At 33.5% G+C, this 72,089-nt stretch overlaps 5 protein-coding genes across 5 annotated transcripts; 2 read left to right on the top strand and 3 right to left on the bottom strand.

The window, feature by feature from the left end:
- The first annotated feature begins 20,014 nt into the window (after positions 1-20,014).
- On the top strand, positions 20,015-36,351 carry LOC125853802 (eukaryotic translation initiation factor 2 subunit gamma-like). The gene is made up of 9 exons (XM_049533552.1): positions 20,015-20,139; positions 22,571-22,719; positions 22,874-22,935; positions 33,216-33,328; positions 33,406-33,508; positions 34,456-34,683; positions 34,777-34,995; positions 35,195-35,455; positions 35,721-36,351. The coding sequence occupies exons 2-9, from the start codon at positions 22,614-22,616 to the stop codon at positions 36,021-36,023; spliced, it is 1,395 nt and encodes a 464-aa protein (XP_049389509.1). The 5' UTR covers positions 20,015-20,139; positions 22,571-22,613; the 3' UTR covers positions 36,024-36,351.
- A 1,934-nt stretch (positions 36,352-38,285) lies between these two features.
- On the bottom strand, positions 38,286-41,736 carry LOC125853857 (UDP-glucuronic acid decarboxylase 4-like). The gene is made up of 8 exons (XM_049533610.1): positions 41,442-41,736; positions 41,047-41,350; positions 40,647-40,789; positions 39,972-40,051; positions 39,750-39,833; positions 39,495-39,569; positions 39,314-39,406; positions 38,286-38,609 (listed from the first exon to the last, which is right to left on the bottom strand). Exons 1-8 carry the CDS (start codon positions 41,719-41,721, stop codon positions 38,400-38,402), a joined length of 1,269 nt encoding a protein of 422 aa, XP_049389567.1. The 5' UTR covers positions 41,722-41,736; the 3' UTR covers positions 38,286-38,399.
- Positions 41,737-42,410: 674 nt separating this feature from the next.
- Positions 42,411-44,774, bottom strand: LOC125853854 (uncharacterized). The gene is made up of 3 exons (XM_049533606.1): positions 44,584-44,774; positions 44,382-44,472; positions 42,411-42,823 (listed from the first exon to the last, which is right to left on the bottom strand). The coding sequence occupies exons 1-3, from the start codon at positions 44,648-44,650 to the stop codon at positions 42,688-42,690; spliced, it is 294 nt and encodes a 97-aa protein (XP_049389563.1). The 5' UTR covers positions 44,651-44,774; the 3' UTR covers positions 42,411-42,687.
- A 13,651-nt stretch (positions 44,775-58,425) lies between these two features.
- LOC125853823 (uncharacterized) lies at positions 58,426-59,406 on the top strand. The gene has a single exon (XM_049533578.1). It carries the CDS (start codon positions 58,442-58,444, stop codon positions 59,300-59,302), a length of 861 nt encoding a protein of 286 aa, XP_049389535.1. The 5' UTR covers positions 58,426-58,441; the 3' UTR covers positions 59,303-59,406.
- Positions 59,407-59,487: 81 nt separating this feature from the next.
- On the bottom strand, positions 59,488-67,827 carry LOC125853778 (putative E3 ubiquitin-protein ligase LIN). The gene is made up of 17 exons (XM_049533526.1): positions 66,865-67,827; positions 66,483-66,537; positions 65,927-66,166; positions 65,746-65,816; positions 64,486-65,655; positions 63,931-64,072; positions 63,267-63,512; positions 62,571-62,865; positions 62,360-62,481; positions 61,502-61,621; positions 61,184-61,315; positions 60,971-61,093; positions 60,757-60,867; positions 60,523-60,669; positions 60,334-60,459; positions 59,970-60,086; positions 59,488-59,712 (listed from the first exon to the last, which is right to left on the bottom strand). Exons 1-17 carry the CDS (start codon positions 67,593-67,595, stop codon positions 59,695-59,697), a joined length of 3,966 nt encoding a protein of 1,321 aa, XP_049389483.1. The 5' UTR covers positions 67,596-67,827; the 3' UTR covers positions 59,488-59,694.
- Positions 67,828-72,089: the final 4,262 nt, after the last annotated feature.

Raw genomic sequence — 72,089 nt, 5'->3', positions numbered from 1 at the left:
TCACTAGTTGAGGACTAATCGCTCTATTATATTTACCTCTATTCAAGGCTACCAAGGATTAACCCCCTAATAGGCTAGACCATGCTATCATCTTACTGACATAACTAGATTAAGCTAAGCTAACTACCTTGGAAAACACACTAACATGCAATTCCAAGCTACTCTAGGAAAGGTACAAGTGTCTTATCCTAGCTACCATGAAATAGTCCTAAACCAACTAAGTCATGCTACCCTTACAAGTGTACTAGATAACAAATGCAAGCTATCCATAGGGGAGTGTGATTCCCAACCCTAAGCTACCATGACTAATCCTAACTCAAGTTATCCTTGAAATGCATCTTACAATGCAAGTCAAGCTACCCTTAGGAGAGTCTAAGTCATCTACCCCAAAGCTACTATGAAATGGTCTTGGCCAAACCAAGTCAAGCTACCATGAATGCATCCTAACAATACTAGTTCAAGCTACCTATAGAAGAGTATAAATCCTCAATCCTAGGCTACCATGACTACTACTAACTCATGCTACCATGACATGCATCCTACAATGCTAAGTCAAGTTATCCCTTAGGAGGGAATATATCCTCATCCTAAGCTATCAACCTTGGTCTTATCCTACTAAGCCAAGCTATACATGAATGGATCATATATCACAACTTCATGCTATTCTAGTCTAACATGTTTTGATTCATTTCAGGTTAGTAGGTCAACCTAGAATCCTTCTATGTGAGAGAACTTGAATCTCCTAGCATATTCATGTCTAAGTGTATAAGAGAAAGATAATTACACCACAAGATCACATCATATTGACTTTACCCCCAAACCCCTAACAATGATGGCTACAAGACCTACTTTCAAGCTTAACTTCATTCTATCATATCCATGTCTAAATTACAAGCTATTCAATCACATTGTTCATTAGAAGGTGATTCTAGTCATACTTGATCATAAAGGTTCAATTCCAACTTTACAAGTAAAGATCATTCCTATTCAATTAAGTCTAGTTCAATTTATGATTATATGATCATAACTATGATGAATTAGTATTCAAGACATTGAAATAGGAAGATAACTTTAGAACCTTCAATTTTGCCTCTAATGGCATCAACCCACAAAGATCACATTCATCAACTTAGATTAGGGCTTACCATAGAAATCACATGAATTCATAATAATATCACTAAAAAAATATAATTCAATCATAATTAGGTGATATCCACTAGATTGGAATCACACCCAAGCCCTACCCACAATGTAAGAACAACCCTAGCTAGAATTGGGTTTTTGATCCACAATTTGGGGGAAACTATAGGGGCTCCATGGGTGGAAGAACCCATGGATGAATAAGCTTCGCATACCTTTAATCAAATCCCTAACAAAGCTTGAATCAATGGTGAAAATCGCCTTAAGTTGCTGCGCCAACTTCTTTTTTTCTTGTTCTTCTAGAGAGAATTTCTTGAGAGCAATTTGGGGGTCTTTAAATGAATGACTTAAAGTGATTAGTTTAGGGGTCTATTAACTATTTATAGGTGGTTATTTAACTATCTAACCGACCCCCTAAGCCCTTAATTAATTAACTAATCAAATCCCAAACACCCAACTTAAAACTAAAATGTTGAAAACTGACATCATTCACGACTTCACCATCCATGGACCGTAGATTGATCTACTGTCCGTGGTTTGGGTCAAAGACTCATCTTTTGCAGGCCTGTGCAGTCCTGATCCACGCCCATGACCCACGAGCCATAGATTGATCTACTGGGCGTGGTTTGCAACCGTGAACCACCAAAAGTAGACTGTTTTGGGGTCCTCCTCAAGGACCCCTTGGGTGGTCCTTGGGAGTCGTACCCGGACGTTTAACCCCTAAACATGTCATTCTAAGTAGGGGAGTCATTTATCTTGAGTTTAAACCTCATGCAACACTCCAAAACTCCACTACAAGACTCTACAACACACTATTCCACTCACTAGTTTAGCCTAGAATTCACTATATTAACTAACTAATTTACGGGGTGTTACAGACTCAAACTCTTTAAATTTCTTCTCCCTTTTCCTTCGAATGGCCCTTTGATTCCTTAACAAATTTTGTGTCACCCTTGGGACACCAATTTGTATGACTTCACGCCCTCTGAAACATGTCCTACGGCAACTAGCTCTTCTATCTTGTCCCTTTTCTCTACTTTGAGAACTCCCACTTGGAGTAATTTGAACATGTTCCCGTTCAACAATATCTGAAACGAGAACAAAATGGAAATATGGTTAATACCATTCAATGTGACAACATATGTCACAAATTTCTCGTAGAAGACAAGGAACTATTTAAGGAAACTAAGCGAATTTTCAAGACCAATTTTAATACACATATCTAGTCAAAACAATTGGTCACTACTATTTATTAAATAAAGAAGATAACTCATGGCCTTAAAAAAATAATTTAAAAGGCCAAAAAAATTCTATGGACCCAAAAGAGTTGTTGTAATGTCCAAAAAAAATCATATTTATATATTATTCCTTTCAAATAATAAAATAAAAGGAACAACAACTAGTAAAAGGGACAACATATATTTTTTAAAATTTTATTTATATTAAACGAAAGACAAAACAATACTACTACCTTAAAAGGAAACACAAAATATTTTCTAAAAAAATAGAAGTGACAAGTCTTCTATTTATATAAATATATAATAAGTAATATAAAGGACTAGATACTCTTTTCAATAACCAATCAAAAAGGTACTTTATTTTGTCATTATTAAAAAAAGGAAAAAAGGACAAATATACCCCAAACTATCGTTAATGATATGTGTATACCCTTGTTATACTTTAGGGTTATTTATACCCTTATCGTTAAGTTTTTAGGTTGTGTATACCCTTAAGATTAACAGAGGGACATATGGCTTCATCTAAATAATTTTCCTAATTTTATTTTAATTTTTATGTCCATAAATTAAAAATCCACCCATGACCCATTTATCTTAAACAAATTTGGGTAAACATTTCTTTTAGTTGCTTCATCGTTTTCACCATTGTTTTCGAGGGCCGACTCTAACGCCTTGAATCTAGGCGTCAACGATGCCACCATCTACGACAAGCATATTGTCCTTCTCCCTCCGCCACGTTTGATCCTTTTAGCTCTTTCTTTGCAGCATGTGAAATCCCCAAAATCATTCACAAAGAAAGTCTTGTTGAAATCCTATTTGTGTTAAAGATTGTCGGGTATTTTTCGTCGAGTATACCGGTGGTATTGATAAGGATGTTGACCGGCAATTGAAAAGTCAATTTTATAGCGAAGAGGGATTTGACTTGATTTGGATTGGAGACATTGAATTTGAATGCGATGGGGCATGGTAATCGGGGTGAAATTGATTAGGGATAAATGAGAATTTACTGTAATTTTTTATTTCCTTATCCTCATAGGTTCTTCACCAAAGAATCATTCCAACAACACAACTCCAAATGCGTACGTTGGAATTTTGTGTCGCTAGTCTTGTCAGTTGGAACTCCAACAATATATAACCTCTCACGCCTTTAAACTCGTGAGGCCTAGTTGACAATCCACTACAATCTGACTTTGAATCTGTTGATGCCTCCTCGTAGATCTCAGGGCCTTTCCTTACGGTTTTGCTCCCGCTTCCACTGCAAAGCACCATTGCTATGAAATGACAAAATTTTGCATTAAAAGAAGGTTCTGTGGCAATGATTCCATTGCTCTTAACATGCTTGTGAACTACATCGATCTCCAAATCAATAGTGTTGAGTATATAATTCAGATCATGAACAACATCAACAACGATTTAGATTCTTGACATTAGTTGGGGAAGAGAGCAAAGTGAGGGAGCTTGGATATGGGTTAGTTTGTATTTGGGTGGGTTGTTTAGTTTGTCGGGTGGGGCTTTTGTTTTTGGGTAAAATTTAGCAAATATCGGATTGGCAGGTAAGATTGAGACACGTGTACCACCGTTAGTGTAAAGGGTATATATGTTCTAAATTTGGACGGCAAGGACACTTGTATCCTACAAGTATAACGAAGGATATACGCATATCATTTATAATAGTTCGGGGATATATTTGTCCTTTTTCAAAAAATATCAACATCTTTTCAAAGAAGAAAAACATGAAAAGTACTTTCACAAGTCCTTCTTTTTTTCATCCTACGTAGTTAACAAGTCCTTTTACAAATACAATTCTCTTTTTAAGAAAATTCTTTCGAGAAAAAATAAAAGGCACTTTTACAATACCCAAAAATAAACATAATCTCATAATCTTTTTTTTTTAATTATAAATAAAAAAAGGGACATGCCAACACCATCTTTATCTAAGAAAAACCTTGCCTCACTTTCTCTCGGTATGGGAATTCCGTTTTCATCATATTCCAGAAAAAATATTTCAGAGAACTTTACTCATCTTCCTTAAAAATTCTTTCGATCCACAATCTCAAAAAAGATGAACGATAAAGACATCGAATCAACAATATCTATGAATTCTACTTCTCTGTTAACAACATGGAGAAAACAAGATTTGAATTTGCACTGCTCAAACACATTGTTTATTCAAAATCAAAAGCATAATATTGGGTTCAAATATCAAATTTATTTATGTTCTCCTATACTTTCTAACAAGTGAGTAACATATATTGTATCCTTTATTTCAAGAATTTTTTTTAATTATTATTATTATTATTATTATTAGAATATGACTATGTTAACAACTATCGGTAGTGACAAACTACAAGAAACAATATTCAAAACGAAAGAACAAACATCCATGACTCTGATACCAATGTAATAATTTACGTAACATGGACAAAATTGTGTACATGTTAACAACAACAGATTAATAATTGAATCTTGTGAAAGAGTTGCGCCAAGTCCGACTTTGAGTCTCAAGGAATCATAGTTTATGATTCACAAATTAAATCTCTAATTGTTTGTTGATGTTCTCAAAAAAGAAAGAATTTTTTTTCTGTTTTTGTTTTCTATTCTTTTCTTCACTATCCTCAAGCATAAAAGAAAAAACTTAATTTAAAAAGGAGAACATATTAACGTTGGAACAGTTACTATTTATTTTCTTTTTTTTATTCAGAAAAAAAATCTTGGGTTGGATCGGGTCAAGTCGGGTCAATCCACATGGGCGACCCACAATCTAAAACTTACATTTTTTATTTTAACACCATAAACAACATCCAAAATTCACCCTTTCTTGCTTGTAGTCAGCGAGATGTTAATTAATTAGCCTTTTTTATATTGAAAAACGCTGCTCCTACAGCAATTTCCTTGAATTATTTTTATTTTTTAAAAACTTGCTTATCCTGTAGTGATGATCAGTTCATTATTTGTTTTTAATTTTTAAATGTGACATTTATCTTAACACACACATATCTACTCTTTCGTAATATATTGTCTGGCTGACATAACCCTATTAACATACACATACTAATGAGTAATCATTAAATTTTGATTACTCCCTTGGATTCTTTACAAAGCCCATTCCTCCAATTATTTGTTGCCGATATAATTTATCTCCAACTATGAGTAACTTGCTTCAGAGCTAAAGAATGTCACAATTCTTTTTTTAAAACAAAAACTGTCGAAATGGTCTGTTGAATCCTTATACATGTATGAGTTTGTATTTTGAATCCTCTTACTTTATATTTTTTCAACTGGGCCATTAAACTTATTAAAAAATAATATGTGAAACCCCTCTAACCATTGACCAAACCTATGCGGCATAAATATTGTTGAGTTGGAAAAATGTGTAAATGCACTCGCTTCCAAGCGCATCAATACACTATTTTCTATTTAAAAACATCTTTTTTTGGAAAACAATATTTTTTAATTAAAAAAAATTATTTCTTCATTAACCCTCTCCCACCCCAATTTCTCTTCTTCTCCACCACTCTTCCAACCCATGACCCTAAACTTTCTTCTCTTCTTCTTCAACAAAATCACCCACATCCATTCTCTTTTATTTTCTTTGAAATCACCCGTCATATAATTTTTTTCTTCTTCTTCTTCAACCCACTCTCCTCTTTGCAAAAATTCAACCCCCCGCCCAATTTCTTTTTTCAACCCCCTTTATCTAAATTTTTAGTGGTTTTTTATTTTAAAAGTTGAAATCATTATTTGTGTTGGATTTAAAGAGAATGTATGATATGAATTAACATAAAGAGTGATGGTGGATATTGAAAAAAGTTGAAAACTCCATTGATAAGTTTGAGAAAACTTGAGGAATAACAAATTAGTCTTATGAATTTGTAAAATTAATTCAAATTTGTGATTGTGGCTAGTAGGATTTGTGTTTATGAACTTCTAGTTGAAATTCAATTCAAATAAAGAAAAATTCCATCTATTTGACATGAATTTTGTGCTCAAATTGTGAGCATATATGGAGATTGAAAAGCATGGCTATTTAAAAATGGTGAAATGGTCCGATGGACCTTTATACTTGTATGAGTTTGTATTCTGGACCCTTCTACTCAGCTCTTTGTTAAGTGAACCCTCAAACTCAATTAAAATAAGATATTTAAACCCCTTCGACCATGTTGTAGCTCACTCTCCCTTACATAAATGGTATGTCATATCCACATCAGATATATTAATGTCATGCATAATTATTTCATAAATATTTTAAAATTATTAACTAAAAATGTTACTTGATAAAAGATAAAAGAAAAAAAAAGTTTTCTATTTAGAAAATAAAATAAAATAGTTATTTCTCTCACCTTTCCTCCACCTCCCTCAACCCACAACCACCATTAACACCATCTCCAATTGCCTTAATTTTTTTCTTCTTCAAGTCGTCATTGTCTATAGCTGTGACGAAGCTCTTCAAGTTCTTAAAAATCATAGTTCGATTCTTTCTCAGTTTTCATCAGTCGCAACTCTTAATCGTACTTTTTTTTACCAACGTCTTCATCCACCTTTTGAACCACCATAAATTCCTTTTCTCCGCATCAATGAATCATCATTAAAATACCTCAATATATCATAATATTTATACACAACTTTACATAACACATTTAACCTAATTTTATAAAGACAACCAACAATCTCTTTTCATCCTTCAAGACTATCGATTATTTCTCACCTGATGGGTTGTAAATTACAAGAAAAATGAAAAGACAACACAGATCTACAATAATACCACATTTTCGTTTCTCTAGAAAGAAAGAAAATATGAAAAAAAAAATGAAAGAGAGAGAAGAAATTGAACAGACTGGGAAGGGGAGAAAGTGAGAAATGAGGTTTGGATGGGGAAGAAGGTACTGGTAATTAGAAAGAGAAAAAGAAATGGTTGGGGTGGAGTGGGAAAGGAAGAAACAAGTGAAAAAATAAATTATATTCAATTTTCTTATTTTTAGTCTTTTTTTAAAATTATTATTATTTTTAGTCTAAATTTTGATATTCACGCTCCTTTAACGCGTGAAATCACGTGTTTGTGCCAACTTAACAGTTAAGTTGCCACATAAGCTTGGTCAATGGTCGAATATTGAGTTTCATTAAGTTTAAGGGTTCAGTTGACAAATGGTAAAATAGAATGGTCCATAATACAAATTCATATAAGTGGAGGAATCCACTAGACATGGAATTACACATGTAAGAGGTTGAATTACACACATAGTGATCTGATGAGAAAAGAGTTTAAAATATTGTGTTTTAATGAGTTTAAGGGTTTAATTGACAAAGTGTTAAGTAAGACGGTTCAGAATACAAATGCATACAAGTATAAGGGTCTATCAGACCATTTCGCCAAAAAAATTTAATGAACTCGCTGCCCCTGCAACGAGTTTTTTTTTAAAAAAATAAAAAATTCAAGAAAATCGTTGTCGGGCAGTGATTTTACAATAAAAAATAAATTAATCAATTAACATCTCGCTGATTGAGTAGTGAGAGGGTGAATTTTTTGGATGTTGTTAACGGTGTTAAAATAAAAAAGAATCAGTTGTCCGTTGTGGTGTTAAAAATATTTCAATATTCCTTTATGCATTTTAAAATAAAAAATGACCCTTTTGGCTCGAGACTCCTACATAATGATGCAACATTTAAAGGATCGCCTAGATAGTCCATTCCAATATGACAAACTTCACCTATAAAAGGAATGATTTTCAATATTTAACAGGAAAAGGGCCTTGATATATCCAACTTTATTATTTAGAGTTGATACATTTCTTGTTATAAAAGTGATTCGCATATACTTCTACTATTACGAAATTGACTCATATATATATATATACTTACTGTTACAAAAGCCTCTCACATATATATACTCCTACCGTTATAATAGTGATAAAATTAATTTTAAATTATTCTTTTAAAAATAATAATAATCATGTATTTGATCTTCTTCAAACTTAAATTGTTTTTTTAACTTCTTTGATTATTATTATTTGAGTTTCTTATTCTTGTTTATTTTTTCTTTTATTCTGTAGTGTAAAAATAAGAGGAAAAAAATGTGAATGGAAAGAGAGAAAAAAAGTAAGAAATTTTTTTTAAAAAATTTTCCGGCTATATTATTAATGGAATTAATGATATTAACATGTTACTTGTTAGTTGTGCTTGCTTATTTTAAAATTTGTTCTTTATATGTTTTTTATTTTATTTTGATAGATTAAGTTAAAAAGACATAACTCAATTCATAATGTGCACAAAATTTATTTAAAGTATATCTTAATATTAAATTTTTTTAATTAGATTTATTATTATATGTAAATAAAAATTATGTGAAATACATCAAATATATTTTTATATGGATGATTTTTTTATAAGAAAAAAATTTAAAATTAATTTTTTCACTTCCTTTAGAGAAAAAAGATACATGCGAGCTATTTGCAGACGTGGAGCTAAGCGGGGTTTGTGGGTTCAGACGAACCCGCTAGTCTTTTCATAGACCTTATATTTGTATTAGAAAATTAAATAAATATTGGGCAAATTACATAAATCACATACTTTTAAGGCAAAATTACAATTTATCCCTTAAAAGTTTATAATTATAGAAATCCCTCAAACGGATACAATAATATAAGCATTGATACATTAATCTAATGCGCGAGATACAATAATATAAGCGTTAATACATTAATCTAATGCGCGAGATACAATAATATAAGCGCTAATACATTAATCTGATGCACGAGATACAATAATATAAGCGCTGATACACTAATCTGACACGCGAAAATGAGGAATTTTGGAGATTTGTAAAACTTATAGAGGATAATGGTAATAAGTAAACTAAAAGGTGGGATTTCTGTAATTTTTCCATAAATATATATGTATATTAACTTGCGAATCCTCTAATAAAATTAATTGACAACTCAGTAGTAAGAAAAGATAGTAAAAATACTTTTCACACTAGTTTGTGGGTTCGAACCCTCCTATCAATGAAAATTTCTATTTATATGGATATATATATAAGACACTCTCATGTGAATGACCCTGAGTATATATAGTTGCATCACCATCTAAGTGTAGTGTACCTTAGGCTTCAATACTTTTTCCATAACTTGTAGGAAATTAAAGATTTTACAAATTTATACACAAGAAAAAGGTTATTTTCCTAATAGAAGGACAAATAAGAGAAAGTAGCGATATTTCAAGCAGGAGATGTCACTAATTAATAGGCAACGAATGACAAGTGATTTTTCTTGTATGGATCGTATTTCAAAGGATATAAAGAAAATAAAACCCCAAGCAACGCGAGTAAATTTCTTAAATATAATACTGCAAATATTATTTGCACTTGTATAATGACAAACAGTACTCCAACAAGAAAGGAAAACATTCAAACAATTACAGTGGAACAATCCTTATTTATGCAATCAGCCTCAACGTTAACTAGCTGATGCATCACTAGGAAACATTAATTAATTAAACAACACGTAAACGAGTACCATTTTTGGGTAAGTAATTACTTAATTGAGTGGGGGAATAAGTTGAAAAACACCAGTAGCTATATTAAGAAGTCCACCAGCGGTTCCCCCAACAATCTGCAAAGGTGCCTGCAGAACCCCAACGGATGGTAAGGTAGCATTACATGTTGAGAGCGGAGTTGTAATCACTAGGTTGCAGTTAGACAACAATGATGATACTAATAAATTTTGTAGAGGATTCAACAAGAGCGAAAACGCTCCTGATCCATTTGTTGTTGTACTTGATACTACATTTCCACCTCCACACCGCAATTGCACCGATGCATCTGCAATGTTTAAACCATATACTTATATGTTACTAAAATTTGTTTGGATCGCATGCACCTGCTTAAGATCGATATAACTCATCTTTAAACTTGATGAAACTAGTTCACTATTCATAACCGTTGAAAATACAATTAACTACTCTCTCTAACTACTTAAGTTTTTAGATCAGATGATTACACGCTTCAACATGGTATTAGAGCCGAATAAATTATGTGTTAAAGTATTTATAGAAAATTTGGATTATTTAAGATAAAAAAAAGTATAATAATATATTATTTTAACCACTTTAACATTTTTGGTACTTTGTTAAAAATAAGAATTAATAGTAAGAAGTGTTGATCTAAGTGAATTACAAATTCTTTTTTATTTGTTTTAAAATTTTAGTTTCAAGCATTACAACAAGCATACTAAAATGGGGTATACCAAGTCATCAACTTCTTCAGATTCTATAGTTCTAACCCTTATCTTTAATTATTTAATATTTGTCAACTTATTACTTATAGAATTATGTTAACAATTCATATAATAATTACCTCACTGAAATGATGTTTTTCAATGTTGAGTTGATCAAATCTTACCTAAAACTACAATATTAAATATTAATAATTGTAATCTAAATAGTGTAAGAAAAATAAAATTTGAATAAATATGTATACGAAGTTTGTTTATATTTTAGGCCTCGAATTGAAATTTCATTTTAGACCCCCCAATTACGTTGAGCCGCCCTTGATTAGAGCAGGCCAAGGTCCTGCGATCAAATCTAACGGTCACACATATTAAAAATAATTTTCATAAAAAAGAATCACGCCCACATGTGAGGGGGTTAAGCGGGTTAAGCTAAGATATCAACACTAACGACTTAATTCTTACATGTGACACTTACAAAATAAGGAACTTACTAGGGAAAATTGGTGTGGTGGCTCCATTGAGGACATCTATTTTGCCGTTAAGGCTACAAAATAGAACCCCGCCTATACTTATTGGGCCAAGAAGGCCACCCAGAAGTCCTCCTAATTGGGCTACTGCAACAGGGGTTGCAATTAATGCAGCCAAAATGAAAATCAAGAAAAATTTTGATGAGGCCATGACAATGTGTGATATAGCTAATTAATTAAGTTGTTGTTGTGAGAAATTGTGTTGTACGAATTTAGGTGTGTGTATTATGATCAATTTATAGGAAAAGTAATGGTAAATTTAGTGGCTGAAATTTCAATATCCTAATCCACTTGTTGTGAAAGTGGCTAATATTTCTTTAGCATGTATGTATGAATGAAGTAAATTGAAGTCAGAAGAGGCAATTTGGTTGTTTTTGTCTGTGTTGAGAGAATTAGCTATTTGATCAAATATAACTTTGCGTACAGTTCATTGCTATATTAGATTCCAATTTTTTTGGGTGGTGGTCACCCTAGATAGCTATATAACTACAATTTCCTCTAATCTTCAATAGCATGCTTATTTTGACCTTTTTTTTATTTTCTTGAGCATGCGTATGTGAATATGGTCCAATGGGTTAATTAGTAACTACTACATCAAGGCACCTCTAACAACTTTCGAGTTTTGCGTTAAAATTATCCCTTATTTATGGAGTATACGTAGGTTCATTTTAATTATAGTTCTTCAAATATAAGTTGAACATTTTAAATATCTTGACTTTGCTAAAGTAGAGCACTTTCGATCTTCTTAACATAAAAGTAATGATGTTAAACTCGTGTGACACCCATGTGACTTGTAAAATATAAAATTCATTGGACAAATTCTTTCAGCTTTTCTAAGTTGTGTTGTCGCACCTTAAGGCCATTTTGTTACAAAGGAAAAATGGTTACTGTTTTCGAGTGGGACAGATTGTTGCGTTCTACCTCTAAATTATTGTCTTCTGAAATAAATATCTACTACTATATTAATCCTAAGAATGGAAGAAGGCATGAAGAAATAAAATGTGCATCAATCAAGAAAGAGATAGCATAATTTGCACCATTAGAAAAATTATTCTTGCCGTTAGTTTTTAATATTGTTATGTTAGGGAGACCAAAAGCGCTTCACTTTAGCAAAGTTAAGGAATTAAAATGCTTAGGTTATATATTTGAAAGACCAAAATGAACCTACTCCTATAGATAATGGATAATTTTAGCCCAAAACTCAAAAACTTTATTTCAATTTGAATTGCCTACAAATTTCCTGTGAAATAACAAGTTATTAGCAGAGCTGAAAATTCAAACAAGAGAATTGAAAAAATTCAGAAACCACTAAAAAAATATTTTAATTTGAGGATTACTGATTACAAGGAAATTAAGTGTATGTTTTGACTTGATTTGATGAGATTGTCATCAATAAAAGGTGTATATATAGGGAAAAATCTTGAGGGAGTACTAGTATTTGGTGATATGTTGGGTGAGGCAGAGGCAGCATAGACTTTATATATAATTCTATATAGTGTTGTTAGTTAGCCTTCCCAAATGTTGGTTTTAGGAACATTCATATGATCTTATTAGTAGAGATGTTTTCTAAAAGTAGTTATTCATAGATGAAGTTTGGATCAAGCAGATTTGGTGGACAATTCATTCAAATTGATTAAATCATTTCTTTAATTTTCTTAAACTAATACTCTTCTATATTGGATGGCATTATGGCATCAATACATGTCTAAAGTTAATTACATCTAGGAAGCTGAACTAACAATTAAGCATCTCAAATGATTCAGTCAGTCTTTCAACAACTTTCCCTATACATACTCTTTTAGTAAATGATCAATCTCACTCAAATTAAAATAGAATTACTTCCAACTTCCATTTCTTTGTTTCCTGAAATAAAGTATTGATGTAATATACCATAAATATAATAAATTACCGTTAGAAACAAAATTAGCAAAAATGAATAAATAATTTTTTAGGATGAGCCATGGATATCTTGCTTTCTTAAAGGAGATTCAAGGCCATTGCGGTATAATTTACACTGATCCAACAATATATCTCTTGACTTGTCCCCCTCCAGGATACAACAACCCAACAACATCGTACAACTCCAGATTAGTAGAAGGATCCGAAGCTCCACATTAGAACATCTTCCTTCAACATATACTCTCTTTTATATAGTGAATATAGTTGAAGACTTAAAATATTTTTTTTGTCTAAACTCTCTCTTTCACTACTACATACTACAATATTTTTCCACACTTCACATATTTCATCTCATCCTAACACAAAGGAAGATCCACCATTTATTTATAATTGAAGAAGTCTCGTGTAATCAATGGATAAAATGAGGGGTAGTAATGTGGGTAGATAAATGTAATAGATGTTACATAAGTTATAAGAAACTAATGATCATATGAGTTACAATAATTTAATGACCATGAGAGTTACAAGAACTAAGGGGTCGTTTGGTAGGGAACAAGTTATCCCAAGATTAGTTATCCTGGGGTTAGCTATCCTGGGATAACTTATCCCACCATATATATAGGATAACTCATCCATCACTATGATATAAATGGCCGGTGGGATAAATTATCTCAAACACGACAATCAAACAAGATACAAAAAAATTATTTCATCGCTATTTTCTTATCTCATCACTATTTATTTTTATCCCTCACACCAAACGTCCCCTAATAGTCATCTTTTACCACAATCTATACCCATTAACATATGCATAATTTTATGTTAATAATAAATTAAAATGCATATACACCAACATAAAGTTTATTCATTTCATTCAGTTTGAACATCTCATCACAAGCATACCTTTTCCCCACAAAAATACCCTTTTTTACAATTACATATTGATCAGATTCAATAATGTGTTTGAAGCTTGCTTTATTAAGAAGAAAACTAGACATCAAATTTTGAAATGATTTTTTTTTGTGTAGACAAGTGTATACTATATATTCGAGCATAAATATAATGAAATTATTTTCTTTAATATTATCCGTGTATCGTGCGGACACGTATACTAGTATAACTTAAAAATTCAAGTTGCATCTTTCAACAAAACTTCAACTTCATCTCATATAATTTTGTATCACAATTCCGTCTCACATGATCAAACATACCCTAAAATTCAAAAATAACTCAATACAATTTTACCAAATAAGCAAAAGTTCATAACACACCCTTCTCTCAAAGTAAAAGTTCACCCAAGTCATTTGAAAAAGAAAAAAAAGTCATTTGTGTTATAAAATAAAGACAGATTACTAAAAATCAAATAAAAGGAGCACAAAAAGAAGAAAACAGAGAGTAGAAGTAAGAGTAGTAACAATTTAGGTGTATATTCATTAACCATTTGTAATGTCTTTTATAGACACAAAAGGGTAATACATTACTTGGAAAAGGAAACTTTCTACAATAATTTTACTTGGTCATCAATTTGCCACAATGTAAAGCTTACATGGCCATCCATTTTTACAACACTCCTCCTTGAATGTCCATGTCAAAAAAAAAAAATTGTTGAGCTACTTGTAAGCTGCTTTTAAAAAACCTGCTTGTGTGAGCTGCTTATAGGAATCTGTTTGCGGAGTTTCTTATAAGTTGTATAGAGGTATTTGCTTGCGGATCTTTTTGTAAGTTGTCTTCTTGATTTTAAGCTTATCCAGGAAAATTGTGTAATGGTATCACAATATGATGTATTTACTACTCATTGAAGTTCAACAATAGATAATGTGTCTCATTAAAAGCTTACTAGGAAAAACCCAATGGGAAAAATCTTAGTGAAGGAAAAAGAGTACACATATATTTGTAAGTTGTAATACGCATTGGTAGTTGTCTCATTAAAAACCTTACCAGAAAAATTAAGTAGGACAAAACCTCGGCTAAGGAAAAACAAGTGCAGCACGTATTATACTCCCCTGATTAAAACATCACTTAACAACTCAAAGATGACACATTCCAATCTTATATCTCAATTACTCAAAGGTTGAGGTTGATAATGCCTTGGTGAATACGAAATGTAAAACATTGGCTACACCCTTTTTTTGAAGATCATGAATAAGAAGAAGAACTTTGATGAAATATATTTTGCTCAGTCTTCTTTGATGTATCTTCCTCTTAATTGAGCACACGAGGCATTGTCTTCATATAATGTTGTTGGAATATCTCTTTTCGAAGGAAGATCACACATTCTCTGGGTATGTTTATTGATCTCAACCAAATATATTTTTAAAAAACACTCAATTCGTTATCTTGTCGATGTAGACAAATTGCTCGTTTGATTTGTTAGCAGCAACAATCAAGCACTGACAAACATTTTCAGTAAAATTGATTGTCTTGTGGAATGATTTGAAATGACAGTATTTCCAAATGAAAATATATAACTTTCATGAGTTCAAACTTCATAATTTTTTGCAATTTCACGATCAATAAATCTTGGCACAATTGATCAGAATAAATAATTTATATCGATATTTTATTCACTCTAATATCTCCACCGATAAGAGTGATGTTATATTTTGCATGCATACCAATAAAATTATTTACCGTGAATAATGATAGCAGGATACATAAGTTCACCAATTGCACTATGACATGGTACTTTCTAACCATTTTAATGATATCAAAATTGATCTTTATAATATGCGATCTTACAACCATTGGGGTACTATTTAATGAAATCGCTTTATAACCTTTTAAATCCTTCAAGGATTTTCATATAATATTTACTGTCTAGCTAGACATGATAATCATTCATCATGCGTATTCAAATTTTTCATATATTGTCAGATGGAAAGAAACCTCATTGCATTCACCTTGGGAGTATACATCTCCATACAATAATGTCAGGACTTTTGCGAAAAATCTTTATTTTTCAATGTACAACTCATACTTTATATTTTACGATTTTGCTTATCGCACAATAATTCATTTGTGCCCCACTAACATTATATCTTGGTATATGGACAAAATAAGTCCAAAACATCACTTTTCCAAGTGAATAGAAAAATACTTGAATTGTATTTTCTTTTGGCCAATCATTTAGCTGTCAACTTTCGACAGATTTAATTTCAAGATCTTCATTACCATTTATAATTTTGAGCGCCACATTATATTCAAGTTATCGTCGACGGTTATTTGATATCGATTCTAATGTGACATAACTTATCAAGCTCACTTATTTTTTATCATTTACAAGTACCTGAACCTTTGCCAAGGTTTTATAAAGTGTTATGTCACGGNCCCCCCCCCCCCCCCCCAAATGTTAGAGAATCTAACATTCACCTAACCTTATTTGGGGACTCATATTTGTGCATTGCGTAATGGTGGAGTAATGGAATAATATACCGCATATTTAAATTTCTAGATGAGAATTATTTGGTTCCTGACCCTGAACCACTTGTGATAGGGGAACCTTGTTGGCTTGATACGTACAAGTGTTGCCACACTTTAAATAACACATCTCATACCAAATTTCTTTTGGGAGTTTTGTTCTCATAACCAATGATTTAGTTATAGTTGGAGACATATAATTTTTGCTTAAACCACTTGGATATAAATCAACATCATCAATATAATTTTACAATTTGAAGTGTTCTCTAACAATTTGAGCAAACAACATTTGCAAAAATCAAATTGCAAGTTGATAATAAAGCACATGTGACAGTAACATAGATGCATCTATATAATAGTAAATGGTCCACATGACAGGTGAACGGGCCCATGTTCACCTTTTATACATTTCAAAATTTCAAGAGATATAATCTCAACCTTAGTTGGTGTAATGATAATTTTATCATGAGAACAAACAATACAAGAGAATTCTTGAAGAATTTATTAATTCTCATTTATTTTCGTATCATTTTTGAACCGGGATGGTCATCAACCGGTCATGCCAACTGATACTTATTTCAATAAACTTCTAGTTTATTTTGCATGTGATTCCATCGTCATGTTCATATTTAGTTACCACAAACAACATGAAAACACGAGTAACCTTTCACATACATATTTATAACCCATTTTAATTATATGAAGATCTTAAATCTTTTCATATTTTATAGTCTCAATATAATTTATTTATTTTTGACTATTTCTTTGAAACTTTAAAGTTTTTTTTCGAGACTTACTACAATTCCAATATCATGAGTAATTTTATTTCTTTGGGTAGTAGCACATTAGCTCACCAAGGCCCACAATTAACATTAGATACTACCACATATTTCATAACATGGTTTGTGTGGTAAACATCTCTTTCATGAAAAATTTATATCATTATTGTTATGGTCAAAATCATTACAAGTAAAACTTGTTTCTTGATTTAGTTTTGTCATTAGTATCTCCTCCCTTTTGTTTAATATCAGGCAAAATACTTTTGACGTACAAAAATACATAATCAATAACAATTTTTTGTGGTCAAGAATTATTTCCTTGTTTTGTCATTTCAATAGTTCATCATAATACGTACCACAATATTTGTGATGTGCTAAAAGTACTTGCCAGTGACCATTTATACCAACATAAAATTTCTTTATTTCTCTCTAACCTCCCATAGGGGTGAGTTGTGGTATTTATTAAATCATACATGAGTATGTTTTTATTTATAATTTTCATCATCTCTTGACATATTCACTTTCAAGAGTGGTCCACTTTTCATGATACTTATCATAAATCACATTCTCTTCAACGAGTTGACGATAATCATATATACATGCTTCATAATTATTCCTTTCATTAGAAGTTCATCGTCATGCTTTGAAATTTATCATATTCATATGACATACCTCAACATCACTTTTTGAAAGTCAAGTGTATCACCACTTTTTCATCCTTTTCTTTGAAGGAGGATTTATAAACTTATCAAATTATTAGGTCTCATAACAACATGTTTCTAATGACCTTTCATATCATTTTGATGACAAAAATTACCTTCACTCTTTAAAAGGCCATTTTGAGAACTCATAATGTTCTTTTTTTTTATATGTATAATTATCACAATGATGCCTATTATAATTTTGACCCTTCACGTCCATATTCATATGTTTAATCATAAAATTATCTTGTCATCTTTAAGACTTTTAATGTATTGCTATCACATTCACCTCAAAGAATGGAACATATCCAATGGGACGGGCTTCACATTTTTTTTTTTTATCAAGAGCATATCAATTTGCTCAGTTATCATTATATCATCAATATATTACATTTGAACTTTAACCCAATGTCTTATCCATATAAAGGTGTGTTAGGCCAAAATATGATGGGACTTGAACCCAAAATCTTATCATCATGACGCATCAAGACTTTAATCAATGTCTTATCCTTTTGGTGCGATGAAACTTGAATACACCGTCTTACTATCAATCAATGACATAACATTCAAAACTAACCACCAAGCCTTTTTTTTTTTTAATTTATCACTATGGACAATCATGTGTTTCCTTGAGTTTTGTCAAACTTTTATCGTAACCACCGTTATTAAGGATTCAGATTTGAAATCCTTAAACAAATCAACCATCTGTAATAACAACAAAGAAAATATTGTTAGTATGAATGACATAAACTCTTAATGATCCATGAAGCTTAAAAATAAAATGAGTGATTAAAGCGACCAATAATTTCATTGTCAGTATGTGTCAAATAGCGTAGTAGCAAATCATATAACATTTGTCACTAATGTATTATGGACGACGAACAAAATATTTCCAGATCAAGATGATACATATTGTAGATCATGAAAAATGCTCACCATTATAACAATATTAATATGTATTAGTAAAATAAATTGAAATGTATCTCTTCTTCTGTTCATAATTAAATTATAGAATTACTTCAAACTTCATATCAAAACATCAAGCTTCAAGTTGTAAGAATTTCATAGATCTAGAAAAAATAGAATAGTATTGATATATTTTATCTGATTTTCTCCGACTAATGATATAAACATCATTTTAAAGGCAAGTAACCATTAATTTGGAATTTAATAAATTTCATCTAATTTAGAAATTATTGGAATTTTAACCGCAGAAAAAGTAAACATTATTCATAATTTGTTATGTGAACACATTTATTCTGTAAGTGCTTTTTGTCTTTTATCCACATTTATGTTCTATTGACAAACTATTATTTTAATGTGATAAACAATCTATCAATATATACTTGCAACATATTATGTACCTTCAATTTTTTCAGAAACAAAAATAAGATTCCACTTACCCATGATGATAAAGATTCAGAAAGACATGGTATGATAATTTATAATGATCTTCTATAATTAAATCATCCATTAATCCTAATTTTCTGATTGTTTGGCTCTTAAATCTTGTATCGAAAGTGAATCTTTAACAACTTCCCTAGCAAGGGATGTTGCCCTCACTAGCCTATTCCTTTGATTTCCATTAACAAAGAGCTCCCTAAGCTAGGTAAGACTCTTAACACCAAGTTTATGCATAAACTTTGTTAAAAACTTATTTGTTGATTTACAATCATTCTAGTGCAAAAAATCTTTTTATAAAATTATATGTCTAGATCAACTTGCTTAAACATATTTCTTAATAAAAAAAACAATCGTGTTGATAATGTGTTATAAAATAAAAACAAAATACTAAAAATCAAATAAAAGGAGCAAAGAAAGAAGAAAACAGAGAGTAAAAGTAAGAGTAATAACTATTTAGGTGTATATTCATTAACCATTTATAGTGTCTTTTATAGACACAAAAGGATAATATATTACTTGGAAAAAGAAACTTTCTACAATAATTTTACTTGGTCATCAATTTACCACAATGTAAAGCTTACATGGCCATCCATTTTTACAACAATTTGATATTATTTGGTTTTTGAGTGTTGAATCTGATAATCAAGGTAGTAAAACTATGAAAATATTTGAAAGTAATGGATCTTTTTGTAATTTAATTTGTAAGAAATTGGTGGTATCAAAGTAAATATTAATCAGCCAAAATTACACCTCACGCGTTCTCTCTCATTTGCACTCCGACGGCTGTCCCGCACCGTTTCCACTCTACTCCGGTGAGTCCACCGTCCTTCCTCCGTCGACGGCGTTGCCGCTGAGCTTGTCGTCTCCTACAAAGCTTTTATTTTCCAATCGATTTTTATTTTGTTGTCTTAATTTCACTGTGATTTTTCTTAGTCATTTGCTTATATTTGCTGTTATAAATGTATTCTAGTTTTCATTTGATTACGGAACTCTAATGGAATTATTTTGTGTAACGATAAAGTACTTGGCGATGATATTTTTGCGATTAGGGTTTTGTGAGTGTTTTAATCTGAAGTTATGCTCTCTCGCTTATAGAAATCTGTTAAGTTTGTTCGTCAGTTCTTTGTTCTGGCTGTCTATGCTAATTGGAAAGCATACGGATTTCCACCATTTTTTTCCCGGATGTGAATTAGGAAGCAAAAAAGCTGTAATAGATGAATCATCAATGGTAGTCCGTGCTTTGATCTTGTGATGATATTGCATTTCTGTTTCAAACATACAGTTTTGTGTTCACAATTGCATATAGTTTATGCTTTGTTTGAAATATTGCATCGGATGATGGAAAGGACCCTTATCCACCATGCTGGCAAATAGGCTTATCTTTGTGATTTGCGATGCTTGCTTGTGCCTATTGACTAATTCTATTCCGAGTGGAGGCACAAGCAAAATGAGAGAGTAAATCTAGGAAGGGGGAATTTTCTAGTATCTTTAATTAATTTTCATTTTGAGTGGTTTTTTTGTTCTCATATTTGGACTGAAAGAAAAAAGAAATTTCCCTAATATATGTTGCAACAATGTAGTTTCTGGCATTTATGTTTGTTGCACTGCCATGCGGTCTCCTATCAATTGGGCATGTTTAGCAAATTTATAACAAGCTCTATCAACTCTTAAAATACCTCGTATTACTGATTTGATATCTTGGAAATTATTATTAATTCCTCTCCAATTGGAATGTGTTCGTTTGATTACTGTTTAGTCGATAAGGTTCTATCTTCTACTACTTTCGCAACAAGTTTCTGCTATATATATATAGTTTTTTGGATCAGGTAAGTAGGTTTGATTGGAGTTAGCTCTTGTACAAAATCACATATCTCCAACTAAAATTTAAGGAGCTTAGAAGATCCAAAGATATATGAGAACTATCTACACTTTTCAGTTAATAACCAAGCAAAAAGAGTAGGCAATCATCTATCTTTCAAAAATGTAGTAGGGAGTTGAGATCCCATCAGTGCAACACTATTTTGTCTGTTTACAAATGGTCCTAATTATGCAGGCATGAACCATTAGCTACAGCCCTCATAGCCTCTTTAAGGTTGCAGGACATTGCCCAAGCGACTCCAAACAAGAACATAATCCATACACACTTTATTACTGGATAGTGCAAAATAAGTGGTGTACACTTTCTGTTGTATATTTAAAATATCTACTGCACAATGCAATACCAGTTCTTCTCAACTGTCTTGAGTGTGAGAAGCTCCCCTGATAGCTATCCAACTAAGGCATGCTATTTTTGTATGGATCTTGGTTTCAGCGTCAGGGCCATTTTTCAATCACATTTTACATATAGATATCCTCCCATAACATTCCTTTACTGTGAATTGCGTCTCCTTCCCCCCAATACAATCTGCCATTTTCATACATCTGAATCTGAGTGCCAGCAATTTTCTCAGAAATTCCCGCATGCTATTTATCTCGAAATCCTTGCAATTCCTTCTGAAATGAACATTCCAAGAGTGGCCTTCTCTCATCTGACGGAAGTAGCCTCTGTATTACTTGCAATTTTGAAATAGGACAGGGTAATCCTCCTTCAAGCTATTATTTCCAGCCCATTTATCCACCCAGAATAATGTTTGTTTTCTATTTCTTATTCTGATATGAATTGTGGTGTGCTACTGAATTCATATTGCCTACTAATGTATTTCTATGGTCCCATACCATGGGAAGAAGAACTGATACTAGTACACCAGCAATGGCGGAGCCAGAATTTTCAATAAGGGGGTTCAAAATTTAAAAAAATAGACACACGAAGTAGCCGAAGGGGGTTCGACATCTACTATATATATCTAAAAAATTATTTTAACCATGTATAAATCATATAATTTTCCGCCGAAGGGGGTTCGGATGAACCCCCTCATAATAGGGTGGCTCCGCCACTGTACATCAGTATCTTCTCCTCCATGCTTTGCTTCGATGATCTTTCTCCGTAAAGCTTCCTCTTCATTCTTGTACCTCCAATGCCACTTCATCAGTAAGTTTTTGTTGTGCATTGCCAAATCCCGAATGCCAGAACCCCACACTCCTTCAGTAAGTGATTAAAATGAGGAATAAGAATGGAGTGATATTCTTCTCAGTCTAGCAAAACAATTATTCTTAATGAAGTTCTCTTATTTGTGATTCTATACCTTGTGTTTGTTACTAGACTGCTTGTTGATGACGTTCTCTATCTACAGTTCTGAATTACAGACTCACGAATTGCTGACCTCTGAATTCTCGAAGAACAGCCAAAATGTCTCGAAAAGGACTGATGGAGCAGGACCTGAGTAAGTTGGATGTAACACAGCTGCATCCACTTTCTCCTGAAGTGATTTCTCGTCAGGCTACAATCAACATTGGTATACTGGCTGTTTAACCTTTAACTGCTTTGTTCTTCTGTATTTTGTGTATTGGAGTAAAATATTCTGATTTTTGTCTCTCTTACTTCCTTTTTCTGGACAAACACTTTTACACGTTACTGGAGATGGTACTGAATTTAATTTCATTTGCCAGGTACCATTGGCCATGTGGCTCACGGAAAGTCAACAGTTGTAAAAGCTATATCTGGTGTACAGGTACATTGTTATTTTCCGACTTATAATGGCATTTAGTTGAGGTGTACAAGGTTTGTTCTTTTAGTTCATAAGATTCTTGTTGGATGTCAGTGCCTCTTTTAATCTACTTTTTCTTACCTGGTTACAAAGCATACGTTGATCTTACTAAAATATCACCACAGTTTCGTATTGCACCTTTATTGTAGATAATCCATTATGAGTATAACCATACGTTGACCGCCAATTATTAGTGTTTCATTTCTACAATTGCGTTGTTGGTTAATTTTTTGAAAGAAGCTTCTTTTTGAGGGTTTCTCATTTTCTTTTTGTTCTCTTTTGGTGAACAAAAATAAACTCATTGCAGTATTTCCCTTAGATAGCATGGCGAAGTAAACCATATGGGTTAAGTTGCTACATGAGATGGAGCCTATATTAGAAATTTCGCTAGCCTAACAACTTTGAGGTCTTTGATGATATTCATGTGTTTGTAATTAGGTAGCTCTCAATGATTGCTTTGGCATGGTGATTTATTTATAGAAGTAGCATCACCCCAAAGAGTTCCAAAAAAAAAATATGCTGCCATTACAAGTCATGTAAGAGTTAATAAAGTCAACAATGGACAAACCATCATATACATCTAATGGAGTCGTGTTGCACCAACGCCTAAGCAAGAATATATAATTGTTCTTCATGACAGGTGCAAAATCTTCTTCCTTCTCAGAAACCTATAGTTCCTTTCCTTCCAAATGACCGACCAAATAGCAAGTGGGATGGTGTCCCAAAGGGCACTAGTTATGTAAACCCTCTCTATGCTATCCTTGAAGAAGCTGAAGGGTGGAGCCAGAAATGCACCACTTAAGGCATGTGATGTGGAATAAGAGGGTCTATAGCTAGGCATTGAACTTGCAGTGAAGGAATAAATGATCGTTACCTTCCTTCTTTTTTGCGAAGGCTACATTTGTTACACAATTGAAAACCTATCTCTAGAGCTTGTTTAGGGAAAGGCTAGCTTCATTTGAACTAACTAAGAGAATCATTTAACCTTGTGTGGTGCCATGTTCTTCCAAATGGATTTTCAGGGCCATTGTGGGTTGGTGATCAGGTTAGCGAGCAAAGAATAGAAGTTCTTCACTGTGAATGTACTTTGAGGAGCCTTTCCACAGAAATTAGTTTGGATATTGTTTGGGTTGAGGTAGTAAGTTAAGCATTTGCAACAAATGGAGGAAAATGTCAAGTTTTCAATATTTAGCTATAGTAGCCAATTGATTAGAAAAGTAGATAAATAACTCTGGAAAAAGATTCTTAGGGGTGGATGGCCAAGCAATGAGTCATGGAAGAATTTAATTTTGCCCATTGCCAATTGCTAGTTGTGAATTTACCAAGAATACTTCCCATAATTCTGTGATATGTTTTTAGATACTCAACCGGAGAGGAGGGAGAGTAGGTTTTGTGACTCAATGGTTCAACATGCCAAACTTAGAGACAGTAAAATTCTTCACAATTGAACCTCCAAATCCATTTGTAGCACTCATTCCTAAGAAGACAAAGAGCAAAGGAATTGAGAGATTTTACGCCTGTTAGTTTGATTGGTAGTATATACAAGGTGATTTCAATGGTGTTTATGGAAAGACTAAAGAGAGTGATGGCTAAGATGATGGACTCACAATAATGGCTTTTACCAAAAGGAAACAAGTAATGGATGTTGTTTGATAACTAATGAAGCTGTGAACTCTAGTTTCAAGCAAAAGAAACCAGGAAATTTATGTAAATTAGATATTGAAAAGGTATATGACCGTGTTATTGGAGTTTCCTTCCGAAAATATGGCAATGAATAGGGTTTCAGTAGAAATGGATTAGCTGGACAAAACATTGCATTTCTACTGTCAGGTTCTCCACTACCATAAATGGATCTCCCGAAAGATTTTTCCTTGCTCATAGAGGTTTTAGGCTGGAGGTCCTCTGTCTCCCTTTTTGTTCATATTAGCTATGGTCTATGGAAGGGCTCAACTACATGGTTAAGACAAGAAAATTAAATGGATAGATCAAGGGTTTTAGGATGGCCAAGAATGGCTGTAGGAGCTGGGAGGTTACGCATCTCCAATATGTTGATGACTCTTTAATCTGTTGTGATACAAAAGAAGAACAACTGAGGTTCCTAAGAGTTATTCTGGTCCTATTTGAAGGCATTTTAGATCATGTGTGCACATCGATTAGAGGAAGAGCCATCTTATCTCTATCAATGAAGTAAATGACATGGGGCATTTGCAATGCTTATGGGAGGAACAATAGTGTCATGCCCTAAACTAGGGGAGGCGCAACAGACACCCGATACCTTATTTAACCGAGAAAGCCACTGAAACATAATGGAAAGGGAACATCGAGGGTCGACAAGGCCATCACAATCAACTGTTGAAACAATAACTGATAAAGAATATCTTGACCGACAAAGTCACAACAATATCTTGCCCGACAAGGTCACAACAATATCAATGGCATAATGAAAGGGCTGGCAAGGCCAACATAAGTGATAAAGAACTATCAAGCCGACAAGGCTGCAACTGAAATCATATATACAATAAGCCGACAAGGATATAAAAATGGAAGCTTAGAAGACCCAACAAAGTATGTCCACAAGTCTCTAAGAATTCTACAACTCAACGGGTTGGGAATATGCTCCAAAGATGCTTACAATTAAATACAAAACTCAAGTATGTAAAACCTATAGATATACCAACAGCTCCAAGAAGAATGGAGCTTACAATCCTCAGCTGAGACAACACCCCCATTGCAAAGGCTGATCAAGACATCTGTCTGAACCTGCAACACGAATGCAGTGTCCCCAGGAAATGGGACGTCAGTACGAATGAAAATGTACTGGTGTGAAAGGTGGAAAGTAGAATTATAAATAGTTGCATTAAAAAGGATAATAGAGATACCACCTTAAATTGAAACTCTGATAGCCTCCATGGCCAACATCTGACCTTATAGTAATTAAGTATGCATGATATGCTTGTGTAATCGTGTATCGTGAAAATATATATATATATATATATATAGATGCAAATGAATGACATACCCAACGAAATGCTAGCAATGGTGGTGCCTTTCGGTAGCTAACCGACATCATATTTGCCAACTTGTGGTCATCTGTACAATATACATAGTCTTTTGGGTAAATAGGCCCCCTTCCCTTTGATTATAGCTCGAAGCAAATGCATAACATACCATGATATGTTATGAACTTTTTATGCACATAGTAGGCCATAACAAGAACTTAGCCAATCTTGGCTCTTCTGTACTCTTTCTCATAATCTTGTAATCACTTTCGTATAAGATACAAATGTCTTGCAGAACCTCGTATACTTTTAGAATAAACATGAATACTTATCTCTACTTTAGAAAGGTAACTTAAACCTGAAGATGTTCATAAGGATCTTAAGGTGCTGAAAGAATCTCCTCATGAATTTATTTAACTTTCCTATGTCCATTTAGGCTTACAAAACTCATAATAGACTTAAAGCTCTTGACTCGACTTTTAACTTTAAAAAATTAGTCCTTTAGGCACTCAAAGGAAGACTGACAGGCTTGACTTGATTTATAAACGACTCTAATTTGGTAGTCGTATGGTCCTTTTTAGAAACAAGATTTCTTGACAAGTATATGACCAAAAGAATAGAGTAAAAGATTTAGTAGTAGTATTGTTTTCAAATAACATTTTCGTAAATGCTTCTAACAAGAAAGAATTGTTTAACAACTCCCTTGGATACTACATAATAACATTCCAACATATCTGCCAAACTTAACTGTCAAACTGACTTCACAATATTATAAGGGTGATAATTATACGACAAAGATACAAAATACAATCAGCTGACATCCCAATGCCCTTCATAGAGGGTCTTCCTAGCAACAAAATAGTAAAAGAAGAAATGACTCATTCGACAATTTGTAATGTTCAAGATTCATGCAATATGAAAAAGAAGGATTTTGCCTTAACATACCTTAAATACAGGCTTGAATAACTTGATGTATTACTCGATTTTCTTTCAATTATCAGATAGAGTCAAGAATATATTTTTCCACTAAAAATTCTCCTCCCTGCATGCATATGCTTTTATATATATATGGAAAGAGAAATATATATATTGAAGAAAATTTGTATAAGTTATATATGTATAATGAAAATAATGGGGAGGACTTTTGAAGTGAATATGTATATATAGATTTCATATGCTGCAAAAGGTCACATGACCGACAGTAATTTAAGTTCCACATTTATTTGTACAATCATATTATAAAATGCCTAGTTAAAAATGATATATGCCACCACCTTCACATTTAATTTCGCTGTACTCTCCCTCCACTTCCACGTGGAAGTGGAGTGGCACATTAAGATCTTTCTTTTATCCCATTATGTATATGCTCGGGTATTGCGTTGGTTCGTGCTAAAATATATATAAATTTTTAAATATATCATAATTAATAGAAAATTATTTTGAACAAAGCCTACCACAAATAATAATAATTTATTGACATAACAAGACTTACTATCTCCGTTAAAATGTTACTAATTTATAAAACTCTTATAAAAATAATACATACACAACTATATTGTAACTAAATAATTTTTATAATTATTTAGGACATTTTAGGAAGAAACTAAAAACATATTCTTATCAAATTTTAATTTAAAACTAATATTTTCGAACACAAGCGATGTTACAATAAAATTCTCAAACTTAGGCTCGTAAGCCTTCTATGCGAGATAAAGGATAATCGTAAACACTTGAGGTGTTACAAATAGGTAATTTACCTACTGTTTATTTGGGCGCGCCATTGGGTGCAAAATCCTAGTCCAAGGCTACATGGAACAATGTTGGTGAGAAGTATGAAACAAGTTGTCTAGATGAAAATATTAATATTTATCTATGGGAGGAAAACTTCCTCATCAATTCAGTCCTAGACTCTCTACCAAGTACCAACATATCTTATTTCCCATTCCAGTAGGGATCGTTCAAAGGATTGACAAACGCAGAAGATCCTCTTTATGGCAAGGAAACAAAGAGAAGAGAGCTTTTCATTTGGTCAAACGAAAATCCCTGATAGGTGGTAAACCTCATGGTGGACTAGGAATTTGGAATCTGCAGTTGCAAAACAAGACACTCTAAGATAAAATGGTAAATGATGTATTCTCAAGAAACTCAAATATTATGAGTGTGATTAAAGCAAAATGTTGAGAGGAAGACAAGTAGATGTCAAAGGAAGTTAATGCAGCCTATGGGGTCAGTTTATGGAGATCCATGAGGACTCTCTGGTCTGATATGAAGAACCAAACATCAATTGAAGTATCCAATGGACACGATATATTATTTTGGAGATAATTGGCTAGGGGATGAGTTTTTTGAGGCTCTTTTCCCTGATATCTTCTGTCTAGTACAACATCAGCAGAAGACAGTAGCAGAAGTGACTCCTCAAGATTGGCTATAGTATTTAGTAGAATGCTAAATGATTGGGAGGTGACTAGAGTGGCTGAATTTTACAAACAGTTGGAATAATTTAAAGGAGAATGAAAGTAAAGGTGGATTTCTCGGTTATAAAAAAAATGATGAATCTATCTAACCACCAAATTGCTAATTGGCCATGAAAACATATATGAAGAAATTTAAGATTTCCATAGAGTAGTCTGTTGGTTACTAAACAAAAGAGGCTGTTTTGACTCATGACAATCTCGTCAAGAGAGAATTTCACTTTGTTCAAGGTGATACTTATGTTGAGAAGAAGCTGAGATAGTTAGCCATCTATTCCTACATTGCAATATAACAAATCAGCTATGGAAGGTCTTTATCGAAATAAGAGGCATTCTTAGATATTTGAAGTTCTTTTATGTTGGGTTGAAGCAAGAGCTCAAACAAGGGTCAAAGATAGATGGAGAACTGTCCCATACATGCATATGGTGGACAATCTGGAAAGAAAAGAATTTCAGATGTTTTGAGGGCAGTGGGCCAGTGGCAACTTGCTGCAAAAGATCAAGTTTTGAATTGTATTTGGCTTTTTTTGTTTTGTTTTTGGTGTAATCAGTTCTACACAGAGGATACTGTTACAATTCTAGATGTTTTAGGTTCTACCTAGGTCTTGACCCTTGTTGTGGCTCTTCAAATTTCAAATCCCCAAACCTCTCTGTTTCTTGTATTCGTGTTTCGTTTGACTAATCTCCTTGTTACCTTGCCATAACTCATAAGTGATCTCTGCATAGTTCGTCAATTCTTTTGATTACGGAACCCAACATTAGAAACAGAGACATGGTGACAAGAGGAACTGGGTAAATATTAGCACACTTCAGGGGACCTATACAGTTTCATGTATGCTGGAAAGTGTGCAGGAAAATTTCCGATGGTGTTTCACTGGAGTTTATGGGCCTCATACAAACATTGAAAGAGAAGATCTTTGGTATGAGCTTGCAGCAATAAGAGGACTGTGGGATGACAGTTGGGTCATAGGAGGCGACTTCAATGTGTGTCGTTTTGAAAGTGAGAGATACAATTGCATAAGAAGGTCCAAGGCTATGAGTAGCTTCAATGACACCATCTCGGACCTTGGCCTCATGGATTTGCCTTTGCAGGGGCATTCTATACCTGGACTAGAGGAGACGATCCAATTCAAGCATCAAGAATTGATCGGTTCCTGATATCCCCAGAATGGAATGACTGTTTTAACGCAATCAATCAATTAGCACTCCCTAGTGTTGTCTCCGATCACAGGCCTATACTCTTGAAATGTGGGGATTGGGAGTCTAATCCATCTTACTTCAAGTTCGAAAATATGTGGCTAGAGGAAGAAGGCTTCTTGGAGAAGGTCAAAACATGGTGGCAAAGTTACTCTGTTAATGGGACACCAGATTTTATTTTATACCAGAAGCTCAGATACTTGAAGAAAGATATCTCAAATTGGAATAGAGAGGTCTTTGGCAAAATTGACACTAATAGAAACAGGGCACTGGAGGAATTAGCTGTTATTGAACATGCTTCAGAGAACAGTGCACAAACTCCAGAAGAAAAATCCAAAGTTCTATGTCTCAAGTTGGAATTGCAAAAGCTAGCAAAAATTGAAGAGGTATCTTGGAGGCAAAAATCAAGATGCTTGTGGCTTAAGGAGGGGGACAGGAACACAAAATATTTTCAGAAAGTTGCCAATGGTCGTAGGAGGAACAATACCATCGATAAACTCAAAATAGGTGAAGTCATTGTGGATGATAAAGTTGTAATCAAGGAAGAAATTTTGAGTTTTTACCAGCAACTATACACTGAAAATGAACCCTGGAGGCCCACTGTTAGCTTTGAAAATATGGCATCCATCTCCGTGGATGAAAGAGATTGGCTGGAAAGAAATTTTGAAGAGGAGGAAATTCATGCTACCATCAAGGCTTGTGCACCTGACAAGGCTCCAGGTCCTGACGGATTCACAATGGCCTTTTTTCAGAAGGCATGGGAGGTCATTAAATATGAAGTAATCGAGGCCCTAAACCACTTTCACCATAACTGTCATATGGTCAAGTCCTATAATGCTTCCTTTATTGCCCTCATTCCTAAAAAGAAAGGGTCAATAGAATTAAAAGATTACAGACCCATCAGTCTTATTGGGAGTGTGTACAAGTTAACAGCAAAGATTCTTGCGGAGAGACTTAAATCTGTAATTGGGAAGTTGGTATCAGGCTACCAAAATGCATTTGTTAAGGGTAGACAAATCTCAGACGCTGTATTGATAGCAAATGAGGTGCTGGATTGGAAGCAGAAATCAGGAGACGCAGGGTTGTTGTTTAAACTTGACATAGAGAAAGCTTTTGACAAGCTTAATTGGGCCTATCTGTTCACAATCTTGAGAAGGATGGGATTCGGGAATAGGTGGATCAAATACAGTTTGACAACGGTAAAATACTCTGTGCTCATTAACAGAGGGCCTGTAGGTTTTCTCTCCTCAAAAAGGGCTAAGGCAGGGAGACCCCCTCTCTCCCTTTCTTTTCATCCTTGCTATGGAAGGCCTTAGTAAGATGTTCCAAAAAGCATGTCAACTACAATGGATTGAAGGTTTCAAAGTAGGCAATCCCACGGGAAACAATGTCACAGTTTCACATCTGCTTTATGCGGATGATACTCTGCTATTTTGTGGGGCAGATAGATCACAAGTCATTAAGCTAAACTTGATTTTGCACATCTTTGAAGCTGTCTCTGGACTACACACAAATATGTCAAAAAGCACGATCTATCCAGTAAACTCAGTGCAGAATCTGGTAGAGCTAGCTGGTATCATGTGCTGCAACATAGGGTCCTTTCCAACAACTTATCTTGGGCTGCCTTTAGGTGCAAATTTCAAGGCTAACGAGATATGGTCGGGAATAATTGAGAAGTTTGAAAAAAGACTAGCAACATGGCAAATGCAGTATCTTTCTTTTGGAGGAAGAGTTACATTGATTAATAGTGTAATGGACAGCATCCCTACATATCATATGTCCCTCTTTCCTATTCCCGCAAAAGTTCTCGAAAAGCTCGATAGAATGAGAAGGAATTTTTTATGGGAAGGCAACAACAAGGATCATAAGTTTCACTTGGTTAAATGGGCAAAAGTGACACAACCTAAATTTCAAGGGGGTTTGGGTATCAAAGATCTTGCAGCTCACAATAAAAGCATGATGATGAAATGGTTATGGAGGTACGGAACTGAAGACATTGGATTGTGGAAAGAGGTGATCAAAGCTAAACATGGTGAGCTTACTCACTGGTCCACAAATGTCTCAGCAGATGCATATGGAGTTGGTCTATGGAAAAGCATCAGTAAACTTTGGCCAGATTTTGCTGGGAACGTCACATTTAGAGTTGGCAATGGATCTCACATCAAATTTTGGAAGGATATATGGTTGGGAGACACAACTTTGGGTGAGGAATTTCCAAGTTTGCACCTCATTGCAGTGGAACCAAATTCTACCATAGCATCCAACAGATCAAACGACACTTGGGACCTAAGGTTCAGGAGAAACCTAAATGACTGGGAACTTAATGACATATTTGCCCTCTTTGCCAAATTGCAGCCTTGCTCCTTTTCACCCCAAGAGCCTGATAGATTGAAATGGGGTAACTCAAGAAAAGGTCACTACACAGTCAAGGAAGGGTATCACAGCTTATGCTCAAGGAACTCAATGATTGACAAATGGCCATGGAAGCATATATGGAAGACAAAATTACCTACCAAAGTGATCTGTTTCTGTTGGACTGCACTGTATAACTCATGCCTCACACAAGATAATCTCTCCAAAAGGAAACTCCAGCTTGCTAACCGATGCTATTTCTGCCACAAGCACACAGAAAATGTCAATCACTTGCTACTGCACTGCCCAGCTGCCTCAGACCTCTGGAATATGTTTTGCTGCTTTTTTGGTCTTTCCTGGGTCATGCCTTTCTCTGTTAGGGATGCTCTTGAAAGTTGGAGTTCACGGGATGTCGAGAAAGCCACCAAGTGTATGTCGATGATGATTCCTGGTGTTATCTTTTGGTGTTTATGGACAGAGAGGAACAAAAGATGTTTTGATGGAATTTCAACTTCTAGAAATCTTTTGCGAGGCAGATGTCTAGTTAGCCTTTTTAGTTGGTCCAAACTGACCCCTGTAAATAATTTAGAACTCTTCTTGGATTTTGTTAGCTCTATAGCTTAGAAAGAGGCTACAAATCCTTTTTTTTGTGTGCTTAACTGATCTATCCTTGTAAAGCTTGCATCTTCTTGATGCCTTGAAATGAATCTACTTACTTCATCAAAAAAAAAATGTAGGCAATGAGTCCAGAACTCTGTTATGAGAATCAATCTACTATGTAAAGAGAGATATTGCCGTCTTCTTTTTGGAGAGTTTCCTTACACACCTCTCTTGTACACCATCCCTAATGGAAATGGAATGGACTAATCAATATTGCACCCAAAGTGTCAGCCAAAAGATAAAAGGCTGATGGGTGGTTGTCTGGTGACTGGGTTCTAGAGAGAATGGAGATCCTCTCTCTCTCTCTCTCTTTTGAGTCTTAAAAACTCACACATGATCCCAACAAGTCTTTGTTTCTACTTAATTTTCCTTGTGCAGGCTGCTTTCTTAATATTGGTATATTACTATGTCTATGCATGAATTGTAGGAAGCCTAGAGCTAACATTAGTACTTACAATAAGAATAATATTTTACAATAATTGAAAAGCTGAGAAGATGTTGCTTTGGGTGGCTTTACACTATTATCCTTGAAAGTAACCATTAATTATTCCCCTAAAATCTGCAGACTGTTCGTTTTAAGAATGAGCTAGAGCGTAACATTACCATCAAGCTTGGATATGCTAATGCAAAGATTTACAAATGTGAAGAAGAGCGCTGCCCTAGACCCATGTGCTATAAGTAAGCTCTTAAAATTTAGAGAAAAGTGTACTTTTGCTTCATCTGATTTATTGTAAGTTAAACAAAAATCCTTTCAGGGCATATGGAAGTGGAAAAGAAGACAGTCCCATGTGTGATGTCCCTGGCTTTGAGAGCTGCAAGATGAAACTGCTGAGACACGTGTCCTTTGTTGATTGTCCTGTAAGTATTTCATATGCCAATCTACTGTGTAATCTTGTTTGTATTTTGGAGTTGGTAAGGCGACTAACCTTTGTTGTATACAAGTGGGAATATACCATAGTATATCTTCTTAACTATAGCTAAAACATTTTGGACCCTTCGAGTTTTAGGTGCTTATCATATTGTTCCGTTGACTGAAAACTTCTGCATCTATTTGATGGTTTTGCTTTCCAATATCTGGGCCTGTGTGGTTTGTCAGTTTATCCTCTCTAGTCTATTTTTAGATACTGTACTCTTTAGGTGTAAGGGTGGAAGCGAATGGCATTTATATCATTATGTAAAAGGTACTTTTTCATAGAAGAGGAATCTATTTTTATGTTTTAAATTACCATTGGCATGCTTAAATTAAATGGAATTGTATTGTATCTCTTATCGTTTTTGGTGTAAAGAACAAATTGTAGATGATGAAGTAAATATAGTAGATTTCCTAGGAGAACTGTAAGTACTTGTTTCTTATTGTTTAGTTCTTTTGTAGTCATGTTTTTGGAGGTGGCCAGCATACCCTTAATGCTGAGGAATACAAAGTTAACAGTTTCAAAAACATAAATAAACTAAAATTACCATTGGCTGCCTTTTGTTTTCTTCAAACTTTTCCGTTTTAAATTACCATTGAATGCTTCCGCGCAATTACGGTGAAGATGGCTGAGCATCTATTCTGCATGCTGTTTATAATGCATCTTTTTTGTCTGTAATTCTCTTTCTGTCTTTCTCACGGGTAGTTTGCAAGCATACATTTCTTTTCTTTTTTTTTGGTAAGGAAGTTGTTGATTGGTATTAACCAGGCATAAAACTTTCCCCTACGTTTGGTATTTCGTTAGCTCTTTAGGTTTGTTGTATGATAAAATAGTCTATATGCCATTGATTTTTTGGAACAAGAGTATGTGTTTATTCTGTGACTTTTGCTGCAGGGTCATGATATTCTCATGGCTACCATGCTTAATGGAGCAGCCATTATGGATGGAGCATTACTTCTAATTGCTGCCAATGAGAGCTGTCCCCAACCTCAGACTTCTGAACATTTAGCCGCAGTCGAAATTATGAGACTCCAACATATAATAATTCTTCAAAATAAGGTTGATCTTGTTCAGGAAAATGTCGCCATCAATCAGCATGAAGCTATTCAGAAATTTATTCAGGTTAGTGGTATACAGTATCGGTTAGCCTTGCACTCTTTTTGTGCTTGATCCACGAAGCTATATAATGATACTGTACTTCAACACCATGTTCAGGGAACTGTAGCAGATGGTGCCCCAGTTGTACCAATCTCTGCTCAATTGAAGTATAACATTGATGTTGTTTGTGAATATATTGTGAAACGAATCCCAATTCCTGTGAGGGATTTCACTTCACCACCAAATATGATCGTTATTCGGTCATTTGACGTTAATAAACCTGGTTTTGAAGTTGATGAGATCAGAGGTGGCGTTGCTGGTGGCAGTATTTTAAAGGTATGTTGCTTATTTCCTTTAAACTAGCGAATACGCTATACTCACAGCATCTCCGCAGTCATAGAGCTTTGTGATTGACCTGACAGATTCTTGTTTTTATCATTTACCATAGTGGGGTGCTTATTCTTACCTGGACATTTAAGAAAATCTCATAGCAGCAGTTACATACTTGGTGTCAGCAGTTCAATTCTTTGTGCAGGGTGTGTTGAAGGTAAATCAGTTGATCGAGGTTCGTCCAGGTATTGTTGTCAAGGATGAAAGTGGCAACATTAAATGTACCCCCATATATTCAAGAATTGTGTCACTGTTTGCCGAGCAAAATGAACTACAATTTGCCGTGCCTGGAGGCCTTATTGGAGTTGGAACAACCATGGATCCAACACTGACACGTGCTGATCGATTGGTGGGACAAGTTCTCGGGGAGGTTGGATCGCTTCCTGAAGTTTTCGTCGAACTAGAGGTAAGTGACTTTTTCAGAACAATCCAGAATAGGACAGTTAAAATGTGACTGGTAGATATCTCCTATTAACTGTTTTTTAGGTAATGAAAATGTTACACAAGTTTTGTACTCTGTTATCTGTTGTAAAGAATTACCATTTCCTTTTCTTAATTTATTGTTTTTGAGTTATAGCTAAGTAGGCTCACTTGTTAGATCCATTTAATTTTCCAAGGCCATATGCTCACATATCCTTCATTGAATCTACCGTTACTCCTTTGTAATGCAGGTGAATTTCTTTTTGCTCCGTCGTCTTTTGGGTGTGAGGACAAAGGACACAGAAAGGCAGGGTAAAGTTTCAAAGTTGGCAAAGGGAGAAATCCTTATGTTAAATATAGGGTCTATGTCAACTGGGGCTCGTGTTGTAGCTGTTAAAAATGTATTTGCGAAACTGCAATTGACGTCCCCAGTGTGTACCAGCAAAGGCGAAAAAATTGCTCTAAGCCGGAGAATTGAGAAGCACTGGCGTCTTATTGGTTGGGGTCAAATCCAAGCTGGTATTACTCTTGATGTTCCACCGTGCCCCATCTAAATGAATCGAAATAGTCAGTTACTGAAAGAACAGGGATAAAGTAGTGAAACAGCAAAAGACAGTATCAGATGTGGGAAGGCAGGCAGCTGCTGGGAACAATTTTTGTCAGGTGGAGGAGAAAACAAAACATTATTTGGAGTTCTCGAAACTTCATGATCTGCAATATTTTACTTTCCTTGCTTGTGACATTTTTCTTTCTACCTCTCATTTTCTTTGCCTTGTTGGAATGGTGTTGTACCTTGTGTAATTCATTAGTTGGGGTGGATGTTAAAATGAGTTCCATCAGAAATATTGAGCTAGCGGCAGAAAATTTGAACCACCTTATATCTTGTATCTCTTTGCATCATTTCAAACTTTGGAAGACAAATCTGTGTTGATATTCGTAAAATACTCTTTTCTTTTTATAAGACTAATTGTTGAGTGGTGCTTGCTAAAATAAATATCAATCACTTGGTCATGCATCTGCTAAATTAGATTTATGTCCAGTGCATAGCATTAAAGTTTTATATGCCAAATATATAATGTGAAGAATTATAACTGCTAGATTTTTGTGCTAATTCATCTCCTTAACTCAAGTAATTAGGTATTAGTGACCTGGTTGATTGAATGGTTTTACAGGTATCCCTGCAATTATCAGCCGGATCTAAAGATGAAGCAAGTATGAGGAGAAGAATAACGGCCTAAACAATGAAAATATCAGGCTGATTCATCTTAGTTGCGTTTATTTCAGCTGACACAATTGGTAATAATGAGTGTCCAGTAAAGATGTCACTAGTTGTTTCACCATTATATCTTGTCAAAACTCTTGACTCTTGATTACAACTGTATGTTACCATTATTGACTTCTCTTTAAATGATTAAATTTCCATACAAGTAGCTAGGGGTGGCAAAATCAAACTCAACTTGCTCAATCTGTCTAAGTTTGAGTGGGGTATTGACCCGCTCATTTATAAGTTCAACCCATGTCATAAGAATCAAGTGGGGCTCATCAAAAATTGTGTATTCAACATTTAGCATGTAGCCTTGTCATTCTGGTGTTTGAACCTGCAGTGCCCCTAAAAAAGGGATGTGAGGACATGTGATATAGTACTTATATGTAATACTATAACATAGAATGAAACATAAGGAAAATACATGAAGGGAAAATGACCACCCAAAGCATACTGAATGAAATGCGAGGAGAATCAAGAAAAACCGACTTTAGAATAAAATCAATGCTTAATCATTTACATAAGATATTAGTAGTTTTAGGCGCTTGTCTTAAGAACTCACACCTTCTTGGTTAACAATAGTTCTTCCAAAATATTTATGTGATAAAAGTTAGCTCAAGGGTTCATAATCATGGTTTATATTTCATCATCATGTACATCCTATCGTAAAATCATAACGTTCTTACTTTGAAGAAAAATCGCAATTCATAGTTTATCATGTTTTCTTGGTAAGAACAATGAAATTCATAGAATAGGAACATAATAAAAATCTAAGTTCATGACATTTGGAATGAAATACATAACATTTCATAGCTTAAGCACTAACATGTCTCATGAAAGAAAATTACACTAGTATGAAGAAATGCAATGTATAAAAGAACAATAATGTTTTCACACAAATAGAGCAAGTCTTGCATACCTTAATTACTTAAAATTAATTGAATAACGACTGAATATTGATGAGGAACTCCAAAACTTTTTACAACTAGTTCTTTGAGAGAGGTTTTTGTGAAAAAAATTTTTATCGTACAGAAGAATCGTGTTAAGAATGCATGCACAACCTTAGAAAAATTTAGAAATACTCTGAATAGTATTATCCTGATGTGAGTGAGTAGAGGAGATAAGAAAAATTTAGAAATACTCTGAATAGCATTATCCTGATGTGAGTGAGTAGAGGAGATAAAAGTTGTCCTAAGGTACGGAGAAATGACTAAAATTTCTGATGTGTCAAACCTTCATCCTTAAGTAAGAGGTGTTACAACTACGGACCATAGTAGGACACAATGGTGCAAATTTAATTTTTTCATCAAACACAAAAAATCTCACTATATGCTCAATTGCTCATCGACGTTTTCAAAACTATTGTTCTTGATTTAACAAATACACAAAAAACACACCTTTCAATTCAATTATCCTCTGATACACAAAAACAACACACTCCAAATCAAATATCCTCTAATACACAAATAAAAAACACCTTCCAATTCAATTATCCTCTTTTAACAGAGAACCTTATTCCGAAATAATTATTAATGAAAAAAGAAAGAAAAGTATAGTCAATATATATAACCTATATAAGTAATTGTACGTATTCATCTTCAACTTGTCATCTTTCTTTCATCCATAACCAAATTATGGAAAGAGTATTATAGTATAGTACTATTTACTATAAACCAGAATCGAGCTTATCATCGCCAAATATACGTCGTCGAAAGTCATCAACCATGCGAGGTAATCCTTGGCGAAGGGAGACTGTTGGTTCCCATCCTAAAAGTTGTTTTGCTTTTGAAATATCTGGCTTCCTTTTGTGGGGATCATCTTCTGTGTTTGGTTTAAATTCTATCTTTGCATTTGGATCTATTGTTTCTTGTACTACCTGCAAATATTAATATTAGTTCATGATACATCTCTCAACCTTGTAGGGCTAATATTTAAGAGTACTTATTGGGGAAAATTTAATTAAGCAATTAAATTAAGGGTGTTATAACATCTCTAGTTGTCAAAGATGCCACACACTTCAATATAATATCAGAGTCAGACTTATCTCAATTCTGGATTTACTCGAGGTTAGACACACATGCTATATATTGCTCACTCTTTAGTTGACAGGTGCACAAGTGTTGAGTCTCACATTAGTAGTAGTGGGATGGGGGACTTGGTCTGGTCTTGACAAGTCTCACCTTTTTGCGCTTATATTTGGGGTTGTAGACCTAATATGTTCATTTCTTATAGTGATACGTATCAAAGTAGAAAGAAATCTTGAGTCAAATCTCACCACGATTCATGATTATATAAGAAAAATAAAAAGAATTTACACATGCTTAGAAATGAAAAAAGAATCATATCCACATATAAAAAATGTATTAAGCATATAATTATGTAATTAAAGTATGCTCTAACAACCTAAGCACAATATGTAAACTAATACTAGTACACAAACATACTTGCATCTATAGTTACTTCCCTAAACTATTTTCATGTCTATTTTAGAAGGGATCAATTGTTTAATGTTTACTCACTTATTAATGATGAAGCACATATCCAAAAGAACATGAGATGCAAAGATTTAATTAGTAATACCTTAGCTAGTTCAAGCATGGTAAATTCACCAGGGTTGCCAAGATTGAAAGGACCTACATGATTTCCTTCCATCAACCTCATCAATCCTTCTACCTATTTATTAATTATAATACCAAAACATTAGAGCCCTCAAAAAATTAAGAAAGATCACAAATATGACAAGGAAATATGTGGAATTTACCAAATCAGAAACATATTGGAAGCTTCGAGTTTGCTTCCCATCTCCATAAACAGTTAATGGTTGCTTTCTTAATGCCTGCAAATATATATAGCACACAAAATTTACAAATCCACATGACATATTAGTCGTGTTCATCGACCTCCTTTGTGATTTATTAATGGAAATTTTCTTTTAGATGGACAGAAAAATTTGTTCATTTGTCTGGAAAAATGATCCGTTTTCGATTTATATATGGAAGGATGAAGTAACATATACCTGCGCAACGAAATTGCTCACAACCCGACCGTCATCTATGCACATACGAGGTCCATATGTGTTAAAAATCCTAGCAATTCTAACCTGAAAAAAAACAACAATGTTCTTAAATAATAACTTCTTCATATTTGAATTAAACCTTTAAGAAGTTCTGAATTTGATATGTATGCAAGGAATCTTGAAAACAAAATGTACAATTTTTCTTTTAAATTAGTAGTAAACCTCAACGTTAAGTCCTCTATGATAATCCATGGCCAAAGTCTCAGCTGTTCTCTTTCCTTCATCATAACAACTCCGGACACCTGCTCAATCATCAAACCAAGTCATAGGATTGGCAAACGAGCGGATCAGATCGAATAAAATATTTGACTCGTCCATATTGAATACGGATTATCCATGGTTACAGGAATAGTCAAGTGAGAATACAAGTTAAAAGTCAAAATAAGCTTAGACTCCAAGAACTCATGAACAATAACAAGCTGACAAATGAATATAGTTAATATGGATTTCTACTTTATTCATCTAGATATATCGTTTTTTACGAGATAATAGTGTCATATTTGATCCATTTTTAAATTATCAGTTATGGGTTGGATTGGATGGTTACTTGCTTTTTCTAACCATTTTGTCAGCCCAATTGATTAAGATAACAAGCTGAGAAGAGAATGATTGAGAATCTTATAGCTCAGTTGATTGACTATCTAAACTTTCATCTTGTTAATGAGTTAAATTTTTACCTCGTAATTATCCTGTCTCCCATCTCCCATTTTCCCTACCCAAAAAGTTTTTTTTAAAAAAAAAAATTACTTAGTTACATTGTCCATTGACATGTGAACAAACTATAATGAGAATCTCGATTTCAAGAATAGTAAAATATGGATGAAGGAATTGACTAACCAATGGGATTAACGTTGCCCCAATAAGTTTCAACTTGAGGATGCTGCAAAGGATCACCATACACTTCACTTGTGCTAGTTATCAGAAATCTAGCTCCTACTCTTTTTGCCAGCCCCAACATGTTCAATGTTCCCATCACATTTGTTTTGTGATCTCTATCTACTTAAATCAAGGAATCTTAACCAAAAAATAAACAATCTCCAAAATGTTCATTATAATTGTTTTAACAGAAAAGGGTCAAAATTATCCTCGAACTATAAAAAAACACTCCACATGGTAGTCATGGATGGATGAATTTTGAACTCTATCACTAATTTTTTTTTTTAAAAGGGCAATTAATAGTCATTCCAAGTTAATTTAAAAGATCACATGGAAACAAGTTAATTATTAGTAGTAAAAGGATATAATGGTCTTGATGGGATTATACTTGTAATGAACAGGAGAAGCAGGGCACGCCAAATGATAAATGTGATCAACTTCAAGCAAGATAGGTTCCACCACATCATGTCTAACCAACTCGAACTTAGGGTTATTGAGATGGTGCAACAGGTTCTGTTTCTGACCAGTAAAGAAATTATCAACGACAATCACACTATCCCCTCTCTCTATCAACCTATCCACCAAATGGCTCCCCACAAACCCTGCTCCACCTGTTACCAATACTCTCAAATTCTTCCTCTTCAATCCCAACGGCACCTTTCCACCTGCAAAATACTTAATAAACTTATAAACGTCCATTTTCTTAACACTATTCAGACTTGGATGAAAAATAAATATAATACGTTATTTACATGCCTGCATTAATGTTTCCATGATCAACCAACTCATACGTTATTCTTCGAGGAATAGGAGTTGATGAGACATGATCAAGGGAAACAGAAGCAGTACTGCTGATGGTACGCGGGGAGAGATTAATCACACTGAGAGCGGAAACTGAAACAATGATTCCGATGAATAAACAGATGAGTCGCTGCTCTCCAAGCACGTAATTAACGATGGAAGAAGATAACGCCTTCTTGCTCATCATCGTGTGTTTTTTTACACTAGTTTTCTCAAGATGTTCAGCTCCTCCCATGCTGGACAATTTTTAATTTTTAATTTTTTGTTTTTTAGTTTTCTCAAGAATATGGATCGATGGGTGTAATAAGAGATCCGAAATGTGGGTTGTAAAAAGGAATGAGTCATGGAATAATAGCTTTGAATTGTTCTAAAGTTGTTACTTTGTGTCAGAAAGACTCAACTAATTAATTAATGGCTTTCTTATAATTAATCTTCCTTTCTACCTATTTAAGCTAACCTTAGCTTTCTTTACTATAGTCTATGTAGATTAAAAGTTTGTCAAAAAAAATGTTTAGATCCCTAATGTATTATGACCAAGTCTAACACTGGTTTTGTTATAAAGTGTTGTTTCTACTCTATTTTGTACTTCTTCATTTCTGAATGTTTTGAAATTAATTGTGGAGTTTTGATGTTATTGAGTGCAATGGCATGTTACGTAGATTTGGAGCATGACTGAAATTGATTGTAATTCTTGTTTTGAAGCTAACTTTGAGTTTATTGAATTTTGTTAGCATCCTTAGCATGATATATATTATCCATCGAGTAACTCCGTTTAAAATATGGATTAATCAATTATTTTATCCATTTTTTGCTTAACTTGTTTTTACTAGCTTATATTCAACTTAACCTGTTTGGTTGGCACTCCCATTCCTATATACAACATAGGTACCCAAAACTTCAATTTATGCATCTTTTTTTATACTGCTAAGAAGGGCACTTTCGATGAATCATTATCTGTAAATAAACCACACAAAAATCAAAATGAATCGGGAATGATGTCTGATCTTAGCCAAGAAAGCTACAACTATAGCCACAAAGTTCATTAGCCCTTCAGAAAAGGGACTCGTCCTGGCGTAGCAGCATGCCCACATTAATCACATATCCTAGGGAGGAAACCCAGTACTAAAAATTTGATATAGTAAAACTTTTCCATACAAAGCTATGCCTAATCAGTATGGTTTTTATTCATTGAATTAGTGATTCACTCCTTGTGAGAATGGGCTTGCGGTTGGAGGAACTTGGCAACACGTTCTGCTTTAGCTCCTGAGCTATGGTCATAGTACTCGACAACTGCAGCCCCTGCTAATGCAGCAAGTGTGAGCGCCTGTGCATGCAGCCTGATTATCAACAAAAACAACAGTTACTCCTGACGAAAGTTCAAAAAATAATAATAAGGCAGTTCTAGTTAAGACGGAGCATGTAACTATCCCTTCTTCAAGACCACAGGCATCACATTGTAGAGTGCACCAGACTTTACTCGTATAACAGGATAACAAGGCAAGATGTACAAATTGCAAGAATCTTAAAAACAGAGCATTCAAGACCTGTCAAAGTAGGATCTTTTCTCAATACTAGGAACACATGCACCTCCTAATATCCTACTAGGTTTCTTGTATTCAACATTATAACCATAAATCTCATTTAACGAGTATCAATACATTCATCTTACCCACCACAAAACTAGACAATCACAATTCACAACAAGCTAAAAGTAGAACAGCAAGGGCATTCAAGCATAACACAAGGAGATCATCCATATCAACATAATACAATGAAATATGGAACAGTCAGGGGATTCAAACTTAACACAAGGTCATCCATATCAACATAATACAATAAACAGGCACGGCACGTACATGAAGTATACAGGTAAGTATTTTCATGGAACCTTGTAATAAGAGCTTGTCCAATTAGAAGAATGTCTAAGCATGGACAAAAACCCGAGAACTATATTAGCAACTACCCCTTCTCCCCGTCGTGATCTTGTCAAAGTGAATGGGACATATTGGTGTCAGCTTCAAAAATGTGAAGAGTAGCAACCAAAAAAATGAATTTTCTGTAACAGAAATGTTTCCCCAATCGAAAACCAAGAAAAGACAGTTTTTTTTGTAAAAATTGAATTTTTTTTTCTTTCTTGCTGTTTGATGAAACACAGTTCTGAAACACAACACCAGTGCTACCCCTCGGCTAGTTTTGCAGATTAAGACACATTGATTTTCACGAGATTGTGGAAAAGGTTAAGACAACCTCCTATGAGAATCTATGAAAGTGTCTCCCAATAAGGTTGGTTTCATAAATTCTGGGCATCTTTAACCAAATGAACCGGCGCCTTTGAAATCCAAATACTCAGCATGATTTTTGTACAACATTTGAGTTGAAATAAAGAGAGTAAATACCCTTTCTGAACCAAATTCGGAGGATGATGAAAGGAAAAGGGGATCAAATGTCCTGTCAAGTCCCCCACCCCCAAACTCACTTCCCCTTTTCCAATAAACAAACCCTGAACTCTAAAGTTGAAAAACTGCTTATGAATATGAAGATCTGAAAAACTTCCAAGCCTATGTGTGTGTGAGCATTCTAGAAGTATCCATACCCGAATTCCAGCTCCCGTATCCAGTAGCTCTAAATCTTAAAAATTAGATTTTGCAAAATTTGAAACCAAGTCCGAGCAACTTTGGTTTAACCCACAATCCAAACTCAAACATAGAGTAAAAGATACAGCAAGCAAATTCAACAATTAACATCACCAGGTCCTGCTAAGGAACCCTAGCTCAAAATTGAATCGATTACAAGTAGAATCAATCTATGAATCGGGTAACACAATAACTTATGTTTATAGTCGTCAAGCCCTTCTGCAAGCAAACAGAAATTGGGAATTAAGAAGAACAGAATTACCTGGCATGAATGATCTTAACGCTAGTTTTCATATGGGGTTGAGACCAATTGTAAGCAATTGAACCCGCTATTCCACTAAGCCACAAACACCCTTCAACCAAAAACAAAAACCCAACATCAAAAATCAAAGAAAGAGAATATTTGTTGATTCACATAGATAAACCATATCAACAATCAAGATTCAAAACCACAAATGATTTACCAACTGTTCGAAGTTTGTGTTCGACAACCCATTTCCTGACAGATTCCATAGTGTTATTCTCTGCCATTTTGAAAGATTTTTTGTGTTTATGGGCAGAGAAAAATCTATGGAGGTTTTTATATATGATGATGGTTTTCTCTGTTTTATATATTTGCAGTTGCCAAAAGAGAGTAGAGTAGAAGCACGTTACGTTTGTGGAGATCTTGGACAGCACGCGTTTTAGTCAATATACCGCCTTCAATATGCCCCGGCCGCCAACCGGATTCCCCAAATACTTTCCAATGGGCCTTCTTACTGTCACGCCATACTTGGTACGGTAAATATCGAATTATTATATTGAAATTATTAACATTATGATTTTAATATGATAGAGTATTTGGTAGATATTAATATGCACTTAAATGGATTTGAGTATGATATTCATAATAGTATCAAATACCATGATTATGAATATCGAAATGTATAGTTATGCGTATAATTTATGTATATTACTAGTAAATGAGCACGCACTTCGCGCGGTTAAAACATTCTTTTTTAAAATTTATTAGAATAGAATTTTTCTTGTATTTTAATTTTAAGAGTGTAGAGGATATATATATAACTAATGTGTTTATCAAGAGCAAAGGTTCCATAATCATATGATATACCAATAATAAGTAATATGTAGTCATTATGTGTTTTAAAATTAAAATGCAATCTTTCAAAATTCAAATTTCATATGTAATATAGTTATGATAGTGTTTTGGAATTGAAGTTGTGCACAAACAGAACATTAAGGATCCTTGGAAAGGGTGAAAGCAAAGTAAGAGATAATGAGAAAAAAGTTCAAAAAAGTACTTTGGTGCGAGAGTATAGTCATCATTGTGTATCATATAATTATAATTAATTGCTAGTTTTAATTCTATCATTTGACTTGTTTTTTACTGTTGTTAATATTAACATTATTATCACAACAACAAAAAATCATATAAATTTTTAGGCTTGATCTCTTGGAGAAGAAAAGTTCTATTGGGAGAATGTTGTACATAAATGTATTCTGTAAAAAGTTATTTGTGAATCTGCAGTAGTTGGATTTACATAGAGTCTGTACTAACAAATACTTATAACAATAACTTTACAAAAACATAAACAACAAAGTTCAAAACATGTACTCAAAAACAACAATTAATATCATAAACATAAATTAATGACTGTAAAAAAATATACCAGGATATGTAATAATAGAATGAAACATAACGGAAAAATTGAGTCCACTAAATGCACATTTTCTCCTTAAGGAAATCATTCCCCTCTAGTACCCGAGGTTTAAATAAATAGATTCTCTCGAGACGAAACAATTTTATTCACCAATGTAATGATACAAAAACAATAGTGCCAGTGAGCCACTCAACAGGAGCAAAGTACACAAGTATTTAATTGTGCAGAAGAAGAAAAAGAAGTTCAGAATCAAATATTTAATTGTGTAGAAGAAGAAGTTCATAATCAAATATTTAATTGTGCAGAAGAAGAAGAAGAAGAAGAAGTTGAAGTTCAAAATTTTCGTTGTTTTAAAATAAGAAGAAACTCTTTTATTTATAGACAACAAAGGGTAGTGTGAACAAATACTTATTGTGCCTTATCGGAAAGATCACGACTCTTTGGAAAAGTCACAATCTTTCACAAATGTTACAAACTTTCATAGAAGTCACAACTCTTCATAAAAGTCACATTTTTTCTTAAAAGTCACAACTTTTCATGAAAGGGGAAGGCTAGTTTTGAAAATAAAATTAATTAAAAGGGAATCATGATTTGTGGTGGCGCCACGTAGGCAGGCCTAGGGTTCTCTTTTATATAAATACTAGTCACAATGAGCCCGTGCAAGCACGGGCCCAAATATTTGCTATTTTATTTGTCTCAATTTATGTGGGGACTTATAGTATTCTTAACGTAATTTTAAAATAATATATGTTACTCTTCTTGTCCCAATTTATATAGCATATGTGAAATTTCGAGAGTTAATCATATTTTAATATATTTTTCAAATATTTTAAGTTGTTAATTATTGTGATTTATAGTACTCTTAACGTAATTTAATGTAACTTTCAAATAATATATGTTACTCGCTATATCTCAATTATGCAGTACGTATGAAATTTTGAGAGTTTATCGAATTTTTAATATTTTTAGTTGATTCTTAGTACTATTTCTACTATGTTTTAGTACTATTTACCTAATTTTTAAATAATATATGTTACTCGCTCAATTCTAATTATGCAATACATGTGAAGTTTCGAGAGCTAACCAAATTTTTAATATTTTAAATTGATTTTATTGCTATTTTTATATTAGAGGAAGTTAAAGGAGACAAAATATTGTGATTTTAGTATTATTGTAATTTTAAAAGTAATTTTTTTCATAATTAAAGTATATAACAACTAAGTATGAAAATAAGATAAATAAATTGAAATAAAACAACTCATTATACAAATAGTAAAAATGATTGGGTAGTTTATTATATACAAACATTCCACAAAATAATTATTATGTGAGGAGCTTGGGAAATGTAAGCAGCTAGCTTGACCCCAAGCTCCTCACATTCTCATTTATATTATAGTGATATGATTATAAATTAGCATCAATATGAAAATAATTATTTAGTTATTAAAACTTTAACCATTTTATTTAAATTGAAATGTCTTTTTTATGTAATTAATTAGCAAAGAGGATTGTTTGTTCTTTTTTTAAATTTTTTTTTATAAGTATTTGTATAATATAATTAAAACGTTTCTTAAAAAACTAAAGTCATAATTATCTATTATAAGAATATATATAAGTCGAACAAATTATGTTTATCGATTTACTATATCGAAATTGAACTTAAAGATTCTAATAAATGTGGTATAATAATGATATAGTATTTTTAAAATTAAAAAATTAAAATTATGAAATCAAATTGTATATACTATTTATATTTAGTTATAAAAAATAAAAACAATTCATTAACAATAATTCATTAATAATAATAATAATAAAATATGAAAAGTGATTGAATATACTTTAATATTTTTTATTCATTATTTAAGAAGCGTTGCGAAGTTTAGGTAATAGTCAGTTGGACCACATCCCGACCCTAGATAGTAAAATCATTAGATGTAGTTTTTCTAGCAAAAGTAGCTCCCGTAATGTGCTTCTCATTCATGTAAAGGCATACATCGGAGGAACTAGCAAAACAATTGGTAAGTTGAAATTTTCTTCATTCGCCAGTCGACCACCATCCTATTTTGTTCCTTGAAAATGTGCATCATCCTTGGGGCACCTAACTTCTGCATTAATGATCTGCACTCATCAATAAGGTTATCATAGAGTAAAATGGTCATGTTCAATCATATAAATAACATCAGTCAGTGTTGATTTCCAACGGAGTTAGGTCGTGATCAACTATCATTTGAAGCCTTTTTTTAAAGCTTGCAGTTTGGTCATAATGGGATTTGTGTGGGGTTGTGCTCAACGAAGCCTAGTGTAAAATGGCCCATCTGGTCTCTGAAAATTCCTCCATAGGTCCCTAGTCCAAGATTCGTCTTAACGGACCATCGATGTTGAGCTTGTAGGTCCCCACACTTGGTGGTTCCCACTTGACAAGAATGTTTATTTTAGCATTCTTGGTTGTAACCTTTTGGGCAACCATAAAATGGTACTTAGTGGCTTGACTAATCATATTGTTAACGTTAATCAGATCTCTCTTATTGTTGAATTGGTTATTGTTCCTAGTTAGCCAAATGTTCGGTATGCAAAAAGGAAGGAGCATTCCCTAGCCAATTGTGGAGTTGAATTGCTTGTTCTTGAATATGTTCCAAAGGTCAACCCAATTGGTGGTGTTGGAACTACAAAAATTAGGATTGATGGTAAAGTTGCGAGTGATGTTCCCCTAAAGGAGGATTGAGTTTTGGATATTAAAGAAGATTGATATCTTTCTTGGGGTCATTAACGAGATGACAGGTGTGGCTGATGTCTAGACCTTTTGGTGGAGAGAGTAGTTGGTTGGGAGTCTGCAAGAAGCCAGAGGAAGGTTTTGATTTTGTTTGAGGCATTAGTTGACCAGATCCAGTCAAAATGTATCAATTAGGGTGGTGGATAGCTAAAATTTTGTTGTTGATATAGTGGTATGCGCTCCATGTCAAGAATTGGAGGCACCCCAGGTCATTGTGTCCTGATTATGATTATGATGTGTGAAGCAATAACCTTTGATGATGTTTTGGAGGTCCTTAGTAAGGTAGAAGGATATGTGGTTGAAGTTCTAAATACCATTTTTGTAAAGATCACTAATTCTAAGATTTTCCTCTTTCATAGTAAATGATCTGGCCGAGGGCCTTCAGATTGGGGATCCATTATCTTTGAGGAAAAAAACATTTGTCTCGCTTGTGAACACACCAGTGTGTTGCAGTTCTACAGTCCCTCCAACCCATTGAATGTTCTTCCAACTACATAAGGCTACTCCTTTTTGGTGGGGATCAGTGTCAAGGTTGCGCTACGTGGAGGTTAGAACTTTTCTCCAGAGGTTGTCCCTACACTTGAAAGTTGTCCATGTTAAGCTTGCATTTCTCACTTCACGTTTCTGTTGTCCAAGTCCCCCATTGCTTTTGCTAAGGGTGATAGTGTCCCAATTGACAAGATGATTTTTTCTCTTTTTTAGGCGATGTCCCCCAGATGAAATTCCTCTAGACACTGTTAATTGAAGTTGTGACCTTGGTAGGCAATTTGATGTATTGCATGACATGGGAGGAAATATTGCTTATACTTGATTTTGTGAGGACAGTCCTCCTCGCCATATTTAAGAATTTGATTTTTCAGCCTGCTAGCTTCTTGCTCATGTTGTCCATAATAAACTGAAAGTCACCATTAGTGGGTCATTTGTGAAAGATAAGAACCCTAAATATTTTCCAAAGTTGTCAATAGGAATGATGTTAAAGAGGTTGGAGCACAAAGTTTTACTATCAATGGTGCAATATTTGAGAAGATGATCTTGGACTTGGTACAATTGATTTTCTGGCCAGAGGAGGCCATGAATTTCTTAAAGGTGTCAGTTATGGTGGCGCAGTTCCTAGTGTCAGCTTTGGAGAAGAGAGTGAGGTCGTCATTAAAGAAGAAATGAGAGATTTTGAGACCTTTGGTGGTAGTCTTGATCTGGGTCCATTTTTTCTTTTTGACAGTAAGGTCAATATCCCTGGACAATCTCTTTATGCAGAGAATGAATAGATAGGGTGACATGGGGTGATGGTCACCCTATCTAATGCCTCTCGAGCATAGGAAGTAATCACTTTCCCCTATTAAGCAAAACGGAGATAGAGCTGGTTGTGATGCAAGACATGATAAGGGTGGACAACCTAGGGGGAAAACTGAAGAAGTGAAGGGTGTCTTTGATGAATGACCATTTCCATCGATCAAAAGCTTTCTCCTAGTATATCTTCAAGATCATATTATGGTATTTTCCTTTCATTTTCTTGAAGTGAGAGATGTACTCTTGCACAATGATGGCGTGGTCAGAGACCCTTCTGGAGGTGAGGAAGCTGTCTTGGCTCGGGGCTATGATTCCCTTTCATGTTGGAGTATTTCTCTTTCATTTTCTTGTTACGATGTCGTTGGTCACTACATATCTATAAATGATCTAATGAGGTGAGAGATATTTACCGTGTTATGTGTACATAACACACGTTTTTAATACTAATATTTATAATTAAATATTTTTAAAGGGTGCATATTTGTGTTCAATAAATTAGTTAATTATAATTAATTAATTACTATAATTTGATGTAAATATTTATTTCAGGTGATTTTTTATTTAAAATTTGATTCTTTGCTTCGAATCATGAATAGGGGAATAACTTCATATCACTTGCTTGAAGTGAAATTACATTCATTTAGGTAAAGGAAATGAAAGAATGCAGGATATTAGACATAAATAGAAAATGAATAATAAGTGAAATAATTGATGTGTATTGTTGATCATTTAGACTAGTGTCTCTTCTTCTTTTTCTTCTTCTTACAAAAAAAAAACAAGAGACACAGGTTGGTCGGTGGATTTTTTTTAATTTATATAATTATCTTTACCATTTTTTTAACATATAAGGTCCTGAGATAATGACTTATTATATATATAATTAATGAATTACACAAAAGTCAATATCAATTGAAGACTAGTAAAATCTTTAATCAAAAGCACAAGTCACCTTATTCTTCTTTCTCCTTTAACACCAAATTCAATTCAGTTACAACTATAACCACTTGTATTGAAAACAAGAGTAAGATAAGATATCCATCAAATGCAAAAAAGTAAGCTTTTAGAGATTGCTTTTATGAGAAGGAGATATTGTTAGAAAATATAAACCTCATAACTCTAATAGTTATATAAAAAAATACTAAGTTGTTCAATATTCAATACTTCCCTCTTTGTTTCCACTCTATGTAGATGCATATATGGAATTTACATAATCACACTTTTGATTGCAGAAATAAATGGAAACACCAACACTACCATCTTGAAAATTCACTATCAACTTGGATAAATTCTCAATATTTAGCTTGAAAAAAATCGTGTGCAACCACTATTTTTTTACGATGGCTCCCAACTATTGAGAACCATCCGCTAAAATCTTTGTTCATCCTGTACGATTAACCGATTCCATCACATTTACTATCACACTTATTTCACAGCATCCCGGAGAAGGTTTGAAAGTTATGACCAACGTTTGACCATTAATTATGTGATTTAATAATTAAATAAAAATAAAATAATATGTTGAATTCTTATTGGATGAAAAGAAAGTTATTTTCTAATATAACTCCCCACTTCTCTTAACTTCTACACGTTGATGATAAGTGTAGAATAACCACTCAAACTCTATAAAAGGGTCCTCTCTGTCAGTATGAGAACAACATTTTTTCTCCATAAAAAAATGTTCTGTAAAGTAAGGAAATATAAAGTAAGGAAAGAGAGCGAAATGTTTTCTCAAGAACAAAGAAAGAGGAAAAATAATTCCGCATAAGAATTCAAGAAGGTTACCATGAATTCAGGTAAGTTTTCTTGTCTAAATTTATTGTTTAAGTGAAAATCATATTACTCTACGATCCTAAATAGTTGATAGGATATTCATGTTAGATTGTTACATTTCTCAATCTATTAAATCCTAAATGTGGTATCAGAGTCAGGTTTAGAAACTAATGATTTTTTCATCACGATTAATTTTTTATTTTTGTTGAAAAATATGATTGAGTCGGTTGTCAATGAATTCTTTACTGCTAATTCATGGAGTCTTGTTAACTGTAAAATTAAAGTTGAAACTTTTAGTGGTATTAGACATTCAATGAACATGAGATTCCTTAATTAGAATCAATAAAGGATTGCACTTTTTGTTCATTCATGTATATATTGTATTATTTGATTCTTTAGTGAATGCATAAAGTGAATTTGTGATATAATTAAATAATGAAAAATATATAATTATATTAAATGCATGTTTGACTGGCAATAAGTGAAAATTGCCATATACTTTTAAAATTTTCCTTTCATATTATAGTTATGATATTTTGTTTATTATTACGGGAATAGTACTTTTTGAAGAGATAAATCAATATTATGCAGTGACTAAGATTTAATATAAACCATTATTTTAGATTTATTTATTTATTTTGAAATTATGTGTGAGATTTGTTAATTTCCAAAGCGGTCAAATCTTATGAATATATAATTTCAAAATAATGATTAATACTTAAATTCAAGTGTCCATAAATCTTGATGCTTATAATCGATATAACACTTATGGGTAAATTGAAGTTTTGGTTATAAGACATTTATGGATCACCCAAAGGTTGATTGCTTGTTCTTATAACTATTGAACATTAAGAAAATAATTTAGATATGTCGTTAATTGCATTTATTTATCCAAATATGATAACTATTATTAATTGTTACATTAAAACTTATTGAATTATGTTAAAATTTACTTTTAAATATCATTATGTGTAAAATTGTATTATGATGTTTTGCCCAAAGGAGGACATCAATATACATTTAAGTACATAAACCATTTTCAAACCTGATAATATATTTAAACTTATAACTCAAAGTATTAACAAATGAACATGTTATATTTGCAGCATTTGCTTTTCATTTGTTGTCTCTGTTACGACCTTTAACGATCTTAACTTCTCAGATTGGTGCGAACAGATCAAATTTCATCTCAGAATTTTAGATCTTGATGTTGCACTTTACACTGAGAAGCCAACTGTTATTACTGGAACTAGCAGTGCTGAAGAAAGATCTTATTATACATTGGAATCGATCTAACAGATTAGGCTAAATATTTATGAAAATAAATATTGCGGGAAACATTAAAACTAGTCTTTCCAAAATTGAAAATGCAAAATATTTTTTGGAACTTGTGGAAGAATTCTCTCAAACTGCTGATAAGTCTCTTGTTGGGACACGAATGGGTACTTTGGCCACCATAATGTTTGATGGTTCACGTATTATGCATGAACATATCATTGAAATGACAAACATAGCAGCAAGACTAAAGTCTTTAAGAATGGAAGTGGAAGCAAATTTTCTTGTACAGTTTATCAGCAATTCATTACTGTTTGAGTATGGTCTTTTCCAAATGAACTATAATACCATGAAATACAAATGGAACGTCGTGCATGAATTGGATGGAATGCTAGTTCAGGAGGAAACAAGACTAAAGAATCAAGAAAATCACTCCATTAACTTTGTAAGTAGGAGCTGAAAAGAAAGGAAAGAAGCATGTTAAGGAAAAATAGAGGCACCATAATGTTAATGAGACCTCCTCTTAAGTACGTAAGAAGGAACACAAGAATGATAAGTGTGTTTCTGTGAAAAATCTGGACACTTTCAAAAAGGAAATATAAGGCATGGCTCGAGAAGAAAGGTAAGCCTAGTGCTTTTACATGTCTCGAATCAAATTTAACTAAAGTTTCTTATAATACTTGGTGGATTGACTCTGATTGTACAATTCATGTTTCTAATGTGATGCAAGGATTCCTTACAACACAAATCATAAGTCAGAATGAAAGATATGTGTATATGGGGAATAGCATGAAGGCTCTAGTTAAAGCTATCGAGACTTACCATTTGATCCTTGATATTGTGAGTCACTTAGATTTACTTGAAACTTGTTTTGTACCTTCTCTTTCGAGAAATTTAGTTTCTTTGTTAGATAAGACTGGATACTCTTTTAATTTTGGTAATGGATGTATTAGTTTGTTTAAACATAATTATCTCATTGGTACTGGTACTCTTTGTGATAACTTATACAAACTAAATCTTGATAATCTATTTGTCGAAATACTCTTAACTTGCATCATAATATTGGAACCAAACGAAGTTTGGTGAATGAACAATCTTCTTTCTTGTGGCACAGACGTTTAGGTCACATATCCTAAGAAAGATTGAAAAGATTAGTTAAGAATGAAATCCTTTCAAATTGGATTTTATAGACCTTAACATTTGTGTGAATTGTATTAAAGGAAAATAAACAAGACACACAAAGAAAAGATCCACAAGAGCACACAACTTCTTGAAATTATACACATTGATATATGTGGTCCATTTGATACCGTATCTTTCAGTAAAGAAAAATATTTTATCACTTTTATCGATGATTTTTCACGTTATGGATATGTCTATTTGTTGCATGAAAAATGTCAAGCGATAAATGCCTTAGAGGCCTTTATTACTAAGGTTGAAAGATAACTAGACAGAATATGAAACTAATCAGGTCAAATAGAGATGGTGAATATTATGGAAGATATGATGAAATTGGACAACATGCAGGTCTATTTGCTAAGTTCCCCAAAAAGCATGACATATGTGCTCAATACACAATGCCTGGAACACCGCAATAAAATGGTGTAGCAGAAAGGCGTAATCGTACATTAATGGACATGGTTAGGAGTATGTTAAGTAATTCATCTTTACCTCTTTCATTGTGGATGTATGTTTTAAGGACTGACTTTACTTAATATGATTCCTAGTAAAGCAGTTACAAAGACTCCTTTTGAACAGTGGACTGATGAGTCCAGAATTTGGACTCATTTAGGGTTTATTTTAATGAATTTAGTGCCCTCAAATGCATATTTTGTCTCAATAACTGATGTAAATACTTGAATTTAAGGTATTTGAACTTATGGACAAAGCATGAACACTATGGAGCAAAAAGGAACAAGACAGCCGAAGTAAGGAAGAAAAGAAAGCATGAGGATCGTCTAATACATTAGACGAGTCGTCGAATGACCTTAACCTCGCCCAAAGTTCTAGTGTGCTAAGCCCTGAAGGAAAAGATCAAGTTGGCGATGAAAGGGAGCAGTCGGCGCGTCGCCGAACAGTTTTGCGAAGCAACACCATATCGCCCAATGATTCAAAACGCGAAGATGTTGAAGACAAAAGCTAAAAGGCGATGAACCAGATCAAAGATCGGATCGCCAGTGCATCGGTGATCCAGACTAATTGCGCCGAGTGGTCCTTCACAGCACAAATTTTCAAAAACTGTAAATACCCATTTAAATCTATAGTTTAGTATCAAGTTGTAGCGAATTATTACTGATTGTTAGAATATTTTCAGTTTTAGTTCTTAGAGTTTTTGGGAGACATTGTTCTTGAGCTTGAAGGTTTTGAAGGTTTTCAACTCCAAGAAATTAGAAGTGGGTCTTGAAGAATCTTCATCCTTGACGTGTTTAAAGACATTATTTATCGTACCCATTTGATGGAAATACTTTTTGGTATCGATTTCTATCTCTTTTTCATGTCTAGCTAAAACCCCAATTCTTGGGGTGTGATTTGTGAATATGGGTTAAATTTACTGTTGGGTATTGCTCATTGATAGTCTATTTGTTGTTTAAGTGTGATTTCGTTTAGTAGTTCTGTTTAAACTTAATGGAATTGTAGTTGCAAATATGATTTCATCTTCGTATTTTTGGCTTGTTCGAGAGAGAGGTTTTAAAATCAAGACTACTAAATTGATAGCCTGTGGTTATTGGGTCGTCGTGGGTTCAGCTCGAGTGAGTGAATCATAGACCTTCTCCCACACATTCAGCTCGAAAGAGTGAATAGGCTAAGGCGAAGGTTGTGCTTAATTTTTGCAACTCGGTGTTCGAGAGAAACTGAGTTGATTCGGGGTAAGTTGTTCGAGAGAAAATTTACCCCAACTAAAGTCTAGCTTAGTTACAAATATTCAGCGATTTACTATCAATAACATTTGCCCGATTGTTTATTTTATCCCATATTCCTATCACATCCCAAGAATTTCGTCTCCCTATTTCTCATCTTTATATTTTTGTTGTTTTTGTTTCTTAGTTGAATACAAACCCCCCATTGATAATTGACATTCGTGTCACCTTTAGATTTAGTATGTTTTTATTCATTACTATTTATAGCTATGATTGATTAGAACTGAATTTTACTTTTCTATTTTATTCTCAACTACTAACCGCTCCCTAGGGACTCGACCCCAGCCCATTCGGTTGGATTATATTACTACACGCGATCGTTGACACTTGAATTGGAAGTTGTGTCTTTGATTATGTCAAACATTATGGACTGATAGAAAACCTAGTTTAAGGCACCTACATGTTTGGGATTGCCCGACAAAAGTTAGAGTTTATAACCCACAAGAAAAGAAATCAGATTCAAGAACAAACAATGGTTTCTTCATTGGTTATCCAGAAAAATCATAAGGGTAATAAATACACATGAAAAGGTTCAATGTGTATGTTTCTATAGCTAACTCAAATGCTTTTCTCACTGCTAAAAATGTTGATCTCAATGGCAAGCACATCATCTTTTTGTTAGAATCGAAAATAATTAGGTGTCATGTATAAGCTAGCATAACAAACTTCAAAAGACCGTGAATAAGAAGACAAACAAGAAATATACCAAAAGACACAAAAATTTAACATGGTTCCGTCGATCGACTTAGATCCACAAAGGAGATGAGCAATTCACTATATAAACATGCGAGAACAAAATATAGAAAAAAACAACATCATCTAATTCACTCGGATTACAAAGAGGTTCACACAAGTGATATGTCCCACAAATTCTTCCCCTAGACAAACTTTCAAAGCCCCTAGGACTATCTTATGAATGTTACTATGTTAGAAATAACGCGTTTCTATTTATAGAGTACTAAACATTTTCCTACAAGAAAAGGACTAGCCAAATATGAAGACTTTATGTTTTCTTTTTAGGAAAAGAAAATTTATTTATGGTAAGAAATTCAAGACAAATACCCAATACTTTTCTCAGATATTTCAACTTTTTGCTATTTCGAGATTGTTTTTAAACTTTCTTTTCACAATTTTTGAATAGTTCGAATGATCACAAATGTCAGTCGAATGGAGATTGCTCGAATACTATTATTTCAGCCGGGTATATGTTGTTAATTCTGATACTCAAATTACTACTAAAAGGAAAATGTTATTAAAATAAGAGACTTCTTTTTTAAAAAAATTTAGTTAGATAATTATTGTTTGAAATTGAAACATGTTCATTGTCCACATACCTTTTTAGAGTTCTCGTACAAATATTATGGAGATTCCATATTATATATATATATATATATATATATATATATATATATNNNNAATATATTTTATTTTATTTTTAAAAATAAAAAATAAAAAAAATTAAAGGATGGACCAAGATCCATTTTATTAGAATAAAGAGCTGTACAAAATAAGCTTGAGGTGAAAATTTCAAGCCCAATAAGGAAACAATAACAAAGAAAAAACAGGAACAAAAATATATATACTCAATTTGACTCACTTTAATTTTGTCTTTATTTTATGTGCCTGCTTTATTAATTTAACAACGGAGATTATATAAGTTCTTTTATGTTAAATGAAAAAATGAAAATAATTCTAGTTTATTGTTTAGGACCACAAAATACCAGATTTTCATATTTGACCAATACTCAATAGTGTGTCAAAATTTGTTAGATTTTGCATAGTATATATAGTAGAAAAAAGTATCACTATTTTATTACTTGAACACTAAACTGTAGGTTTTAGGATAACGCAATATGGGGGAAAAAAAGTATCACTATTAAAAGGCAGGTTTAATGTAGCTCCATTATTATTTTGAAAATATAAGTAGACATTCAAATTGTTTATGATAGTAGGGGTGCATCAAGTTCGGTTTATTGATTTTCGATTTTTAAATACATAAAATCAATAAGATATTCTTTATCAATTTTTGATTTATCGATTTTTGGTCATTAATGATTCGGTTTTTAGTTTACTCAATAAGAAAATGCACATAAAAAAAGGAAAAACTATATTATGACTTCTCACTTCTTTAACAATTTGACGCAGTATAGTGAAACGAACAAACAATTATAAATGCATTGATATAGTGAAATAAAAAGTATAATGAGATATGGTACGAAAGCTACAATTACATGTTACAATTAAAACATACTATTAAAATTTTGATGTGAAGTAAAAATACTCTAAACTGTGAAGTGTGTACATCGTAGTGTAAAGTACTGATTGGTGTCTAGTTATGTTTATTATTAATATTTAATATATTATGAAGGGTAAAGTAGTAAATTACTATTATCTTGATGAGTTATCGATTTATTCAATAACCCAATACTAAAACCAACAACTAAATAACCCAATAATTTTTTTATAAAACCAATAAAAATCCATTAATCAAATAATTTTTTTTTCTCGATTTGATTTTCACAGAACTCTTTTTTATACACATGCTTCTAAGTTCTAACCCATTTTAGATACTATTTTTTTTTGTTAATATATACATGCACATTCGTAGTACAGAACACTTGGAGAGAAAGGAAGAACAAGTATGGGTAAAGGGAAACAGAGAATCGAAATAAAGAAAATCACAAAAGAATCTGCAAGAATGGTGGCATTTTCGAAGAGACGCAAAGGACTTTTCAAGAAAGCTGTGCAACTTGAATCCAAGACTGGTGCTAAAGTTGCCATTCTTGTTTTCTCTTCCTCAGGAAAACCCTACACTTGTGGGGACGTTGAAACGCTTTGTGAGTCGAATAGTAGTTTGGATTCATTCAATCTTGAAACGCATTCTGAGTCGAATGGTATTTGGGATTCATTCAATCTTCAAACGCATTGTGAGTCGAATGGTATTTTGGATTCATTCAATCTTGAAACGCATTGTGAGTCGAATGGTATTTGGGATTCATTCAATCTTGAAAGGCCTTGTTCATCTTCTGGGCAGAATGGTATGTGGGATTCATTCAATCTTGAAAGGCCTTGTTCATCCTCTGGGCAGAATGGTCTGTGGGACTCATTCAATCTTGAAAGGCCTTGTTCATCCTCTGGGAAGAATGGTATGTGGGACTCATTCAATCTTGAAAGGCCTTGTTCATCCTCTGGGCAGAATGGTATGTGGGATTCATTCAATCTTGAAAGGCCTTGTTCATCCTCTGGGCATAATGGTATGTGCGATTCATACAATCTTGAAAGGCATTGTTCATCCTCCGAAATCCCATCTGGGTCGAATGGTATTTGGGATTCATTCAATATTGAAAAGCATTGTTCATCCTCTGAGTCGAGTGGTATGTGTGATTCATTCAATGTTGAAGCATGTCATAACGTGAATGAACTCTTGCTGTTGAAGGCACACTTGGAAAGGACCAGAGAAAAGCTGCTGGAGTCTCAGTTTCTTGACTCTCTCTGGTCATGATCAAAAAATTTTATTTTTTCTTTAATTACTTCCATGGCTGTGAATTATTAGTTAGACTTTTTGTGAGAAATTTTTATAAAATATATTCAGTTGGTGCAGATTTTACTTCTATTGTCGTGCAGCAAGAATTAAGGTAATTCCCTTTTAAGTCTTGCTAACATCCCTTTTTAAGTAAAAAAAAAAAGAAGCAAAACAGGCAAAGCATTCATCTGAGATTGATTTAGCATGTAGAATTATTTGAAGTAGAATGATATAATTACACTGCACTCATTTGTATGGTTGTTCTCTCTACATCATATGGGATCAGACTGCTTCCTCCTTCTGTACAGGGTGAAAGTCACTAACTTGAAACTATGTTTTTGCTACACTTATTCTGTACCTGTAATATACCACTACAGGGGGATCCATCCCTGCCATTTTTAACAATAGAAGTCAAAGCAATGAGTTAGTACCGTTATGTTTGGAAAAAAACAAATAAAGATTGCGCCCTTGTTCATCAAAGAGTTTTGAAGGGAGGTTACCAAAAAGGTAGTGGAAGTTTTGACACTCAATATAGGAAGGTGTGCATTACATGATAAACATGTTTGTTTTGCAATGTGGACTGTCAAAAGTTCCATTTGCCTTATAATAATTCTTCTTTTTTTTAGTAGAAGTTGAATAGACAAACCTTAATCATTCCTGTCTCTGTACCACATATAATTATGTCATTTGCCGTTAGAAGACTTGTTATCTTGCTTCCTGCTGATAATCTTCCAACTTTGTGCTGTGTTCCTCTCAGCCAAATCTGGTTGCATCATGTATTCGTCGGTTAGTATGCAGCAGGTTGCTTAGAGATGAAGCGTTACTTAACATGATAAATTTTGTGTAAGTGAGTTGAGTAATGAGCATTTATTTAGTACTCATTATTGAATCATTTACTGCCCCAAGGTAATTTTTATCAAGTAGATAGAGCTTCATTTTTTCCGTTGGGAACGTGGTTTTCCAGAATTATCAAACTTAAATCTTAGTTTCTATGTAAGATATGCCAGTACCTGGATGTTGCTCATCGACGCACTGAAAATTAAATATATGAAGTCCTCCACTACTTCCATTGCCAACACATTGCCTCCCTTTTCTGGCGACATTGATATTTGTGGTTTCTTGTTTTTTCTCCAGTCCTGCATCAGTGGGGGTGTCAATGAAAAGGTACTTGCTCCACATCAACAAGTTGGATTTGTTACCTTTATATGTGAAGCTTCAATTGTTGAACTTGCACTGTATAACCAGTCCTTATATACAACTAATGAGTTCACAGCCTTGTTTTTCATACTCCAACTCTTTGATGGTGCTTTGATCTCTTGCTGCCTGCTGTTTGGAATAGCTAACTCCTGTATTTAGTAATTAATTATATATCTGTAACTCAATTGCTGAATGAGTTGTATTACACGACTTTGAAACAAGATCTTTGATCTGACCTGTATGCTTGAGTCTGTGCAGCCTATATACAGCTTTCCATTTATCAATGTTCCACACCTTATGGATTTATTCTTGAAATATTTACTGGCCTTCCGTGATCCATCAAACACCTATAATAGAACACGTCTTGGTAATGTAATGTAGCATCTTAAAAATTGTTTCTAAACTTGACTTAGGCTCTTTTGTCTGAATGTGATGATCCTTTATATCTACCTTCATTTTGTGGCTCTGGGTAACTGCAAAAATTAGTTCTCCATGTGTGTTGATATTTTGAATTGGATCTTTCGTCAGTATAGTCTCTGTACATTCAAGCTTTCTTTCAAACATTTGCCAGATCTGTGGAAAAAGAAAAACTCATCCAATAAATGCATTTTTAGCATGGACTTCAATCACATTTAACATAAAATTTGATTGGTTACTGGTTACCTTTATTGTTTTGTCAGCAGAACCACTCAACAGGCAATTCCCTGATTCAGAAATTGAAAAGCATGTCACAGCCTTTTTATGCTCCCTCACGTCCCTAACAAGTGTTGCTTCTTGTCCTTTGATGTCCCATGCCTATGATGTAAAACCATCAGATATGTTACAGTACAAATCTAACACAAATGAGCACTCTACAGACATATCTAGGCACAACTCATCATCCCAGAATATGACTTAACAAGAGGTCATTATATATCCTCTTTGTTAATGTGAACCTTAAACTTAGAGGCAAGAAGTATGAAGCACATAAAAGTAGCTAACCTTGATTGAACCATCTGTATGTCCACTGTAAAGCTCTCCATTATAGTAGGTGAGCGATGTTACTGCTCCACTATGGCTACTACTCATTTCGAGAATCTGTGTGTGAACACAGGATATTCTCTGCTTACCATTGTGAAGAAAAACTGAGTTAGAAATGAAGAATTGTATCATGATATATACTACTCCCTATGTCCCAAATTATGTAACACACTTTCCTTTTTGGATTGTCCCAGAAAAATGTCACATTTCTATATTTAGAAACAAATAACTTAAAAATTCTCACTTTACCCTTACTGAAATGATTTACAACCACATGAATGTCCAAGACTCGTTTTAGACCACAAGCTTCAAAAGTCTTCATTTCTATCTTAAACTTCGTGCCCAGTCAAATAGTGTCACATAAAATGGAAATGAGGGAGTAATTATTTCTCATGCATGCATCATGACAACACGACACCTCCATTTCTGGTGTTGACTCAGTGATCTACCAAACATATTTGTTAATGCCTCTCTGCCTTTTGAAGTTTTCTGTAATCCTTGTTCTACATTTTAGTGTTAAAGGACAAATTTCGGTTCCTATGCAGGAAAAGGCCCTAGTAGTCTCTTTGACACTATGGAATTTATTCCAACTTGTTAACTGATATAGTTGCCAACCTTGTTACAGTTCTTCCAAGGATGTGGCTAATTGATAAGAAGTTATAGTTTACTTGTTTGTGATGCAAGTTCTATACATTCACTTGTATTAGATGCGATGATCAGGTACAGATGACTGGTACAAATGATTGCATTATGGTGCTGTTGACATCACATACAGGCTACAGCCACAATATATAAGAAAGAAAACTGATGTCTCCTTACCCATTTGTTTGGCTGGATATAGTCAGCAACCTTAAGTAATTCTTCTGCCATCCAACTCATGTTGGAAAGGCGTCTTAGTGACTCTCTAACTCCTTCTGAAAAGTTGACTAGCTTTTTCATCCCTGTAAGAGTTTCCCATTTCAGGCACATATTTGAAGTGAAAGCAAGTCAACTTATGCATTTGGTGATTAGTGCATATTTAGATATTTACCTCTTCCGGAAGTATAATAATAGATACAAAGACATCCTAATAGCCTTTCTTCAAGCTCCAGTCCTGGATGAACAAATTGCTCAATTCTACTAAGTAAAATCTCACAGGCTGCATATCTCAAATCATCAGGGGCTTTCGTGATTTCAGACCCCAGCCATGCAGTTGCAGCAAGATAATCTCGGGAGGTACTTCTGGATTCGCTCTTAAGTCCTTTCTCTAAAGCATGGAATAGAGGACTTCCAAACTTTAAGAAGCGTCTCGCTACTTTGCTACACCATGTCTCTATGCCAATGTCCTGTTAGTTCATGGAGTCTTTAGAACAAGTAAACAACTCATGGATGCAGTAATTCCACAAGTGGGGTCTGGGGAGGGTAGAGTGTACGCAGATTTTACCCTTACCCCTACCAAGGGAGGTAGAGAGGTTGTTTCTAGCAGACCCTTGGCTCAAGGATTTGTTAAAAAAAATACATGGTAGCCAAGTTCAGTGTGGACCTTAGTGCCTCTAAGCAAATATAAACAGTATAAACTTCTTCATGAAGAAGAATAAATAAAGATTAAAATTATTATTTTCGCATGGTAATGAATGGTAGCTCTGGGTGCATAAATGCATAACCAGACAAAACAATTGAAATGGAGAGAATACTGGGTAATACTAGAGGGCACCAGGCTAAATTGGATCTTGAAAGAAAAAATTACCTGTAGACATTTATCAGAAAAGTCAACGTTCTTTATCATGTTCTTGTGTGGCAATGAAGTCAAACCAGCCTTTTTAAGCAACCATGGTATTGTGTAGGGTTCTCCTGACCAAGAGAAGGTTCCACCAAGGTTGGATAGGATGAACGCTGATAGAGCCTGTGTTGCAGAATTCTCTTCACACGACACTGACTCGAGTAGAGCTTCCATTGCCTCTTCAGAATATACAAATTTACCTGATGTTTCTTCCTGAAAATTTGACATCATCAAAGGTTCATGGTGACACCTTATGGTTTGTAAGTAAATGTAAAAGATATATGGATTGGTATAACTTAGTTATATAGGGATGCAACCAGCTATAGGTAAATTGTGACTTTATGGTTGTAGAAAGAATAAAAGAAAATGAACATTTCCAGGTTTTCTGCTGTGTAGTGTTTCGTGGTAACTTTCTTAAGCTATAAAATGTAATTTGTTTTTTTGTTTTTTTTTCTTGTGTATTTCGGTGTCCAATATCATGAAATCGTGATATCCCTATATGTTGGGAGATCCTAAGCTCAACATACGCTATTCTATTGCAGGTGTTTAGTTACGTACACCTGCTCGTTCTTTTATCCTCTCACACATTTTTTTCCAGATGCTTTGAAAGACAACACTTCAATATGCTTACCAGCATGTCTAACTGAAGCAACAAATTTGCTGCCAAAATTTTGTACTCTGGTTGTGACTTTTGGATGAGAAGCAATAATGCACTCATATTGTTGTTGCTTCCGTCTTGTTGTATTTTCTGCAGCACCTCAATGGCTGATGACCTGATGCGAAAGAGATTGAATATGTCCTGAAATCTTCTTGATCATATCTTTAAGGTATAAAGTAAGCAGTAACTTACTTCTGAGAAGTATGCTGTATAAGGAAGAAGATATTGTTTATGGTCACTTTGTTTAATTAGGGTACATTTTTAGATGAGATAATAATTCGATTCGTTGGATTCTTTCATAAGCTAATAAATTATGGTGAATTAAAACCTCGGTAAAGGTGTCACTGATTTGATTCTAAGAACAAAAGCTTAGCTTACATATCACGTCGCCATTATCCCCACTCCCATGCTGATGATTACCTTTCAGTTTTCATTTTCTTTGAGAGTTCTTATCTTGATCAATCATCAATGTCATTATCTTCCCAGCAGAGAATAAAGAAAATGCTGAATAGGTAGATAGTTTCATACCTTGGAATTCTCAGCAGTTCATGAAAAAACTCCAATGCAATTGATGTTGCACGCTCATGGTTGCTTCTCAAAAGAGAGATAAATGGGGCCAGTGGAGCAGAATGGTTTATCTGTTTTCTGCATTGACCATCGAATTGCATACATCTGATTAGAACAGCTGCCAGAGCAATAATCTCTTCCAGGTTGTTGTTTCTTGAGACATCCAAGAGCCCTGAGAGTACTTCCGGTGAGCTGATCACAGCTAATTGTGTTTCACTCGATGTATAGTCAAATGCCGTGACTAGTGCTTCCATAATCATCAATGACGCTGCTGGAGGTGTTATCCGCAGTGTTCTTAGGCTACATTTGTAATTGTTTGAAGCACACACCACATCCACAAGACATGGTAAAAGTTCTAATGTCTTGATTTCTGCAGGAGATGGATTTATTAAGTAAATTAGTATAGCCGCTTCATGAACATTTTTCTTAAGAGCAGTTGCCAAATGATTCAATTGTAACCCTTTCCTCTTAACGTCATCAACAAGTGATCTGTTCCTTGAAATAATAATTGATAGGACTGATACTGATTCTCGTATCACATGTTCTTCTCTGGATGTTGATATAGCCCTCAAAAGTTGATCAATAATTATGTCTTTTAGCAAAGAATACTTGAGTCCTGTTTTGTTGTTCAGTAGTTCATATATTGTTGTAAGGTCAACTGTGTAGTCTTTAGAATCCCCAAACTCTTCTGAGAAACACAACTTTGAAATTATTTTCTCAAGTAGTGCTGCTTGTTCTGCTTGAGAATTTTCTTCAGCATATTCAGATATTTCTTTTAAGGTCTTCTTGCACCTGTTCTTTTGCCGTGAAGAAATCCTTGGGTGCTGTGTTTTGCAGAGCTGATAATCACGTAAAGTCATGGACATCGGATATCCATCAGATCTACTATCAATCATCTGTAAGCCCTGTTGCATTGTTGCTGCTTCATTGTTACCACTCAAATGTATGTGTGTTTTGAGGCCTCTGATTCCTTCTGCTGACAAATCAGTATGACTAAACGAACTGGAGAATCTTCTGGAGAGCGAGTTAGTGATTTCTACTCTGCTTCCTTCGTTGTGTCTTAGTCCTGAAACTTGCGATTTACAAACCAAGCTTTCCAAAAACAGTGAGGAACGAGAAGATTTTTGGTTCCTGTATTCATTGAGTTAGTTGAGTTAATGTGAATATCAGACCTACTCAGGTATCAGGCTAAATCTAAAAACAGGTGAGTGGGGACTGAACTGATAAAAAGCCTCTGTTTGCTGATTTTCTAGGCTCCATTTTGAAGTGATTTCCATGTCTTCTGCATATTCCTGAATCAAAAGATGATGAGATTGTGTGCATGCTTGTGTGAGTGTTTAGTTTTCAAAGGGCTATTCAATTCAACTCATCTTTTTCGTGGCTGTCTTTATCAAGATATTACCTCATGAAAAATTTCACTTGCAGAACTGCTGCCGCTGAAATCAAATGTCTCTGACTCTGAATCAAGCAATATATCTTTGAGGCATTTGGTGGTTGAGTTCTTGGGTGTTTCTGCTACGCCACTCCTTAGTTCAGTAATAGCTACCTGTTTTTCCTTTGTGCACTCGTTGGATGTGATAATTGTCTTCTCTTCCTCATTCTTAGCATCATTTTGGGCATTAAAAGGATGCACCTTCTCAAACTGCATTCATGTTCTATTAATTTGAAAGTCATACAAACTGAAACAATTATCAGGAGAATTAGGACCTTAGACTGACTAAACATAGGGAAAGGTGAGAAAACACTGATGCAAGTTTTGAATTTGAGACCCCTGTACATTTTGTTGTTTACCCTTATCTTGACCATTACTACAGTGTCTGTAGAGATTCTGTTCTATTTTCATTTTTGTGACCTTCATATGGCCTGCTCTACATGACATAACCACATCAAGTAATGTGTCTAAGGCAGAACTTTTGGTATCGTGCTCAGACTTATCCAAGAGGATCAGTTATACTTACATTTGAAGAGCTGCACTGCTTGTTTTCATGCTTACATGAATCTGAAGATTTACTCCTGTTAAACAGACATAATTTGGATGAGAATGAGCTTTTACTGAAATGTTCCAATCCAGTGCTTCTAAAATGTCAGTTTTAAAGGTTGGACTCATAAATTGCTAAAAACTAATCATACTTGGTCATAATCATCCAATCCATTCCAATAGGTCTTTTATTGTCTTCACCAGATATTACTCACTTCCACTGAAATTTTCTCAAGTATTAAAGCTTCGCCAAGGTGTGTTCTTATCAGAAATGTTTATTACTGAAATTGCTAAATGTAGTGTGCACTTTAAATTCTGCCTTATATCGACTGCTTATCTGTAACATAGTCTAGGAAACTTACATTATCTGTTGTAATTCATGTTGAGTTGAAGCGATGCTGCTGGACTCACCGTTCCTCAGAGAGGCGTCTTCTCCAGAGGACATAATTTGATAATACATAAGCCAAGCTTTATATCTCCTGGCCATCTTTACCATCATAGCATAGACCTCATTCTCATCTTTGGAATGTGGTTCCTGCTCAAAGCATAAGACAGATAACCGTCTGCAGAGTTCGGTAGCAATTTCAGTGTGAAGAAGCCTAGGAGAAACAGCAAGAGCTTGAAGAAAATGCATAGCAACCTGCCACTCATCCCCTTGGAGCTTTCTAACAACAGAGAGGTAAAAGTAAGAGTAGCCTGTCAAATAACTGTTTGGAATTCCTGCTGTTTCTCCGTGTTCATCAAGTGATGCTGGCACTTGAAGCATATTCTCTGAATTCTGCAGCCTTGAGGTTCTCTCTTGACTCCATTTTGCTTGAAGTGCTGCTTCTATACTCTCTATCCCCCAATAAAGATTAGACAATATCGACTGCTCCGAAAACTCGAGATACCCTCTATTACTACAAACATCAAGCTTGGAACTGCATTTCAATTTCAAGGATTTCCAAGATTTTGTATCTGCTAGCAATGCAGTTATGTGCTGATTTATAACAACAACGACTTGGCGTACCGACTCGAGGTCTAGTTTATCATCATCATATGAAAATACTGGAGGAGTGGAAGAAGATAGAGAAGCCATTGAATTATGTGACATTTTGGCCTCATGAAGAAGAAGAAGAAATACTGTTTACAGATAAGTGTAGTAGAGTGGCTTTTTCTGTATTCTTTGCTCGTGATTGTTGCCAAATTCTGTGTCTTTTAGGGGACCCTATGCTACAGACAAAGATATGGCCGTTGCCCCCATTAATGGAGGGAAAATTTTACATTACAGAAATAAAGGACAAATGTTTGAGGTTGTTATTGTCTTTACTGAGTAATAATGAACAAGGTAACTTGAATTGAGTGGATTGATTCATATAGTTAAATGCCAACTAAATTTGGTGTCGGTGTCTAGGAGTTTTTCGGTATAACCATCTACTATTTGATTTGATTAATCAGATTCGTTTTAGATCAGGTCTATTAAGAGAGGGGTTTTTCCCTTTTCGAGATCAGAACTCAGAGAAATTTTATTCATCGCACCACAGTCCGTCCTGTGTGGTAATTAATTGAACAGATTGCAAGATTCCCTTTTGATGAAGTAATTGGACAGTGCTAAGCGTGATTATTGTTTAATTCTACATTTAGGAGTGCTTTATTCTGTTATTGTCTCTTTCAATTCTAAGTGATAATATAAACGTTTTGTTTTATTGTTTGCCTTTTATCATGGTGCACCTGTAGAAGACGGTGGAGTTCTTTAACTTTAATATGTGGAAAATTATTGGTGGAAAAAGGTGTTGATATGGTCATTTAATTATTTTAAAGCTTCTCTTTTTTTGTTATATAGTCATTTAATTAATAAAATATTAACCCTTTTTGTTATTTTGGGTACTTATTTATCTTCTTTACTGCTTCTGTGGCGTGGCATTCTGTCTAGTGTGAACTTTGTCGCCTTCTAAATATTTGCGCTGTTAGACGCTTACGTGTCCATTTCCTCTTCCTTTTTTTTTCTTGCCTAAATTCAATACGAATTATTAATTTTATTTTGTAAATTATTGATAACTTTAAAAATATTATTTTATTTAATTAATTGAGTTTAAGTAGGTTTCGATCATGTAGCAGGAGTGAAATACTCCAATCTTTTAATTAAGGAAAAGGAAAACGAAAGAGTGAATTATATGGACATGGAGAATGAACAAAAATGGTGAAAATTTAGATAATTAACTAATTGAGATATTCCTTCTGTCACATAGTAATAGTCCATATTATTGTCCTTGTAATTACAATAATTACTTTTACAGTAATTTGGTTTGTAAAGTTCCAAATTCTTTTGATAAATCAATAAAAAATTCATTTTTATTTATAATTTATTAAAAAACATGTAAAAAAGAAAGTGAATTATTAATAGGGCATCCTTATTAATATGAGACAGAGTAGTGATATTTTTCGTATGTGTCGATTTCCACACGCATCAATCAAAAAAGAGAAAAACGAAGAAGATGCTTTTCTGAGAATGCATTACATTAAAACAAAAACGTATAATAAAAACCAAAAAATAAGTCATTTTTTCTGCAATAATTTGTTTACAAGTTACACCTTTAACTTCTCTTTAATACTTTATCTATATCAATTAATATTATACTGTGCACAAAGTATGTAAGATTTCCAAGGTTATATGTGAAATTTAACTGAAAACAAGCTCTTCATAACTCTCTCAATTAAGGAATAAATTTTTTTTATTATGTCCATCCAACAAATTAAAGTAGAAGTGGAAGAAGAAAGTGCTTTAGTGAGATAGTGATATTCTTTGTGAATTGTGGACTCTTCTCATGCGCAAATTATGACATTATAACATATGCTTTACAAAATGTTTCCTAAAAGCAAAAGTATGAAAACAAAGAGGAAAAAGATAATTGTAAATTTTTGACTGGGAAACTAAAACTTCATAGCCAAGAAAATAAAAACTTTGACATCTTTCTCATCAACAACTGCCAAAAAAAGTTGTGCCCCAATTGTTATTCCCAATATTAGGATGTAAAAAGGTGTCATATATATATGTGGTCACATAATAATGATAATAATTTCACCTTGGTGTAATGTAGTGGATGTGATTATTTATTTTTTAATTAGAAATTTGAAGTTTGAGTCTTGAATATATTAAAATCTTTGATATGAAGTGTTTTTTTTTCCGAATAAAGCCTTATGTTATGTGATTAATTCAAAATAGTCCAGCATAATACCCTATGTCCCATTTTATGTGAGGTAGTTTGACTTGGTATGAAATTTAAGAAAGAAAGAAAAACTTTTAAAACTTGTGGTCCAAAATGAATGATAGAAATTTGTGTGACTGTAAATCATTTCATTGAGGGTAAAAAAGATATTTTATAGTTAAATTGTTACTTAATATAAAAATATGTCATTCTTTTTTAAACTGACTAATAAGTAAAATAAATCACATAAATTAGAATAGCGAGAGTAATAAGGATAAAAATAATATTAATGAAAGAAGAGCCACATGAAAATTACTCTGGATTTTAGCATCTTTGACTCCTCAGAAATCATATACTATTAAAAATATTTCACGTGACCTTGTTGGAACCTTCTCACCTATCATATATATCTACTGTCCTACTTCCTCAATTCCTTGACTCTCTCAGAAAGAGAAAAACAAAACATTATTTTTTGGCTTAAGTCATCTACAACTCCTCAAAGTTGTCCGCATAATTCANCTCAGAAAGAGAAAAACAAAACATTATTTTCTTATCTAAAATTTAAAAGCTCCCCAAGAAAATACTACAATAATATCTATTCATTTTTTTACGATAAAAAAGAAAATGTTGTATTAAATCTTTGGCTTACATGTTTTCAGTATTTCGATTCAGATTTGTGTACTGCTTTAAAGGAAGAAAATCAAGATTTTCAATTCTGTAATTGCAACAGGACTAGTTTTTCTAAACATATTATAGACAGGGAATCCTTATAAACTATTAAATTTTAGGTATCAGATAAATAACTATGAACATGATTCATAATATAGAATTACTAATATTCTATATATTTAACGAACAAATTTATACATCAAATCAAAGTGACCATATTGTTATAGTGGGTAACTTCTTATGATTCAGCTACTTTAATATGATTAAAAAAAATTAGTATTCCATTAGAATAGATAAATTCGATGATTTTATATTTAGATCGACCCACCTAATATGTTCTCTTTTAAGTATTGAAATCTTATTCTAAGAAATCCTTAATATCATTGTAAACGCATCACCACCCAAAATATTTAGAAAAAATATGTATATTTACTAAGGTAAATATGTATATTTACTATACATAGCTATAATTAAAAAATTACATTATATAATTATATTTAGAATATATAGCAAATCTCTTCTCTCTCAAAGTCTCGCTTGCCTCTTTTCTCTCTTCTTTCTCTTACTCGCCTTTCTCCCACTCTCGCTCGCCACTCTCGCTCGCCTCTCTCGCTGATCACCTCTCTCCTCCTTCACTCCCTTCTCTCCCTTTCTTGTCCCCTCCCTCTCTATCTCTCGCCATAATTCATGAGATCCAATAATTAAGCAACAAAGGACTTTGGTGTTTAAACGTGTTATTACTTATAGATAATTAGGTGAGAGATGGAGGAAACTTCTACTCCTTTTTTGCTTTCATACTCTGATTCTTATGCGTAAACGAGGGAGAGATATAATATTGTATCAATTGTATTCTGAAAAAGTATATAAGACATGATAGATGTATAATAAAGACAAAATATAATTGAATACATTGATACAAATCTCTACGAGTTGCAGATACACTTAAATACATTGACGCTGAATGAAAACACGAGGAACAAATACACTAGATATAATTGTGTTCCTTGATACAATTGTATTCGTTAATATACTTGATACAAAGTGAATGCACAAGGAACAAATGCAATTACAAATACACTTATTCAGAATGAATACACAAAGAATAGATACACTTGCTACAATTGTATTCATTGATACAATTTGATGCAATAAATACAACATGTATTCATCATCTCTCTCGACTCTCTCTTTTCTCTTATAAATCTCGTTTGTATCTCTCCTCCATTGACATGTAATTATAAATCGTAATTAAACAAATTATAGATATAGATCTTTAATTAAGCCTACATTATATTCATTTTTGAAAGTTCCTCAAATATTTATGTTCTTATTTTTGGATTGGTTCCTTAGGGGTATGATTAATTCATGAAACATGGTTTGTCTAACCCATTTAATCTAAGTTGGACGTGTCAATCTTAGCTTTAACTCATTTTGACCTATCTAATATCACGATTGATAGCCCAAATTAACTCATGAATTTTTTGTCAAGATTCTTTTAAATCGATATTTTTTATTGTGTCATATAATAAAGAAGGGTTTATGAAGTAGTTAAATAAATTATAAACAAACAAATTAAATTTTGTAAGAATTGAATAGGTTGAATTATGACAAGTTTTTAAATTTATTTTAACCCAAATAATTTTTGAACAAATCAATTTATTAGCATAATTTATTTTAACCTGTCTAAATTTAATCGTTTATTTGACACCACTGATTCTAACTAGTAGAGAAAC

This window comes from Solanum stenotomum, chromosome 1 (assembly GCF_019186545.1).
Source record: "Solanum stenotomum isolate F172 chromosome 1, ASM1918654v1, whole genome shotgun sequence".
NCBI classification, from domain to species: domain Eukaryota; kingdom Viridiplantae; phylum Streptophyta; class Magnoliopsida; order Solanales; family Solanaceae; genus Solanum; species Solanum stenotomum.
This window is presented reverse-complemented; position numbering and strand designations above follow the sequence as displayed.

Bases quoted from the DNA above. Each gene is read 5' to 3' on its own strand.
- LOC125853802 (XM_049533552.1), top strand. From the start codon at position 22,614: ATGTCTCGAAAAGGACTGATGGAGCAGGACCTGAGTAAGTTGGATGTA. The intron at 33,329-33,405 runs GTAAGCTCTTAA...AAATCCTTTCAG, and splicing joins CCTAGACCCATGTGCTATAA to GGCATATGGAAGTGGAAAAG. The intron at 34,996-35,194 runs GTATGTTGCTTA...TTCTTTGTGCAG, and splicing joins CTGGTGGCAGTATTTTAAAG to GGTGTGTTGAAGGTAAATCA.
- LOC125853857 (XM_049533610.1), bottom strand. From the start codon at position 41,721: ATGGGAGGAGCTGAACATCTTGAGAAAACTAGTGTAAAAAAACACACG. The intron at 40,790-41,046 runs CTTTTACTACTA...AGATCACAAAAC, and splicing joins CCCATCAAGACCATTATATC to AAATGTGATGGGAACATTGA. The intron at 39,834-39,971 runs GTTTACTACTAA...GTTTTTTTTCAG, and splicing joins ATAGAGGACTTAACGTTGAG to GTTAGAATTGCTAGGATTTT.
- LOC125853854 (XM_049533606.1), bottom strand. From the start codon at position 44,650: ATGGCAGAGAATAACACTATGGAATCTGTCAGGAAATGGGTTGTCGAA. The intron at 44,473-44,583 runs GTAAATCATTTG...TTTTGGTTGAAG, and splicing joins ACACAAACTTCGAACAGTTG to GGTGTTTGTGGCTTAGTGGA. The intron at 42,824-44,381 runs GTAATTCTGTTC...GTTGATAATCAG, and splicing joins GTTAAGATCATTCATGCCAG to GCTGCATGCACAGGCGCTCA.
- LOC125853823 (XM_049533578.1), top strand. From the start codon at position 58,442: ATGGGTAAAGGGAAACAGAGAATCGAAATAAAGAAAATCACAAAAGAA.
- LOC125853778 (XM_049533526.1), bottom strand. From the start codon at position 67,595: ATGTCACATAATTCAATGGCTTCTCTATCTTCTTCCACTCCTCCAGTA. The intron at 66,538-66,864 runs GTAAGTTTCCTA...TCTGTTTAACAG, and splicing joins CATGAATTACAACAGATAAT to GAGTAAATCTTCAGATTCAT. The intron at 65,656-65,745 runs GTTCAGTCCCCA...CAATGAATACAG, and splicing joins CAAACAGAGGCTTTTTATCA to GAACCAAAAATCTTCTCGTT.